Consider the following 72,089-nt stretch of genomic DNA (forward strand, 5'->3'; position numbering starts at 1 on the left):
AGCTAAATTTGTTTTAACCAGCAATGTCTTTTTTTATCATAACAAATGTTACTGGCAGGTCAAGGGGACAGCTATGAGAACCTCTTTTGCTCCAATTTATGCTGACCTTTTTATGGCTTTTGTGGAACATCATATAATTTACAATTGCTGGAACATTTTTTTGGAGCATATTGACATTTGGCGTCGTTATCTAGACGATTGCTGGATGGTTTGGAGAGGTGACACACATGGTTTAATGGATTTTATTTCCTATTTAAATAACATTTGGGGTTTGGAATTTATGGCACATTATGATTACAGGAAAATCACTTTTTTGGACGTTGCTGTTACCAAATTGCCTGACAATACACTCTCTACGGAAGTATTCAGGAAACATCCTGAATACGATACCATTTTACATGCTTCCAGTTTTCATCCCCCTCATGTTATACGGAACATCCCTAAGTCACAATTTATTCAAATCAAATGCATTTGTTCCACTGACAATGCTTTTCAATATCATAGGAGGGATCTTACGGAAAGATTTAGGTCCAGAGGCTATGCTATGGGCCATGTGTCTAGTGCCAGTAACATGACTAACTCCTCCAATAGGAACAATTTTCTCCAGTACCAAAAACACATCCCTGATAAAAGCACTACACTAAGATTCACTACCACCTATGCCAGGAATTCGAACCAATTAATTGACAGTATTAACACTCATTGGAACATCTTACAATATGATTCTGACATTTCCAATTTCATTCCTGACCGATGTCAGTTTTCGTTCAGGAAAGGTAAAAATCTAGGGGGATTCTTTAATCATTTTAAGCATGGTAGTAAGCATAACCACATGCAATTTAAACAAACCACATTTTCAGGGGACCCACTCATATGCTGTTTTCCATCTGGACACTGCACCAACTGTGATAAAATCAACAAATCTAAACAATTTTCCAGTAGGAACTGTTCCCAGGTCTATGACATCAATTTTTTTGCCAACTGCAGCAGTGACTGGCTTATATATCTGGCCAGTTGTCACTGTGGTGCTTTTTATGTTGGACAGATCTCTCGACCACTCAGAATCAGAATCACAGGGGGGCGTGGCCAAGGATGAACACAGGATAGCAGCAGATTTCTTCAGCTCCACCAATTTCATTACACTGACAGGAATTAATTACTTAAAAAATTAATTTTTGAAGTAATTTTCTTTCTAAATACGTTTGTTTTATATAGTTCTTGAACTATATCTAAAAAAGAAAGGAAATCTTAACAATATTCCTGTCAGAAATCACTGTGGAAATTTTCCTGTCAGTTTATCAGTCTGAAATGAGTTCCAGTAAGACAAATTCTCAAGACTCCAGCATCAAGAAAGAACTTCAGTCTCTGATAATTATAATCCAGCAACTTACTGATAAAATGGATAAAATGGACACTAAAATAGACACCTTCATAGAAAAAACTACAAAACAAATAGACCTGTTACATACAGACCTGCAACAACAGAAGAACCAGATGACAGGCATAGAAGAAGCTGTGAATGACATGGAAAATAGAATCCAAGAAGAGGAAATCAACATTGAGTTTCTGCTGAAACAAAATACACATTTACAAACAAAGCTGTATGACCTGGAAAATAGATCTAGGCTATAATAACATTAGGATTTTTGGACTGCCAGAAAATATTGAAGGTAACAATATTACTTCTTTTTTAACAACTTGGCTCCCTAAAACTTTAGACTTGCCAGAAGCATTCTCTTTTGGTATCGAAAGAGCACATAGATCTATAGCTAATACTAACTCTAACAAAAAATATCCTAGATCAGTTATAGTTAGATTTCTATCATCTTTTCATAAAGAGATGGTTCTTAAATCTGCTTGGGCTAAAGCTCCTGTTAAGATCAATGAGACAACTGTGCGTTTTGACAATGACTATTCTTCCATGGTAATAGCTAAAAGAAAAGTTTTTCTGCCACTAATAAGGGAGCTTAAAAAAGCACAGTTTAAAACATACCTTCTGTTTCCTGCCAAGCTTAAAATCTTCCTTCCTGATGGTCCTAAGGTTTTCGATGATTTAGACTCTGCTTTACTGTTTGTCAAAGAAAAAGGATTTTGGATAAAATAGAAGAAATGGAATGGGCTAGTTCTTCATTAAAGAGATTGGCAACTGAAGCTTCGTGGAAGACTTCAGAGAAGAAGAAGAGACTAAAAAACAAATGATTTGTTATATGTTTTTTTCTCTCTCATCATTTTAGTTCATTATTAATGTTTTTGAATATAGTTCCTGCATTTCCAGAAAGCCACAAATATCTTGGAAAAGATTTAATCAAAGTTATTCTCTATGTGCAAAGAAATGTTTTGTTTCATAACCAGTCAAAATACCTGAAGATTTAATGGCAAGCTGTGATTCAATTTGTTTCTCTTTCTGAAAAGAAGTAAGGTTAGTAATTTGATACATTTTTTTATCTTTACCTTTTTTTTCCTTCTCCTTTTATTATTTTCTTTGTTTAAACAATGGCATTCTATTTAGATTATGTAGTGGGTAAAGGGTGGGGGAGGGCAGGGAGAGAACAGTAATGAAAATATCATTAATAGAATAATAACATATTTATTCCTTGTAAAAGTTTTTATAAGTTCTTCAAATGCTATTTCTAATTATACTTTCTTGATTATACTGCTTATGCCTGTTTGTAAATAATCTGTTATGCTTTAACTAATAATAATCAGAACTAAATAAGAGTAAATAATATGTTTTATTTTTAACTCTATTAATATAAACAGTAAGTAACATTCCATTGTATATACTTCTTACAGCTTTCTCTTACATTTTTTATTTCTGCCTCACTCCCTTTTATTTTCTACTCTTTTTCTTTTCTTTATTAATATATAGAAATGCTTTTGATTGTGTGGGCACAGTGAATAATAGGATTTGTATGAAATTGAGTTGGGAGAAGAATGTTGAGTTTTATTGCTTGTTGGTAATTTTGGGCTTAATTTCACTTACATAGAGGCTGTAATGATCTGTGGAATACATTGTGAAGGTTTTGTCATGTTTAGATGGATTTACACTGCTAAATGAATGTTTGTCACTAGTTTTTAATAAGTTTCCCACCAAAATGTTAAGAGAGACAATCTGAGATGTGGGCTGTCTCATGCACAGTGTTCATGAGTTACTTCAGAAGCTTCAGCTCACAGAATTCTCAGAGAGAAACTGAAAGCAATTAGTATAACCTTTGACATAGTTATCACACTGACACACCACAGATTCAGGAAAATACTCTATTCATAAAATATGTCAGTTATAATGTTTTGTTTCATAACCAGTCAAAATATCTGAAGATTTAATGGCAAGCTGTGATTCAATTTGTTTCTCTTTCTGAAAAGAAGTAAGAGGCTGTAATGGTCTGTGGAATACATTGTGAAGGTTTTGTCATGTTTACATGCATTTACACTACTAAATGAATGTTTGTCACTAGTTTTTAATAAGTTTCCCACCAAAATGTTAAGAGAGACAATCTGAGATGTGGGCTGTCTCATGCACAGTGCCCATGAACTACTTCAAAAGCTTCAACTCACAGAATTCTCACAGAGAAACTGAAAGCAGTTAGTATAACCTTTGACATAGTTATCACACTGACACACCACAGATTCAGGAAAATACTCTATTCATAAAATATGCCAGTTATAATGAGTCTAAATGATGTAGTTTCTTGTAGTAAATAAATGTCTTATTTTAGAAGGCATAGAAAATGAAACATTTATTTAAATGTTTTTGAAAATCTACTTAACAGCAGCATAATAATCTGTGTTAAAAATTTGTGTTCCAAACATATACTTTATTATAACTCCTTTAATTCATCTGATTGACAAGCATAAATAATCTTATAACTCTATTCTGGAAGAAATGTCATGTGATATATTTTAAAGCAGTAGGTTAGCATGATTGTAAAATCTGGTTACTAAAATGTGTTTGTTGTGCATTATTTTGTATAAAGCAGACAGATTTATTCTAGGGACAGCAAGTAGGATAGTGCTCAACAAAGACACAACTCAGTGAGATCAGATATATATATATATATATATATATATATATATATATATATATATATATATATGTGTGTGTGTGTGTGTGTGTGTGTGTGTGTGTGTGTGTGTGTGTGTGTGTATGTATGTGTATGTGTGTGTGTGAGTGATGGCTTTTTTTTTTATATAATAATGCAAGTGTTTCTGAGAATCTGCATAACTATCCAATATGATTTATAATAATTTCTATGAATACAATATTTTACTCTATTGACAAAATGAATGTTTGCCAGAAGTTTTAATAAGTTTCCCACCAAAATGTTAAGGAGACAATCTGGGATGTGGGCTGTCTCATGCACAGTGTCCATGAACTACTTCAAAAGCTTCAACTCACAGAATTCTCACAGAGAAACTGAAAGCAGTTAGTATAACCTCTGACCTAGTTATCATACTGACACACCACAGATTCAGGAAAAATACTCTATTCATAAAATGTCAGTTATAATGAGTTTAAATGATGTAGTTTCTTGTAGTAAGTAAATGTCTTATTTTAGAAGGCATAGAAAATGAAACATTTATTTAAATGTTTTTGAAAATCTACTTAACAGCAGCATAATAATCTGTGTTAAAACTTCTGTTCCAAACATATACTTTATTATAATTCATTTAATTCATCTGATTGACAAGCATAAACAATTTTATAATTCTATTCTGGAAGAAATGTCATGTGATATATTTTAAAGCAGTAGGTTAGCATGATTGTAAAATCTGGTTACTAAAATGTGTTTGCTGTGCATTATTTTCTATAAAGCAGACAGATTTATTCTAGGGACAGCAAGTAGGATAGTGCTCAACAAGGACATAACTCAGTGAGATCAGATATATATATATATATATATATATATATATATATATATATATATATATATATATATATATGTGTGTGTGTGTGTGTGTGTGTATGTGTGTGTGTATGGTATGTATGTGTGTGTGTGTCTGTGTGTATGTGTGTGATGGCTTTTTTTTTTAATAATGCAAGTGTTTCTGAGAATTTGCATAACTATGCAATATGATTTATAATAATTTTTATGAATACAATATTTTACTCTATTGACAATAATGAGTTTAAGTAAATGCTCATATACAAACAATTCAAGATTTTTTTTTTGGAAGCTGTTAATAGTATTCACATGACAGAAAATAGATGCATCTTAATATATGTAATGTCTGAATCATATTAGCCAAAGTTTTTGATTTAAATGAATGTTAGAACCTAATTTTCTCTCCTCTTGATTTCTAACATCAAGATTATTTGAATGCTATTTGAATACAAGTGTTATATATTACATAGATCTATATAGTAGTATGAACAGTTTAAAAAAAAAAAAAAAAAAAAAAAAAGTTTATTTTAGTTTATATGATGCTGTTTTACCAAATGTGTAGTTTTGTCTTGATAGATAATTGAATTGAAAACTGTTAACCTCAGTTAAATATAACTAGTATTAAATTGATAAGGTGGTAGCTGAGGTACTGCTGCTTAGGGTAGGGGTTAACTTGAGTAGTAAATACTACTCTAAGTTGGAGTTTTCAACTCCAGGCTGGATGCAAGGTTTAATCCTTACATTATTTTCACTTGTTCATTGTTATATGTATATAGTTTTGACATCCACAATATATTTTGTACACTCACTGTCACTACAAACAAAATTGAATCCTATACAAAATCCCATAAGAGATTTAATAAATACAGCTATATTTAAAGGTACACCTAAAAGAGGAGAAGTAACATTATTTATCTTGTTATTTGTTATTTCGATCATAAGATTCTTGAGTTTTAAAAATGCCAAATTACATCTTTAAAAGGAATTTCTTTAAACATTAATGGATTGAATAATCCGTGTAAAAGGGCAAGCCTAATAAGATACATTAATTTACACAAGGCCAATCTAGTCTTCCTGCAAGAAACCCATCTCTTGAAAAAAGATATTGATAAACTAGCCACTAATAAGTATACAGTATTGGTTAGTTCAGAGCACACTCAGAAAAAAAGAGGAGTGGCTATTTTATGGAATAAAAGTATGCCCATTCCTAAAACCATTAAGTCTTTTCAGGATGACAAAGGAATGTTTTGTATGGTTACAATACAAATTAATGAGAAGACTTACACTTTAATTAATGTATATTGGGTACCTGGAATTGGTATTAATACAGTGAAACATCATATTGATAAGATCATATCATTCTCTATAGGGGATATTATTTTAGCTGGCGATTTTAATTGTATACTACATGAAAGTGATACTACCACTATAAGGAAAAGAAGAATTACATCTAATGCAAAACATTTAAATGATTTTGCTAATTCTTATCATTTGAATGATATTAACAATCAGATAGATTCAAAATCATTACCATACACCTTTTTTCTAACAGATACAAAACTTATTCAAAAATAGATAGGGTCTTTATTTCTAACCAGATGGTAACAGATTTAATTAATTCCAAAATCATTTCATGTCCTATATCTGATCATAACTCAATTGTTTTGAATTCATGATAAAAAATACTCATAATGTTCAGATCAAAAGGATACCAGCATACTTAACTCAGCTAAAAGACTATAAAGAATATATACTTTCAGAAGTACAACATTTTCTAGACATAAATAATACTCCTGAAGTCTCCATTGTCTATGTTTGGGATGCCTTAAAATCATATCTATATGGACAAAGTATCAGATGGTATAATAATAAAAGGAAATCTTGGGATAAGGAATTGTTAGATATTCAAAGTAAATTAGACTCTTATAAACATAATAATAAAGAAAATATTATGGACAAGAAAGTTATTGAAGAAATAAACAATCTAAATGAGAAATACAAAGAAATTTTAACTCATAAAGTTAAAATAACTTTAGAGAAATACAAGTTTTTGTCTTATTCAATAAGCCCCAAATACTTACATAGACTTAAAAATAAAACAAAAAGATTGAATAAACAAAACCATATCAAAGAAATCTTTTCTCTAAGGAATAAGAAGAATGTTTCTAGTATACCAGAAATACTGGATGAATTTAGAAATCACTTTCACAAGATTAACCATAACAACATTAACATGGAACCTAAAGATAAAATAAAGGAGTTTATAACCACAAACATGAATAAAAAGCTTAATAAACAACAGATTAAACTATTGGACAAGAGTATTTCATATACAGAAGTTATTACACAAATAAATAAGCTTAAATCAAACAAAGCACCGGGTAATGATGGTATTATACCAGAGATATATAAAATCCTTTCTAAAACTACATATTCATTAATACATAAGGTTTTTATTTTGGCCCAAACTGAGTTAATAACCCCCATCTTGGCAATATACATTTATTTCACCAATTTTAAAACCTAATAAAGATCCAACTAGATGTTCTTCATATCGACCCATCTCATTACTTAATGTTGATTATAAAATGTTTATGAGTATTTTTGCTGATAGATTGAAGACAATCATCCCGGCATTATAGATATAGATCAGACGGGCTTCATTGTAAATAGAAATACTTTTGATAATATAAGAAGAACTTTAACATTAATTGATTTTGCAAATAGGAAAAAGAAAGATTTAACACTTATTAGTCTTGATATAGGTTCAGCATTTGATTCAGTAAGTTGGGACTATCTGTTTACCTTACTGAAATGCACAAACTTCTCTGATGCATTTGTAAATTTAATTGAGCATTTATACAAAGGAATGCTGGCTTATATTAAGGTAGGAACATATGTTTCACAAAAAATACCCATTCTTAAAGGTACAAAGCAAGGATGTCCACTTTCTCCACTATTATTCACTTTAGTAATGGAGCCTTGGGCTAATTTGATTAGAAACAGTACTGACATAGAGGGTTTTGAAATAGACGAAAATACAACATCAAAAATTCAACTTTTTGCACATGATGTTCTAATTACATCAGCAGGATCTAATTCTTCTATGCAGTCTTTATTTGATAAAATGATTAATTTTAAAAGTATTTCTGGTTTAATATTCAATGAAGAAAAAACTAAAATACTGCCTATATATACAAAAAATATTCTCATTAGTGATTTTACTAAATATGTACCCAATTCAGGTCAGATAACTTATTTAGGTATAATACTATCTAAAGATATTAAATCTATTATATATAATAACTATAATACCTGTTTTCTTAATATACAAAATCCTTTTAATACCTGGCATAATATGCTTTTACTATGGAGGAGAGACTTACAATTATTAAAATGATAATATTCCCCAAGATTTTATACTTAATACAATCAATAATACTTTCACCTACAAAAATAATTATCAAGAAACTCAATACACTAATGTTAAATTTCTTATGGGCACCTAATAGACCTAGGATTGCATTAAAGAAACATACTAATAGCTGGTCTCAAGGGGGTATTTCTTTTCCAGACTTTAATTTATATATTATCTCTTCTATTATAAAAGTTATTACTTTATTAATAGATCAGTGATATATCGCAAAATGGAAAGATTATTGGGAGCTAATTAGTATGCACTTCATGAAAATCTCCTTAACACATAAAAATATGATTGTAAATAACTCCATGTTGTGGTTGCTAAAGGAATTTTGTACTTCACCTATTACACCTAAACATATGGTTTGCTACCCATTAAATATTATTATTAGTTATCGTAACTTTATATTCATGCACCCTAAGTATAGGGAATGGAATTTTATTGTATTCCCTATAATGTATACTCAGGGTATGCTTATGTCATCTACTTCTGAAGGAGCTCATTAAGCTATAGATAATGATCTAAAGTACTGGTATCAGCTGATATCTGATAATAAAGTTAAAAATCTAGATTTCTTAAAACAAGAATTTGATCTAAGAGAAACTTGCTGGTTAGAGGTTCAGATCTTTAGACAACATCTCATTGATAGAATAGATCTAATGTCTATAACAGTTAAAGAATCTATTCCAAAACTGATTGATTACTTGATATTAAATTTACAGCATAAAGTTTCTGATAAAGGTAAACTTTCATATATACATAAAATTATCAGACAAGAAACTTTTTACAGTGTAGATTCATACTGGAATTATTTCACCTCTATTAATGGGGACCCACCAACTCAACAAGATAAACAATATATATTGGAATCTGCTTATAGAACTACATCTTCCATTGTCTGGAGACTTTATACATGGAAATTTTTACATAGATCTTTTATACACCTTTGATGATGAATAAAATAAATAATAAAGATAATCTATGTAAGAGATGTAATGTAGAAATTAATGCTGACTGGGCTCATATGTTTTATGACTGTATGAAGTTGAAAGAATACTGGAAGTCAATTAATGAATTTTTGTAGGCTCTTTTTACAGATAATTTCATTATTTCTAAGTCTCTTATATTATTCAACACACCTGTGCCTCAATGTGTTAAAAAGATTAAGCTTCCCTTGTTATGGTCTATCCTAGCAGTGGCCAGGAAAATAATAACTAGAAATTGGATTTCAGATACACCTCCTTCGTTCAATGAATTTAAAAATGTTATGAATATAATGTGCCATATGGAAATAAGCACAATTAGAATGAGAACAACTAGAAAAACATCATATTATATTGCATGGGATAATTTACAAAATTTGTTAAAAAAATTCTAATTTCAATAGCATGGTATTTTAGTTTAATTAATTGATCTGATTGTAGTGGATGTCTTTGTAAATACTTTAGTTGTTTTGTTGAATATTATAATAATACCTATTTTTAATTACTTGTATAAAATTGTTATGATATTTCTCTTGTATGTTAAAACAATAAACCTGTTTTGAAAAAAAAAAGAATCAGAATCACAGAGCACATCAGTAATATCAGGACAAATAAAATAACCAATGCTTTATACAAACACTCTTTGGCACATACCACTGCAAAATTTGCATTTATGGTTATTGATATTATACAAGGGAATAGGGCAAATAAAGCAGGCTGGCATTCAATTCTTAATACCAAGGAAAAGAAATGGATTATCAAACTGGGAAAAAAAGGGATTATTCCCACCTGGCTTGAATGATAATTTTTGAATTAACCAATAGGTATTCAGTAACCTCTTTATATCTTGTCACATTTTTGCTTTGTTAATTTTCACTGAAGAAGGTTGTGTATACCCTACCGAAACCGGTCTGTTGCAAAAGTGTTGTCTATGTGTAGGTTTTTTAACCTGTCACAATAAACTGAGGTTTTCAGGATCTACGTTTTGCTGGTTCTGTTTTTTTCTTTCAAACGGATTATAGCATCTGGTGAAAAAACTAATAGTGCAGGGGTGGCTATAATAGTTAAAAAATTATTCCAAGACGATATCAAAAAGTGTGACTCGGACCGAGATGGAAGATGGTGTTATATAGAATGCAGAAACCATGCTATAGAGAAACCTATTTTATTCCTAAATATTTATGCCCCCTGCAGTAATTAACAACACTTTTTTATGTCCCTATACAACATTTTAGCTGCATTCAAATACTACTACTTAATCATAGGAGGGGATGTAATGCTCATTAAGATGCCAAATCTGATACAAACCCCAATCAATCATATAATAAACAAGCTACTGCTGTTCTGGTGGAACTTAAACAAGACGTCAAACTTTTTGATCCCTTCAGTCACAAAAATAAAGATCCCATAAAAGAAAAATGTACCTTCTGCTCACAATGCCACAAAATGTGGTCTAGAACTGATTTTTTTTCTAATCTCAGATGTATTGTTAAACATGAGTTTACAATGCTATATTAACACTAGATTTTTCTTTGATCACTCAAAGGTTACACTAACTATAAATTGGAGTGAAATAAGGAACTTGAGTGCTAGAGGCTACAACTGGTCTCTTAATCCCAACCTCCTATTAAAGCAAGATGTCATGGAAGGTATCAATACATTCTTAAAAGACTTATTGGACAAATCTCTTCCTCTCAATTTGAACAAATCTCAAATAAGGGGTTTTCTTATTAATAAAGCTGCATATTATAAAAACATCACAGAGGAGAGAAGAGACACTAATAAAAGAAAACATACATAAATTGGAATTAGAACTGCATGAATGCTTCAGTAAAAGAACTGAGGAACAACTACTTAAATCCCAAAGAGACCTCTACTTACTGAAGGTCAAAAGCCTTTCATTTCATGAAACAACAATCCTGTCCAAGTATGCTGAGGGAGCACAAATACCATCCAGAGTACTAGCTAGATTAATTTCCCTTCAAATATCTACACCCACCATAACTGAAATTAACTATTTAGATAGAATATGCAGGAGTAATACCGAAATTCTAAACCTGTGTGAACAAATTTATACACAGGTCTATGGAGACGAAACTCTTCCAACTTCAGAGCAGGATAAAACATTATTTCTCCAGAATTTATCTTTTCCAAAACTAGATACTAATCAAAAGACAATACTAATAAACTTTATTTCATAGCAGGAAATATCTAGGACAATAAAGAACTTAAAACCTCATAAAGCACCTGCACCAGATGGTTTTACGTCAGAGTTTTTCAAGAGTTTAACTCTGCAAATTGCCAGAATATTGCAGCATTTGTTTTACTACATTATAAATAACAAGATTAATGATATTCACCTTAATGCTTCAAAAACAATCTTCATTCTTAAAGAACAGGCAGACCCTAGAGACCACAAAAGCTACAGACCCATCTCCCTAATAAATCTTGATGTAAAAATTTTCACATCTATCCTGGCTAGTAGACTTAAAAAATCATAACACACGTCATTTCTCCTGAGCAATCTGGATTTACCCCATAAAAACAAATATGTGACAATACCCTTACCCTTGAAGCCCTAATAACATTCGCAAATCAAAAGAAAATCCCAATCTTCACAATTGTTGTTGATGCATATAAGGCATTTGATAGACTAAATTTAAGTTTCTTGCTATCAGTATTGTCCTACTCTGGTTTCCCTTCTATTTTCAGTCACATGATTAAAATATTATATGACAAATTGTATACAAATTTATATATAAATTCATATATAAATAAAAACCTTTCCAATAGAATTGTGATTAAAAGTGGAAAAAGACAAGGCTGCCCTTTATCCCTGTTTCTCTTCAACCTATACTTAGAACCACTTTTCCTTCTTATTAAACAGCATATCTATCACAATCCTCCAATGCTTTTTAATACTAAAGTATTCCTGACAGCCTTTGCAGATGATTTAAATCTATACTTTTCTTACCCAAGCTCAGATATATCCAAGCCACTGAAGGCCACTGATACTTACTTGAAGATATCTAATTATAAACTTAATTTAAATAAAACTACTATTTTCCCTCTAAGCCCTCCTAAATTAGTGCTATTATATCCATACTTAGACACAATCAAATTAAAAAAATCTATTAAATACCTCAGGATTACCTTTTACCAAAATAAAACCTACAGGTTGATAGTAGTGACTAAATATCAAGGTAATACACTCTTCTCTAACTATTGGATAAAAATGAACCCTTCAGTTTTGGAGCAGCAGAAAAGAGAATCAATCAATGTAACTTCCAAGCTCTTCCCTTGAAACAAATGATGTATACTCAGCTCATGAGCATTAACAATGCCTATTTCACCCCCATCGTTCTACACAAATTCAACACATCCACTTCACCAGATTGTCCTTACTGTAAGTTCAAAAAAGCAGACCTGCCCCATCTTTTTTGGAGCTGTAAATATGTATATACATCATGGAACTCTCTAATGATTCAACTCCAAAAGATGGGATATGAAAAGACAATGCTGACATGGGAATTTGCAATACTCTATATTATCTCAAACTCGTATATGTCTTACCCTCTTCCTCCTAATAAAGCTTTACATTGCAGCTAAATGGATGGATAGACTTGCAATTACATGGGGAGATTTTAAACAAATGGCTACCAAACACTTACTGGCATATAATGTGGTTATTTGCAATAATAATAAAGATCAAACCTGCTGAAAATTTGGGAAAAGTTATTTAGCATTGTATCCTCCCAATAACTGCTAGTATTTTCTTTCCCCTTGTATAATCTGCTCTATATTAGACTCTTATTTTGCCCCTCTTTTCTAGAATGAGTGTTTTATTTAAGAAGCTCTATATTATTAATTACATGGCTTAAATAGCTGAATGGCACTGATATAATTAAGTGTATTATAGTTATATGTATGTTTGGTATAGCTTTGTTAGTATATTATGTCTGTATTTCTGTTTTTCTCTTTCCTAACTTGGTGTCTGATAACATAAAATCAAATAAAGTTTTTTGAAAGAAAAAAAAAATCTCTTTTCTGCATACACATCCACCAGAGCATAGCCCATTTTCTCAAACCAAACTGCAAGAAAACCCATGTAAGTAAAGAAACACAAAACAGCTGTAGCTGCTGTACAAAAGCAGTTTCCCGATGCATAGGCAGTATCCCCTGTTCATTTACATCTACTTTTTTTTTTGAAAGTCCAAAGCAGACTATCAAGCAGAAAAGATTTAGTGTGAGATCAAGAGAAGAAATAGTTTTCCTTTCTTGATCTTTTGTAGGTTCAATATTATTTTTTTAACTGCAGTGAATCCCTTAATAAGATAAGCACAGTAATGGTTGTGCCTGCATTTATCTCATAGTTTCTGAGATGTACAGTGTGCAATTATGCCACACTATCTGAGGAAAAGTCTTTAAATCGCACTTTGAATGCATCATACACCTCCCATAGGCTGCTCTGCTAGACTTGCCCCAGATCATATCCTTACTTGAGGAGTTATGAAACACATTGTGCTTACATGGGGGACTCACCTGATGGTTATCTAATGAATGATCAAACTTCCTTAATGTTGAATATGCCATACCTGCATTAAGGAGTTAGAAACTGCGTGAAATCAAACAACCTAAATATCAAACCTGTAGAAGATTGAGAAAGAAAAATTGTTTTCTCTCCTGATCTTCACATTAAAACCATCCATAACATTAGCCTCACATTCATCTGAATAGTGGCAATGTTACAAAAAGTATTTTTTTAAGGTAAGCTGTATGTTGAAGGTTGGGGGAAGGAGCAGGGTTAGCATTTCTTACTAAGATGGTGCAAGGAGGCAAAGATTAAGGGGAGTTAACCTCAACCCTGCCCCTTTTCCCAACACTAGCTGTACACCCTATCTTAAAACAACACTTACAGTAACACTGCCACTACACAAAACAGCCTAGCACACACAAACATTCACAAATACTTACTATGAATATATCCCCTTACCTATCCCACAACGCTAAACCTAAAATCCACATACTCACACTCAAACATACAAAACCCATTCCTTCACCTGTCATCAAACATAACCCTACCACTCAAACACACAAACTGTCTCACCCCCTCCAAACCCCATTCACTTGTCTCAACAAAACATACCTCGTCATTTTGACAATTCAACTATCCATATGTTCGACATAAAGCACCACCCCCAGGCACTCACTGACCAAACTGACATTCAGCAATAGGCATGTAAACCATACATATATATATATATATATATATATATATATATATGTATATATATATATATTTATATATATATGTATATATATATATATATATATATATATATATATATATATATATATATATATATATATATATATATATATATATATATATACACACACACACACACACACACACACACACACACATAGGTCTAATTTTATTCAACAAAATTACATTTCTACGAACTATAATTTTGTGATCCCCTTTTCCCAAAAGTGCATTTATATAAAAATGCATTTTCACGAAAAAGCAACTAAGCAAACACCACAAAAACACACACAAAAAAGAACAAGAGAACTCTAACCACATGTATGTAGGGGGGGGCAATCCCCCTGCATAACCCACTACTTATATAGTGTCACTCCAAGATCACACTACAGTAGAAAAAAATAAATATTCCCTTATCCCCACTGTGCCACACTCTAAGCAACAACCTCCATTACTTTTCACTTACTTGCTTTTTCTCAAAAGTGCATTTTCGAATAGATGCACTTTCAGGAAAAAGGAATTGTGAACTTAACATTTTGTAGAAACGTAATTTTGTTGAATGAAATGAGACATACATAAATATATATATATATATATATATATATATATATATATATATATATATATATATATATATATCTATATATATATATATATATATATATATATATATATATATATATATATATATGTGGAGTACTGAGGTTCATACTAGGCTGGCATTTTATAAGCCCTACCCAAGCCTATGCTATAGTTATGTTTTACGCCGCCACCCCTTTAAAACTGTGCCTATTATTATTACTCTGCCTCTTTGTCAAGCAGTGACACTGATGAAATCCCGAGAATATCTGCGATCATCTAACATCCATTGGTCAAGATTCTCCTGAACAAGGCCAGCGAGGTGCTCTGCCCTCCTCCCACATGTGATTTGTTGTTCCACAGCATAGGAGCCCTCTAGGTGAAATCTGTCACCCACCAACCACGTATTAATAACCGTGTAAGGCTTAAGTCTCCGCTTTGTGTGGTTGAGGATCTAGATTTTGAGGTGAAGCTTGTATTATCAGAATCTGGGTTTGTTGTGGCTTATATGTCAGGCACACCAGGTCACCTCTGAGCAAGCGGGTGTGACTGAATAGAGCTGGAGTTCTTTGGGCACAGTCCATACGGCACTTTTATTTATCTTTGAGACCCTTTATCCTTTTGGTGTTTTTCTTGGGGCCTTTCAGGGGTCAGGGTGGGTCACAGATACATTCGACGGGGGGCAATCATATAATCCTTTAGTCTAATGGTGATGAGCCCTGCAGTGACCTGACCAGATCTAGATGTGAATCCCTTCATGATCAGGAGGTTGTGGGTCTCTGTCCTTAGCCAGTTTGCAACCCATCTTGTGACGTTGTGGTTTTCATTCAAGCTGATGAGTTTTCGATGATACCTAACAAAAAAAAGGCATGATCTACCTTTGACAAAAGCCAAACTGGGTTGAGGATCCACGTCAAGTAGTCCCTATGTCTTTATTTATGTAGACATATAGACATGGATCTGCTGGAATCCTTTGACCTTATTGTTGGTTGACATTTGTTTAGCCAGCAAAATGTAGTCAACTAAATAGATGATTAACAGGTGTATGAGACTGCACGTTTCTCAGGGTAGGAAAATATGCCCTGTCCCTGAAACTATGCAGTCAGAGTTAGTATGTATAATTACCAGGCATGTGGGGTGCAGCTCCCTCACATGGGGGTTGCTGCAAAGCAGCAAGACATGACGATGTTTTATTATATTTTTTAAGCTGAAGTGTTGCATGTATCGATATTACCGATCATCACATCTGAATGGCACGTCGACATTTGCAAAGTCGATGTTTTGTGGTTGATATTGTAAACATAAGAATGTTGGTGTTTCATTCAATTTCAATAAACCCTCTCTCTCTCTCTCTCTCTCTCTATATATATATATATATATATATATATATATATATATATATATAATATATATAGATATATAAGTTTGCGTGTGTGTGTGTGTGTGTGTGTGTGTGTGTGTGTGTGTGTGTGTGTGTGTGTGTGTGTATTCATAAATACATACATGTATATATACATATATCTCCATCTATCCACATTTTTGTGCACAAGATCAGTGGTGTCACTTCAACCGTGACAATCATCTAGAGCAAAGGTTTACAGCCCTGTCATGATAGTTCATCCACACCACATACCCACACCTTTGTCCAGTTTAGTGTATATAACCCATTTACTGCATATCTTTGGAATGTAGGTGGAAACAGGAGCATTCAGAGGAAACCCACACAAACACAGGGAGGACATGCAGACTCCACACAGAAGGCAACCCAACCAGGAACTGAACCATGGAACCTCTTGCTGTGAGGCAACAATGCTATCCACTGTATCACTGTGGTGCCTAATGAATAAGTGCATGTGTGTAAAACATATTATGTCTCACAGAAGCACTTAAGAACATTAGTGGATGCATGTGTGGGTACAGTAGTCTACTCACACTCATAACATCATGCTGTTCACACCCAAACATCATCCTGATATACTATGTATGTCCATGCCATATCTCAGTGGCACCATGGCATGTCACATTAACTCAGTGCCTAGTCTTGTGTGTCACATGTCAGCTGTAGCAATGCGCCAGTGCAAATGAGCTATGACATTCCTCTGGACTGTAACCATGAAGTGGTTGTGGCTTCAGAAAGCAATGAGGGTGGCAGAGATTCCATGTGGTGATCCAAATAGTGCAGCATATGTCTGTACCGCTTTTGCAAAAGTCACCTTAGGACCTGCATGCAGACTCTTATGAGGCCTTCAGTAAAGGGTGGATGCCTGGTACAGCTTTTCTAAGGAGATTAGTGCTGTAACTGGTATCACCTGCTTTGATGAGTAGTGCAGGCACCACTAAAGGAATTTCAGGAAGCATTACCTTTACCTCCTGTGTCAGTGGTAAGAAGATATATATATATATATATATATATATATATGGAAACACTTTATAACCTCGAATTACTGAAATGTCGAATTTCAGTATTTCGAGACTATAAAGCCGAATGTTAAAAATTGCGAAAGGTCATAATCACGAACTTGAATATATGTCGAATTCACGGTTATTACCTTACGCTGCGTAATGTCTGGGATTGTGTTTTGATGGTGCACGGTGCCGTGTGTGGATGTAGGTGTTATGTCAGGTAAGTGTTTTCTAAGGGTTTTGAGTGGGAGTTAGAATGTGTGTGTGCTGATGTGTTTGATGTGTGTGTGAGGGGTCGGAGAATGTGCATGTGTGAGTTGGCTTTTGTTTTGTGTTTGTGCGATCTCGGAGTTAGTATATATAAGTAGTGGGGTGTGAGGAGCACAGCCCCATAATGGGGGTGCAGGGGCTTGCCCCTGTATGTGTGTATGAGTTGTGTATGTGTGTAGTTTTGTTTGTTTATGTTGTGATGTGGGTGTTGTGGTGTATGTGTGGTATAGTGTTTGCGGTGTTTTCGGTGTTGTGAATTTCGCGGTTTTTTTTGTGTCGGTGTTTTGTGGATTCGGTTTTATAGTCTCGAGATACTGAAATTCGATATTTCAGCATTTTGAGGTTATAAAATGAATCCATATGTGTATATATATATATATATATATATATATATATATATATATATATATATATATATATATATAGAGAGAGAGAGAGAGAGAGAGAGAGAGAGCACTCCTGAGTTGTAGAGTAAGTATTCATAGCAGGTACATTTTAGTGTAATCTATTGCAAAACTACAATGGCCTTGCAGGACATAATTTCAAGTGCCTCTTCATTTTCTATACCAATTTTCAGCTCATGAGCAAACAGAAGAAAACAGTCTTGTATTCTGAAGATATATGCAACATATTTCCAGATGCACAGGTAAGTAAAATAACAGCCCTCCTATACCTATATATTGATATCATAGCAGAACATTTCCCTAATGTATACTTATGTTCTGGTTAATTATAATAACCACTGCCTGCAGCAATATCTACTGCTGGACACACGTGCACTGCCCATTCTGTCATAGGCATTGAGCCACCCACATGAAACGATAGTTGTCTCCATACCGTCATGGTGTGGAACACATGACTGTCATGTCACTCCCTTACTTCATGCCTGCTATAATGCACTGTTGTACTTCCAGGGCTGTTGGTTCAGTAATCTACTGGGTAGACTGCCATAGCCCTGCAAGTCATATACCTAACAGCATTCAAATTTCTTCTTATTTGATAGTCATTGCTGTCCTGAATAATTTGCAGGAAAATCACAATGTTTATAAGGAAAAAATCAAAAACAGGAAAAATCAGTTGCATTTTGCAAAATCAGAAACAATTTAGAATTATGTAACTTCAACTTTGCTTCATGCAAACCTAAGTTACAATTATTCAAACTTTGTTTCACACAAGTGTACACTAGTCCTGCAAAGCTAGACTTTTTAAACATGCCTGTACTAGTGCAGCCTATACTTGACTTAGCATGGCATTCTGCCTTTATGGCTACTCTGTCTTGAACTAAAGCCTGGCTAACATCATGCTTCTTCCACCCATATGCTGACAGAAGCCTGTGGTACTGCCACTATATTGGCTTTCTTAACTACTTTGCACTGACATGGTGAACATGTTGCTCTGCATATTTTGTACAGGTTGCCATGACTGCCAAGCCCTTCTTTGCCCATGTCCCTCATGAGATATCTATGCAAACATTCCCTACTCCTTCTATGGCCTCTGCTGTCCCCCAGCATGCTCTCTACTTTATTTTCAAATATACTCCTTGGAGGCATTAGGACTATCCAAAACTGACCCTTTGTTCCTACGTCCTGCAATAGCAATGCATCCTATACCATGCTTTACCATGCTTATGCCATCTAGTATTACTACATAGCTAAAACATGTTAAGAAATATTTCATAGTCAAACATAGACATATCAGTACTTTTCCCTCTCTCTCTCTCTCTCTCTCTCTCTCTCTCCCTTTTCTTGTTATCCATCCTTTATATTTTTGTTTGGTGTTTATTGTTTTATTTATGTCTAGTTACTATTCTATGAATTGGCAGGCACAGCTGTGTGTCAGAGTTGTATCAGCAGATCCCGCACCTTTGTCCCACCCCGGTATCTCCTGCTTGGTCTCTGTGTGAATCCAGGCCTGCTTCTCCATGGACTGACATAGGTCATTCACAGAAAGATGATGTGGAGATTTCCTTGGGCTTGATGCCTAGACTGAGATCTATGCATCTTGTACAACAAAAAAACATGAAGAACTACACACTTGGCTGACACTGCATGAATGAAAATGAGGTGAAAGAGCAGTCACAGAGGGGTCTAATTTCTACCTAGATCTCTGCAGGGATAACAAAAGAGCAAACTATCACCATCCTCTGTTTCCCGTTATGGTACTCCCTTTCCTAGTGTTTCACCTCCTTACCCAGACTCTTCCATCACCAATTCTCCTTCTTTTGTCTGCATGTGTCTGTCCATTGTGACAAATCCTATTTGTGACAGCTCCTCTCCTGCTCATCTTTGTCTGGCCTTGCTTCCATCCTTATATACTGTTTCCATTTCCTCCCATCTCCTTACATTCTTCCCACTTTATCTTTCTTTCTAAAATTGGAACATTTCCCAGGGGAAAATGCACCCTTTCTTCCCCACCTCCTGCCACCCTTTCTTTCCCTACTTCCTTCTATGTTTGTCTTTTGCTCTTTCACCTTTCTGACTATCCTCAACTCCAACTTCCTCCCCATTTTACACACTTTGAAAATGATTACAGTGGGTATGGTTTCTTTTGTCAGTAACCATTTGAAATGTTGGGACCTGCTACAGTGAATTCTGAAATACTGTGATTGAATGGCTGAAAGATCAGACTTGTATATACCAAGTCAGAGATGCCATTTGTCAGCATATTCCATTTTCTCTAAGGTATAGCAATCTCAGAGTTAGTATATATACATTTGGGATGTGTGGTGGGCTTGCCTCCCTGAAAAAAGAAATTTTAAGAAGATTGAGTTTTGAGATTACCTCTTTTCCTGTGCTTTTGGTCTTTATTTTTCAGCTTGCTGGCAATCGGCATTTCAAGTGCTGACATTTCAATAAGGAGTTCTTTTGTCACTAGTGCCACCGTGGAATTATTCCTAGTAATACAGCCAGGAAACTAAGTCATTTTTCTATTTGCTGAACATGGATAATTAGGAACACCAGTATGAGCCATTATATAAAGTGATTGCCTGGCACCATCTTGACAGGGTAGCGATTGATGCCACAGCAGCTATTTCCTGCTATGGTAAGCAGTGCAGATGCTGCTACTGTGACCAAAAGAAGCATCACCCTGTTCTGGTACACTGGTACATCACTGGGAAACAGACATTAGGAAGACTGTTGCAAACAACGCACACACACACACACACACACACACACACACACACACACACACACACACACACACACACACACACACACACACACACACACACACACACACACACACACACACACACACACACACACACACACACACACACACACACACACACACACACACACACACACACACATATATATATATATATATATATATATATATATATATATATATATATATATATATATGGGTTACCTTCATTTCATTGACAGCTCATTTCACTGACAAGCAAATCAGCAAAACCATTTCACTGAAATTTAATTTCACTGACAACGCATTTCACTGACAACTCATTTCATCGACAGTTATATATAGCCTGTTCCCCACTGTAGAGCAATCCTGGAGATAGAATACATAGTAAGGGGGGGTGGGGCACAGCCCCCCACATTGGGGGGTGTGGGAGGTGTACTCCCCCACATACTTTGGTTTTATATTGTTTTCTAGAAAACAGTTATTCATTACACTTGTAAGTATCCATCTGTATAGCTTAAAATGTTTATACCCCCCTTACTATGTATTCTAACTCCAGGATCACACTACAGTGGGGAACAGGCCATATATCATTGTCGATGAAATTAAGGTAACCCATATATATGCATACATGTATATATATATATATATATATATATATATATATATATATATATATATATATAAATATATATATATATATATATATACATATATATATATATATATATATATATATATATATATATATATATATATATATATATATATATATATATATATATATAAATATATAGGTCCCCTGCTTTTTGTCAAATTATGTTTCTTTGACAAACCCAGGAGGTGTGGTGTCGATGGTGTGTAATGTCAAGACAGGTAAGAGGAGTTGGAGGGGTGACAGTGTTTGTGCATGTGTCTGTGAGTTAGGATTAGGGATGGGAATGAGTGAAGGATAAGTGTTGTATGTTTGTGTGCAAGTTTGTGTATTTTAGGTTTAGGGTCAGCTTCAGGGCTAGGTTACGGGATAGATTGTGTTGTTTGTATGTTTTTGTAAATGTTTGTGTGTCTGAATGCATCCTATGTATTGGCAGTGCTACAGGAAGGTAAAGGTTTGGTTTAGCTACCATTACTAAGGTGGGGCAGGAGAATTCCGCCCCAGTCCTCTTTAGTAATGGATGTTAACCGTAATCCTAACACTGCCCCTTTCCTCAACTCTCACCCTATACCGCAACTATTCAAACAAATTTGTGTTATGGGGGATTTTATTGTTAATGCTAGGAGAAAAAATAGTTTTTGTTTTTCAACATTATTTCATTCTCTGTTTTTTGTTTTTGTATTGTATAAATTTTTTGTTGGTGTTTTCAATGCAACTTTAAATTAGTTTGATCATGCAGAATAGAACCATATATATATATATATATATATATATATATATATATATTTTTTTTTTTTTTTTTTTTGGACGGGGGTTGTCTGTTTCTTTTCCTCCTTTGGCAGAGTCACAGCATACTGAATTGTCATTGCTTTCTTACTGGGTCTGAAGGGAGAATTTAAATGTGGGTGCCTATCCCATTATAGCTGAAAATGACTCTGCAGGTAGTGGGAAGTTTATACTATGTCTATTGTTGTACTATGTACCTGTAATTCTTTTTGTAACATACATGAGTACTAATGTGTTTCATTTTTTCTCTTTTTTCCAAATTCCAGTACAGATTCACCTGCAGTGCTGACTGTAGAGTGGTAGCAGCAGACACCATAAGCCTGCTTCTTAGGGGATGAAGGTCATCATGCTGAATGTGACCTGGAGGGCTTGCTGGTGGCCTTTTTTACTATCTCATGGGATTGGTAGTGAAAGTTTCATTTCTAATAGGTGCCTAAGTCGTTATCAGAAGTCAGATGCAGTGGTTGGCTGTGTCTAAACACCTACACTGGGAGCATATTGTACCTCCTGGCATGGCTCTTATAGTTCCATGACTGGCCTGTTCCAGCTGTGAGGCCACCAGTAGTAGAACCTGTCCATAACAACAGCCATGGGGGTGACTGATGTGCGGATGGGTCCCCTTTTGGCAAGATTGACAGTTCCCTATACCACACTGTCCATCATTGTGTTGATTCTCTCCCTTATGCATCATTTTCAATACCGTGTTTGAAGAATAACTTGGCCAGCAGAGTTGCTCTCCCACTGTATAGATGTGATTCTTTACTGTTGTGCCATCATTTGTGTCCATGCCAGCATGCTTATAGATCATTATATCATTGATGGGATCAGTGGCTTTAGTTTAAAAATGTAATATCATAGTGAACTCAACCACAATGTCTGTGCGTTGTGTGAGCCAGCAGAGTGCTTTTTGGGAATGTGTCCCCTTTTCACCACTGTAGGGTAATCATAGAGTTGGTATATATAATTTAATGGGAGGAATGGAGACCCCCATGAGTTCCTATACAAAAATAAAACATGTTTTTTAGAGTTTTTGGCTCCTTTTTTATATTCCTTTATCTGAACCTGGTGAGTCCACCGACAGTGATTTGATTGCTTGCAGATAAAGCAGCTATCCTTTTTCTGTATTCTGCATCTGCTTTTCTGCCCCTGCTACCTTTCCTACTTTCTCTATTCTTCCCAAGCCTTCTTCAGATATAAAGTAGATCATGTCAAAATAATGCCATTCTACTTACAGTCTAACATCCCTTAAGGTTACCCCTGTGTGTGTTCCTGTACTTACTATATTTCCTTTTCTACTTTTCCTGTGTTCACTTTTCTCCTCCATTATGGACTAAGTCATCACAGTGATATGCTGGCCATCTAGGACATGATTACAATGCCTGACTTGCTGCTGCAAGTGCTTCGTTATATGTATGAATGCATATAGTCTTGGTAGTCCTGCCTGGTTTTCTTGTCACTATGGCCATATAACTGGCCATGGCGCAGCACATCACTAGTCTTCACTACTAAAACTCATTTACTATTCAGCCCTTCCCTTACAGTGCTGGTGCTGTGACAAACCTACTACATGCCTGTTGCATTACAAGATCATTGACATTTAATATTGTGCCATGGCTATCGCATTGAAATCCATCTGAATACTTTTGCATAGCTCTTTGAGCCTGAAACAATGGTAGTTATTTGAGCTTCGTTTCATCTTTCTTAATGTTTCTTAGTTGTTTTGGTAACAAACTGACTGTTGTACACTAAAGGTTTCTTTGCAAAAAATTCTGCTAAGAACACATCCCTCTTTTATTTCTAAATTATATCAGTTGTAATTTGTAGGATTCCTTAACAAAGTACTCCTAGGGTGGGGCTGGTACGTGTCAAAGTCATGTTCCACAGTCTACAATGATTCATTAACACTGCAGATAGAAAGTGAAGCATACATGCCAAGAAATTATAATCTCAATACAGATAGTCATGAACTTCAGATATTGTTTATTATTATTTATTTTATGTGGAAGTAGATACTACGTGTATACTGTTACATATGGTGAAGTCTAACCTGTTGCCATAACCACACATAGTCACCCCTCCCCAAATCTGTGACACTGCAAAGCTATGTCCAATGAGAGAATTATCATAAGTAGACTGGCTTATTAAAATATATGATAGTAACTACAGTCCACATGCATGGATGATGAGGGGAAGATCTATATGAATCACTCCTACTCTTGTCCTTGGATAGCTATGCATATCTCTGGTTTGTCATGTACAAGAACACATTACCTGCTTGTTGAAATATGTGTACAGGAGTTCAGAACCTTCTCATCCAGCTAGACACCCACTGTCCTCTTTGTGCCAAGTATGTACAGTTTCATATGTTTGCAAACCCTAAAGAGTAAACACGGTCCCCTATGGGGGTCTATATTAGAACAGTGAAGTTTCAAAACTTTGAATGTTCTAATATCGACCCCTATTCAGCGAAAGCTGAAAACATCAAACATACAGAACAGTGAATTTTTTCCTAGGGAAAAAATTTGCTGTTCCAAAACACATACACACAACACAAGCACACCAAAAAAACAGCAATCCACACACATACACCTAAAATCTTACACCTAACCCTACACTAAACTATACACACACCACTAACTATCCACTTACCTTAACCCTAACCCTAAGGTCTGTCACTATCGCACACTCACCTCACCTGTGCCCTAACCCTAACTCACCTACCCCGCCCTAACCCTCACGTCCACACAATCGCACACATACCTAACCTGCACCCTAACCCTCCCTAACCCTCACATCCACACAATTGCACACATACCTAACCCGCTCCCTAACCCTAACTAACCTAACCCGCACTCAATCGCACACTTACCTGAAACCAACCCGTAACATGCCACCACAGCGCTGAAAATACCGAAGCAACAGAAACAGACAACCAAATTCTTTCCCTAGGACAAAATTCAGTTTTCTGTTGCTTCGATATTTTCAGCTTTTGCTGAATAGCGGTCGATATTAGAACATTCGAAGTTTTGAAACTTTTATGTTCTAATATAGACCCCCCCCCCCATTGTGTAGTACCACAGGTAGAAGAGGTTTGAATGCATGCAATGTGAAGGGTACTTCTTGGAAGTAAAAGTACTGTTGTTACTATGAAAACAGCAGTGCATTTCAAATGCCAGTGAAAACAAAGGTATTTAACATTTTCCAGTTCAGTGTTTTAATTATTCAAAGCATTGGATATGTTTGATATGTAACATAATTGTATATTCGTAATACACTAATGAAATTCTCATTCTAAATGTTGTGCTAGTATGTTGCAATGAACAGAATGTTGGGACTATAAAACAAATGTAGAAATGAACATGAAACACAGATAGTATTTTAGTATACATCCAAAATGGGTCTGCTGTGTCCATCTTCATGTATATACTGAAATATTAAACACAGTCCATCCACCTTCATGTGTTTAAACGGGTCTACTTTAAAACCTTTAAAACCCATAACATCTAATTTCATAACATTGAAACCAGAACATCTAAAACCCAAAACATCTAAAACCCATAACATCGAATTTCATAACATCTAACACTACAAATCACAAGAAAATAACATCCCCTCCACTTATAACTACACCAAACTACCAAACACACTTTTTATTATGTTTCTGCAGTGGGGCAAGCCCCCCTGCACCCCCCCATAAATTAAATATACCAATTCCAAGATTGCACTACAGTTGGAAAAAGTAAATTTCCTAACCCCACTGTATCAAGCCCCCCTGTAGAAATGCAGTAAAAAGTGTGTTTGCTAGTTTGGTGTCTTTATATGTGGAGAGGATGTTATTTTCATGTGATTTGTAGTGTTAGATGTTATGAAATTCGATGTTATGGGTTTTAGATGTTCTGGTCTCAATGTTATGAAATTAGATGTTATGGATTTTAGATGTTTTGAAGGGGACTAGTCTAAACACATTCTAAACTTTGTTCTACCAAGATTCATCCATACTGTATGCTGATGTGACTAATCACGTTAATCGGTTTTTAATACATAAAATGTAATATATGAAGGAAAGCAAAGTAACACAGGGCTGTACAATGTCATATACTGACTCAAACATCTGTCTTTGCATACATTGCTGGTCAGTTGAATGTAACTTTATAAACAAAGATTGCTAAGTTTCCTTTTATTTTCCCTCTGTACATGTCATCATGCACATTGAATATTGTATTTTTGGCCAGCTATTCTGTCTCAAAGATGACTACCTTAGTGCTGGATCTGTCCAGCTCCGAATATCAGTACAAATGTTCTAACATGTGCACTTACGTATAATCCAATGCCATTTTATTTTAACATGTCTGCATTTTATTATCATAATCCATGTTTTAAATCACAGCAATGCCAAAACCACATTTTAAGCATACTGTGCAGAGACTGGTTATGTGTATTCATGCTAATAAATATGGTGGACAGAGTATACAAAATTATTTGTAGGCATGGACGATGGTCTACACAGGGCTGCAAAAGATGACAGTGATGGCCCCTACTGATTACCACGTCAATGGCAACCCCCTAAGCACACAACCTATGGTGAGAGACCTGGGTACTCAGGTTAACAACAACCTCACATTTGACCATTATGTGGCAGCAGTGGTTAGAAAAGCCTTTTTCTTGGTTCATCTCATAAGTAAAGGGATTGCAGCCAGAAAAAAGGAGGTTATTACCTCTCTGTACTCCTCCCTCATTAGACCTGTAATTTTGTATAATGCCCCATTTGATATGTACCTCTCCAAACACCTGCACCAACTGGAAAGCCCACAGAAATACCTCACAAAGAGAATACATGGCCTCCCAACACCTGCCCTATGTGAACAGGCTCAAATCACTATCACTCTATTCAGTATCATACAGACTGCTCAGAGGTGATCTGTGTCTCGCCTACAAGGCAATATCAGACCCTGCCCTACTGGAGATGCTCCATATCCATAAGTCTAACTCCTCTCACATTACCCACTCAATAGTCCTAAATCTAATATGTACATCAACAAAACCTGCTGGAGAGACAGGTTTGTCTCTCAGAGGCTGCCCTGTCTCTGGAATAGACTTCCCATACATGTCAAACAGAGTGCCTCTCTGGCCCTCTTCAAGCACAACCTTGTTGAGTGAATGGGAAACCACAAATTTGTCCCAGGGGTTCCACCTTTGTCCTTCATTGATGGGGGTGACAGGTACTGACTGAGATTTCTTTTAAGGATAAACTCTTGGCTAGGCTTGTAAGGGCCCCAGGCTCATTAGCCTAGTAACCTGCTATGATCCTATAACCCTATGATTTTTGTGCTGATATCAATTAAAGATTTTCTTTGCTAAAATGTAAAATAAATACCTCCAAATAAAGATTTGATGGCAGTAATCTTACAGAGCAGATCCCCAGTATCAGCTAAACATTTATTCACCTTTCTAAATACTTTCTGGTGAGGTAAGAAGCATCATTGTGTAACACCATTATTTGAAGACGTTTTGTAAAAAATGACTACTATGTAATTACACATTCAATGTGTTTTCAAACAAAGGTCTAAACGTCATTTGCAGAGCATCAGCAACAGATTTGTTTGTCTGAGTGCTGTGTGAAATGACATTGTTTGTTCTCAGGTGGCTCACCTACCTATGATGATATTAACACAAAAATAAATTTATTAGCATACAACTCCTGGAGTAAACCAACATGCCAAAACCTAGATTTGTTTTTTTACCAAACTCATTTTGCTGTCTTTTATTAACTAATATGCTCTGCTTGTACTTTTAAAGTACTCTGTCCTAGTCCATGCGTGCAAGACCACATGAAAAATATTTTTCAAACCTTTTTACAAATATTTATCAATAGCTCATGAAATGCAGCTTTCATATTTTGCTTTTAACTGCAAATATACTAATTCATGTCATCCTGCAATTTATACCTTGATCCTTAATGCAAATGCTACCATTCATTATATATGATTAAAATACAACTATTGCTGATATTTCTAACTGTAATAATAATCACTGATGCTTTGGTCATGATGTCTGTATTTTACCCTCATTTTTCAATGCCATTTGCTATTTCTCCCACACATGTATGTGTTCAGACTTATACTGTTGCTGCCAAGTCTTTAAGTGCATTACTAATGGAAAATAATAAACCATGGCATATTTCTATTAGTTTTCATAATCATTGCTAAATCATACCCCCGGATTTATGATTCTTCCATGCAGGACTAGCGTAGTCCTGCACGGAAGTGGCCATTTCGAAGCAAGATGGCAGCGGGCCATGCATAATAATGAGTCACGCTGCCTGAGCTCCTAATCTTACACAGAGCATGTAAGACTGCAGGGGGCATGTCTGAAAGCAGAATATACATTCCCCTGCAATGAAGAGCAGCTGAAAGGGCTAAGAAATGAGTAAGACCGCTCATAAGTGTCTGCATATCCCCACCAATAGTCCCCCCATGTCCTACAACAAGTATATAGAAATAAAATGAACAAATCCTTTTATTATTTTTAAAACTCCGATTAAAGCTAACCGTAGGTGCGTGAGTGTGCCCAACACTTAGCTATGGTTAATGCAGCTTAAATGGCTGAAGAGGATAACAAGAAAGATATAGGCAAATGAAGCAACATAGCAATAGTGTAGTGGGCAGAGCATTTGCCTTACGAGCAGGCATTCTGGGTTCATGTTCCACTACAACACATTTGATTTTCCCTGGCAAAGCACGTTATGAACAATATTTTTGTTGCATAACCCACTAAATAACATAAATTTATGAACTGGACTACTGTAGTAAATGCACATGGGAGGTGTCAGTGTCATAATGAATAAAGCACTAGTAAGCAGGTTTAAGCACCAATAAGCAGTAGTAACCATATTTAAGCACTAGTTAGCAGGTTTAAGCCCGTTTGCATGGGGGTAAGCAATGCGCCCACAGGTTAAGCAATACGGAAGCTAACTCTCTCTAAGCATATGTAACCGGAGGTTAGCATTGCTTACCCTCGCGCAAACCTGCACAAACCCGCTTACAAATGCTCAAATATGCCTTAATCTCTCTGTATCCAATGGCCCTTGTTCTGCCCATCAACAAAATAAACAGCCTTACAGGTTTTGAATCCAAGACCCTATACACTATAGTCACAATAGTTAACCACCAAGCCATGACAGAAGTACAGACGAATGAGGTATCAGCAAACAAGTCTTCACTATAGTAAAATCAAACTGAATCTGTGAAAGGAATCAGTATATAGACATATGTTCCATAACCCACTACATAACATAAATATGTGAACTGGAGTACAGCAGTAAGCCCAGATGTCAGGTGTAATTGTAAGAGAGTGTTGAAGTCCCCAATAAAACACAAAGACCAGATACAGTGTACGTACACATGAATCATGGATACCAGGCATACATAGACAAAAGCAACTTAAACACGAACTATAAAAACAAAAGCAAAGGTGGAAAGGTAAAACCACACAAGCAATTTATTGTGAGTGCTTTCGTACAAATATTCTTATGTACTTCATCAGACATTGTTACCCAGCTAGCCATGCCTTAAAAAGACTGAATAATTGAACCAGTTTAGATAATGAATTAATCATTAACTTAATCAAACATAAATTAGACACTGTTAAAAAGACATTATCAAATTTCTGATGAGTACATAAACATTCAATTAAAATGAAAATGAGAACAACTAATCTTATAAAATTCACTTCATACTACTCTTAAAGCTCCATAATATTTATAAATATTATTACATCTATATGTATATCCAAGAGCTTATTTACCAATAAATATTGTTTTTACAAAAAATATATAAAATAAATATTACATTGAACATGTTTCACCTATCCAATGCCTTTAATTTTAACAGGCATTTGATGGAACATGCTTCATTTAATCCAGGATAAATATGCGCATTAGTCTGCAATTGCCACATTAAGTCACACTCTTCAAACTTGGGTTGCCATGGGCCACCTCAAAGATTTTTACAAACATGATCAATTACAGTGAATTGAAAGCTATGTGACTGAAACTCAGCTATGTGCCTAGCCAGGGCATTTGTACTGATGTTCCTGGCAATATTATAAAGATGTTCATATATACATTCTTTAAATGGATGCTCAGTTTTACCTAAATAAAAAGCTGAACAATGTCGGCAAGAAGCCAAATATACCATGCCTTGACTGTCACAAGTAAATTGACCTTTGATGAAATATTTAGTCCCTCGAATGAATACAAATGTCGCCGTCTGGACATGCTTACAATAATTACAATGTCCACATTTGAACATTCCCTGGGCATGTCTATGCTTGACACTAGGGGCTTCGAATAACGTTTTTAAATTTGGACCACATTTAAAAGTTACCAAGGGCCTCATCCTTACAAGGTTCATGGTCATATGATCCTTTAAGATAAGATCCCAATTATTAACGAGGATGTTCCTAAGTTCGGATGCCTTGTTTGAATATTAGGTCAAAAACTAGTGGTATAACTTTGCCCTCCTTTCTCATGTATATTTTGGTCGTTAAGTGGTAAATCTGGTAAACTCAGGGGTTCCCTGTCTGAAATGTGACCTCTTGACATGATGAGTTTGAAATGCCCTACCTCTCTCTTTAATTTGACCTCACCAATAAGATGGTCAATAAGGGAAACTGGATAACCACGATTAATGAACATTGTTATCAAATTTTGACATTCTCCCAAAAATTCATCATCACAAGAAGTTATTCTAGAAGCTCTGACTAACTGACCTTTAAACACTGCTCTCTTTTGGTGGTATGGATGATTACTTTGAAAATGTAAGAAATAATTGCAATATGTAGGTTTCCTGTGAATGTGTGTTGCAAACCTATTAAACGTTACATCCTTACAGAGATTAATGTCCAGAAAGGTAATGCTCTGACAATTAAATTGGGAAGTAAATTCCAAAAAATTCATAAAGGATGTCATAGTCTCAACTAAATGGTCTGCAACCCTTGCATCACCTTTAAGGATGAAAAACATATCATCCTGGTACCAAGTGTACCAATCAACTTTTTCTTTAAAGATTGAATTTTGAAATAAAAATGTCCTCTCCCAAAAGGCCATGACGGCATTGGCAAAATTGCCGCCACATGGGGAGCCCATGGCTACCCTGATTTTTGGAGAAAATACTCTCCTTTGAACATAAAGAAATTATTGCTTAAAACAATTTCTAGTAATGCAATGATGAGGTCTACTTCTTTACCTCCTACTTGTTTAAGCAGAAGAAATTCCCTCACCCACTCTAAACCGATATCTTGAGGAATGACTGTATATAAGTCTTTGATATCTACAGTCAAAAAGTCGTATGATGGATCAAATGACAATTTATTCAAATTTTCTAAACAATGCCAGGAGTCATGACAAATTTGTAATTCTGACTGTAAAGGCAGTTTCATCTTAGAATCTACCCACTTAGCACAAACATATGTGATGGACTTATGTCCATCAATTATAGACCGTAGGGAGGATCACCTAAATTTTTGTGCAATTTAGGTGTACCAAAGATAACTGTTATTAAAGGTGCTGACATGCTTAGATACTGATAAGTATGAATAGAAATAGAGGCTTCTATGAACAAGTCGCTTAAAATATTCTAATGCGTTGATATGCTTGATTCAGTTGATTTAGGGAAACCTTTTCATAATTAGCACTAAACAACATACTGTGCATTCTTCTACAATATTCAGCCTCATCCATGAAAATGATGCCCCCACCTTTATCAGGCTGCATTACTCGGACATTATGTGCTTTAACATAAGCAATAAAGTCTCTTTCTGCTTTTGAAGTGTTATAACTTTGACTTGAATAATTATGGTTATTAATAAGAGCTCTGAAATGCATTTCAGTCATTTTCTCAAATAAGGCTAAATTAACACTGGATACTCGTTCATTTGTTACTAAACTGGTGTTGTTACCGAACATGACATTTAAATTCAGCTTACGCACAAACAACTTTAAATAGCAAATGGTTTTAGCCAAGTTAGGTTTAAAGCTCAGCATAGAATTGAATCCTTTACCTAAAAACTCAACCATACATTGTGGGATATTAATAGAACTGAAGTTATAAATGTTAAAGTCACCTTGGTTACTTTTATAGATGGTTAAATTGTCCAACTGGTCTACATAGGCTATCTCCTGCGATGGTTGTTTCTTTTCCTCTGTTGTTTGGAATTGCAGTTGCTGGATTGGACCCTGTTGGTAATCCTGTTGCCATCCTGGTGAAAATCCTGTCCATTAGCATTGTGAGCATTTAATCCATTAGATCCCCCACCATATTGGCGTTTTTGGTTATTTTTAATCTGCTCACTACGCAGGACTGCTGAGTTATCCTGATTATTAGTGACGTAGCTGATGTTAGTACTATCATCAAGGTGAGTCGGTGTCTGATTGTCAGTTGCCAAGGTAACAGAAGAATTATAAACAGCTTTTTTAGAAATAGAAGGAGGATCCGGATAAGCCATATTTTGATCATATTCGACTTTATCCCTATTTAATTTATGAGTTTTAGTATCCATGATTTTGACCATAAGTGAATCTATGCTTGAAAAGATTCTCTTAAAGTCATACTCGTATCTATTAAATTCAGGGTCAGTCTTAATGTCATTATCAAGTTTTTCTAATTGCCCCTTCAGTTCACTCATTTGTTTATCATAGTTACTAATGACTATTACAAGAAATTCAAGGCCTTGTTTGTTAAACATCTCCACCAACTGTAAGTGGAATTCAGAGTTCTTAATAAGACCGGAAGGATATTTCCATTATCTTAAGCTTTTCGGCATCAGTTTATGTTTGATACACTCCTTGAAATAAAGAATTTCCATTTGTAACTTCTTATATTTGAGTAATTTGATATCAAATTCCTTTAAATGGGAGACAGTATTAATCACTGTAGTTTGCTCGGCTCTATTACTACTTGGGTCACCAGACCCGAACGAAACGACATTTTAATAAAAACATTTAAAGACAGCACAAGAAGCCTCTTTGCAGATGTAATACCTTCCTGGCCATTGTTAGTGTTACCTTTAGAGCGTATTGGAATATTCAATAGTCCATTAACTGTTTCATCCAGACGAACTGTTGTAGTGGAAATAGGAACTCTGGCTGGTGTGAAATGTGAAACACCTGGATTTAAATTAAAACCACTAGTAGATCGATTAACAGTGCCCTGTCCATAAATTCTCCTCGACAGGTCATCTACCTTGTTAGTTAATTGCTGAAAAAGAGCTGTAAGGGCTCCAACAGCATTCACCTCTGATAAGGGACTTCCAAGGCCACTTCCAAGCCCATTTGTTTGATCTTGTGAAAATAAAAGCTCGAAGTGTGAATTATTACCTTCCGCCATAAATTCACACCAAGACAAAAACAACTTAAACTCAAACTATAAAAACAAAAGCAAAGGCGGAAAGGTAAAACCACACAAGCAATTTATTCTGAGCACTTTCGTACAAATATTCTTATGTACTTCTTCAGACATTGTTACCCAGATAACCATGCCTTCAAAAGACTGAATAATTGAACCAATTTAGATAATGAATTAATCATTAACTTAATCAAACATAAATTAGACACTGTTAAAAAGACATTCTCAAATTGCTGAGGAGTACATAAACATTCAATTAAAATGAAATAAACATGCCCAGGGAATGTTCAAATGTGGACGTTGTAATTATTGCAAGCATGTCCAGACGGCAACATTTGTATTCATTCGAGGGACTAAATATTTCATCAAAGGTGGATTTACTTGTGACAGTCAAGGCATAGTTTATTTGGCTTCTTGCCGATATTGTTCAGCTTTTTATTTAGGTAAAACTGAGCATCCATTTAAACAACGTATATATGAACATCTTTATAATATTGCCAGGAACATCAGTACAAATGCCCTGGCTAGGCACATAGCTAAGTTTCAGTCACATAGCTTTCAATTCACTGTAGTTGATCATGTTTGTAAAAATCTTCGAGGTGGCCCATGGCAACCCAAGTTTGAAGAGCGTGACTTAATGTGGCAATTGCAGACTAATGCACATATTTATCCTGGATTAAATGAAGCATGTTCCATCAAATGCCTGTTAAAATTAAAGGCATTGGATAGGTGAAACATGTTCAATGTAATATTTATTTTATATATTTTTGTAAAAACAATATTTATTCGTAAATAAGCTCTTGGATATACATACAGATGTAATAATATTTATAAATATTATGGTGCTTTAAGAGTAGTATGAAGTGAATTTTATAAGATTAGTTGTTCTCATTTTCATTTTAATTGAATGTTTATGTACTCATCAGCAATTTGAGAATGTCTTTTTAACAGTGTATAATTTATGTTTGATTAAGTTAATGATTAATTCATTATCTAAATTGGTTCAATTATTCAGTCTTTTTAAGGCATGGTTAGCTGGGTAACAATGTCAAAGTACATAAGAATATTTGTACAAAAACGCTCACAATAAATTACTTGTGTGGTTTTACCTTTCCGCCTTTGCTTTTGTTTTTATACCAGGCATACATATAAGATGTAATGAATAATAAATCAATACCAAAAAGCAAATATAATGCAAAGCCAAATGCAAGGAATGCTAAGCATTGCACAGGCCAGCTTAAGAGGTGTAAGCAATGTGTAGGGGAGCTAACTCAATGTGCCCAGTGTTATATCCCATTAAACAATACCAACTGTGGGTAAGCAGGTTTGCCCATAGCTTAGCCTTTTCAAAACTGGCCAATCACGAAAAAGTGCAGGAAATCGGCTCTACTTAATGGGCATACATCTCATAACTGGTTTTAGCTTCCCTTGCAGGCACTATGTCAGGAAGGGGAGAGGGTGTGTGCTTTCGGGCACAGCGCTGGTGGATCCAGGAGTCCAGAGTCATGACAGGACTCCTTGTCAAAGACCATGAACAGAGACTGCTGCAGGGCCAGTACCAGGGCTCCCAATATAAGGCAGATGCCTGGGACCATCTTGCCTGTGACCTCACCAGTTCCACTGGCATACCCCGAAATGGTGAGCAGGTCAGGTATCACTATGCTGACCTGAAGCAGTGTGAGGGGGACCTCTTGGACCAATAGATCCAAGAGGCTAGAACAGCAAGGGATGTTCCAGCTGCGTGTAAGTATAAGTCCACTACCTGTTTAATAATTGCCAGCTCATGTATATCATGGATAGGTATTGCTAAATATTCCTCTTATGTCCTCCACAGCTGCAATCGAGTGGGCCGCGAACCAGGAGGCCCATGGAAGTTGCCTGGAGAGGTTGCGATGTGAGGCAGGTTAGTAATACACTTGCATGTACTGTCATAGGAAATAAATCTAAAAGTATTAGTAAATTAATTGCTTGTATAAAACCTGTATTGTTTAAGGCAAGTACTGTATACACCTGAGAATATGGCAGGAAAAGACTCATATAATATGTATGTAAGTAAAAGCACAATAGCCTGACAATAAAGGTCTAACTGCTGGACTGCATGCATATAATCTGGTATCATATGGTAATGTAGATTTGCATTCACGTAATAGTACTGTTGTAATAAACACTGTTACCCACACCATGCACCATAAATAGAATGTGTAGGAATGCATGTATATGACTGGTGTAATCCCCAGAGGCCAATTAGTACAACCGAGAAACACATAGAAAACAGGGAAAAAGTATAAATAATATAATATTAAATTAAATGAAATGTAATTGTTTAATAATTTATGTAAATATTTATAGTAAGCAATATATACAATATTTAATATTATATTATTTATTTATTATATGTGTAAGTTTTTAAATGAGGTATGTAAAACGGCATTTGTTTGGATTTTATATTTTACCTGTTAGTATTTAACTTTTAAAACTAGCTATCAGCTATTAATTAATTTTAGTTAATGGATCACATGATCATTATCCATTTATTTAAATAAGATCAGCTGTTTATGGTTTTTATCTTGATAAAGCTCAGTATTGCACTGAGTGAAAGCGCTAGATATACAGCAATATCTATATAGCACACACAACTCTGATGGACAGTGTTTAAGCTGTAGCATGGTCTGAATCCTGGGAGTGGAAGTAAGCTGCATACAGAATCATACCCCACAACTGTACAGATGAGAGCAGAATGTCCAGTATATGGGCCCATATCTGCTGCATGTCCCCCTGTCCCCCTGGTAAGTCTGTGGGATGATCTCAGATGTTTAGCCAGCAAACAGGGAATACAAATGATTGTCCAATATCTATGTATTGTCACTGTAGCAACTCCCAAAACTGTTAGGAGAGTTATAAGCCAAGTATGTCCTATCTACACCCCCATGTTGTCAAGCTGTGACCAGAGTGTGTACAGTAACAGAGTGAGATGTATGTGCATAATACTAATGTGTAATCTGGAAGTTTGTGTGGCAACATTCAGGTAGTGCTAACAAACATTGCTCCCACAGGTACATCGGATACGAACACTGTGCTGAGAAATAAAAAAACATTATATTCTGTACTGGTACTGTTTACTCTGGTATTGTAGGGAATTGTGAGTGTTGTTTTAAGCAGCAGTAAGCGGGTATAAGCCTGTTTGCATGGGGGTAAGGAATGCCTACACTGTTTAAGCAATCACAAAGCTAACTGAGTCTAAAAAACTGTAACTAGACATTAGCAGTGCTTACCTCCATGCAAATCCGGGCAAACCTGCTTACAAGTGCTTAAAAGTGCCTTAATCCCTCTATCCAATGGTCCTTGTTCTGCCCAGCAACAAAATAAACAGCCTCCACAAGGCTCGAACCCAGGACCTTGTACACCTTAGCTAAAGTGATTTATTACTTAGTCATGTCAGATATACACAACCCTGATGTTTTCACAAACATATCATCCAGCCCAGTCATTCAACAGTACAGGGAATGTATTCCAACATGTAAATGTATGTGTGTGTATATATATTAATACTTAAACAGATACAACATATCAATATATGTATATATATATATATATATATATATATATATATATAGATATATATATATGTGTGTGTGTGTGTGTGTGTGTGTGTGTGTAAGCAGATATATATCTACATATATATATATATATATATATATATATATATATATATATATATATATATATATATATATATATATATATATATAGGTATATCTGGACATAGTTTTATATATATATATATATATATATATATATATATATATATATATATATATATAGGCATATACGGACAGAGTTTTATATATATATATATATATATATGTAAGTATATATATATATATATGTAAGTATATATATATATATATATATATATATATATATATATATATATATAAGGACATACATCTGTAGATAACAATGGGAACATAACAAAACATATATGTCTACATGCACCGTTAATAGGGTTGAGAGGCCCCAATCAACATACATCTTGTATGAATAGGTATACCCTCCCACACCCAAGCACATCTGCCCTGCAATACACTACCAACTGTTTCAGATCCCATAACCAGGCCCTGACATGACATGGGCACAAGATGTTTACAGTACTCCATCAGACCTGAATGATGCCAGGCTGGTATCAGTAACATATCTAACATATCATGCAGTACAGTCTTGCTCCCATAGGGAATGTACAATGTGGAAGCTATCAACATCCCTAGGATACATATACACAGGCACATATATGCAGATACAGATATACATATGTATGCATATATATATATATATATATATATATATATATATATATATATATATACACATATATGTAACTACACATACACACGCAGAGATATGTATAGTAAGATACATATGTAGAAGGTTCACACAATATGGAACAGCCACTATGCCTACAGTTACCACCTTAACAACTGGACACTGTATGAGCCAACCATGCAAATAACAATCGTTGCCTGCAACATATACCCACAGAAAGATCAAAGAATATAACACCACACACAGGGTTGCATAAATGGGGAAGCTTTATTTCTGTAGTATTAAAGTTGCATATGCCATGTCACATAGCTGTTTAGACACTGACATTCATATAAACAGAGTAATGCAACTGTGAAACAGTTATATGAATGCAGTAGTCCGGAAAGGTTTACAAATGTTGCTGTCCAGGCCAAGGCCTTCAAGTAATATAATAGTAAAGACAGACTGGGCCACAGAACACCAAACAATCAACAGTAAGTAATGCAGATGTATAGTTCAGCAGCCACTCTCTACACTCTGTACACAAGCCCTAGTGGGGAAAGAACTCAGTTGACACAATGGGATGTAAGTGTTACATAACTGGCACCATCAAAAGTACACTGACAAACACAACAGTCTGTATGACAGGAGGCGGTAGGCCTGCATTTACCCAAGCTGGATTGTATGGTAATGTACATCCAGATACCTTAAGGCAATGTAGACATGGTGTGTGTAGGTGGTCACATCTGCTTTTAGCATTTATGCCATTGGCTACTGACAGACATCTTAAGGACATCATAGGACAGTACCGCTGCTAACACATAATGCTCCTGTGGACTACAGCAGAGATATTCGACAAAATATGTGGACAGTCTGACACACTCTGGACAGTCCAGAGGTATACACTGAACTTCTTAGTGCAAGACATGTGGACCAAGCCTGACAATGTGGATGTTAACAGCCATGTAGATGGGTATAACATGTAACTACTGATACACATTTGCCCCCATAGGTTATGCATTCACACACCTGTCTGTCCTGACATATGATAACCGTTGGTACAGAGGTGCCATGGCCACATACTAGTCACTAGATATTGACATACATTTGTACAACATCCCACTGCTTTGTCTGACATACACGACTGTTATAGTGGCCTGGCAGCAGTACCTTTGGCAAGAATCTGGACATGACATCTCACTGGGTAAGTACACTAAGCTGCTAGGCATGTAACAATGCACTGTGCAGGCTACCGGCAGACTGGCTCAACACTGGCCTAAACTTCCTATGGGGGAATGCACATGTACCAGCATGGATAGCAGGCTCTACAGGCATATCACAGCAGAGAGTATGATACACCTGTGTGAAAATGCATAACCACAACCAATCAGGGGTGTAGCTAGGATTTTCAAATTTGTACTCACAGCTCTCAAACTGCTACCCCCCCTCCCCAGCCAAGCTACGGCCATTCTCGTAATTCATGGTTCACTTTTTTAGTGTCGATGAAGAGGCATTCACTGTAATGCCTCTTCAGTAATAGAATATAAATTCACTCAAACCCGGTTCCTTGAATTGAAAATTAACCTGAAATGTCAGTTCTTTGAAAAATGCAGCATGGTAGTTGGGGTAGAGAATTTATGCTTTTGTTTTCTGTAACTAAGGTACAGGTTTTGAGCTTGAATAAATTACTAACCACCTGCTACCCCTAGCTAGGATGTTTCATTCACACCCACACCCCTACCTACCTCTTAGTGCAAGAAATATGGACAAAGCCAAAAATAAACAGGGACAGATATTAAATAATGCTCTTGTGAACTTAGAAAGTTGCTAGAACAGGATTTGTGCTAGTATGAGAAAGTTGCTAGAATAACAGGATTTGTGCTAGTATGAATTTTTCTAAAGGACATGAAGTCTGAAACTCAAATGTCTGTCATTATTTAGCAACTTCAGCCTTCAATGATTTTCTAGAAAATCACAAAATTTATGAGGAACGGACAAAAAATATGGGGCAAAAATCTGGACATTCTGCAAAGTTTGGACAGTTGAGAGGTATGCTACCTACCTACCTAACACACACACACCTCTCAACCTCTTAGAGCAACAAACTCAAATAAAACTGAGGCAAAGGCCCAAAAATAAGGACATTTTTTTTAAATATTGCTCTTATAAACTTAGAAAGATAATATAGTAGGTCTTGCATTAGTACAAATTTTCTGAAAGGTATGAAATCTGAAACTCAAATGTCTGCCATTATTTTCCAACTTCAGTCTTTAACAATTTCCCATTAATTTGCCAGAAAACTGCAATGTTATGAAAAACGGACCAAAAATGTGATGCAAAAATATAAAATTGCCAGACAATACAGCTGGGAACCTGTCAAAGAAAGGACACCATTTTAATATGAGCACAGTTTAGAGCAGCTGACAAAATTAGAGAATCTACATGCATTTCTGAAATAAAAGTAATGTATAACTCTGATCATTACAGTTATTTATAAAAGTAAACCCTCCACGTTTTCTTCCAAAATTGCTATTTTGCAGAGAGATTATTAGGGGGAGAGCAACATTTTGAGCCAAAATTGGGGACAGTTGAGAGGTTTGGATATTCCTAATTCTATAAAGCAATTTATTTGCACATACCTCTCAACCTCTTAATGCAGGAAATCTGGACAAGGCCAAATATATTGGGGGAACATACAAACAGTACTAAAAATTGACCTTGTATAAACTTAAGACAGTTGATAGAATATCAGGTCTTGCTTTAGCATGCATTTTTCTAAAGATTATGATGTCTGAAACTTAACATCGGTCATTATTTAGTGACTTCATTCCTAAATGATTTGCCAGAAAAGTTTTATTTTGCATTTTACAGCACGGACACCAATAAATATTTGCTAAACAAAGCAATGCAGTCTCACAATGAAACTAGACTTAGCATTAAAACTTCTCTGCCCTTGAAACTCACATTCATTGAGACAGCATTGAAACCCACATTCAAAGAAAATACATTTTGCCAGTGGCAGATAAAGTAACTTTGGGCTGTTTTCAAATCATAGGCCCTTGCACATGAAACATCCACATGCTCTTTGATATACCTTCCATCATAAAAGTCTACTCAAACTTCTACAGTCCACCAGTATCAGTAAATATGCACAATCTCTGAACTAGTAAAAGCCATCTACATAATTCCACATTAGAGAAGTCTGTAACTAATGAAGAGGCTGCTGCTAGCAAACAACTTTATATTTCATGGTTTCATCGACAAATAATGTGCCTGTTGCCCTTGAGGAATAAATTGCCTATGTTGCATTAAAAACAATGATACACTAGTAATATTGCAATAGGGAATGGATGGCAAACTGATAACAGGTTCATAGTTGCTACTAGATATCTTCGCCAAAATGGACTACAGCATCCACCCCACTTTACAGTATCAGCAATGCATCTACCTACTGTGGGAGAAGAACCATCAGTCTTCTGCATCAAAAGCAAGTACACTACCTGTTGTGCTATTAACAGTACAAGCCAATTCAGTATAAGCAGCACTAAACTTAAGTTCCCCTGCAGCTCTCAGCTCCTTGTAAAATGTCGACACTCAGCTGTATCTCTGAACTTTGCAGCACAAGAAATCTGGAAAAAGCCAACATTTAATGGGTGGGGGGGGTGGAGGGCAAAAGCCCAAAAAACAGGGACACATTTTAAACATTGCTTGTATAATTTTGGAAAGTAGCTAGAATAAAATGCTGCATTTTCACCATGCATGTCTTGAACCCAGAACCATACACACTATAGTCAGTGCAACATACCACTATTCTAAATCAGCAGTTTGAAAAATAGGAAGACAAACTTAATAGCTCTCATTTAGATAGCTCTCAACCTATTAGCACAAAAAACCTGGACAAACAAAGCCAATAATGAGGGAATACAAGTTCAGTTCTCACTTCACACCTTAGCACAAACAACCTGGACAAACAACAAAAACAATAATGGGAGAAATACAACTTCAGTTCTCATTATAGCTCACAACCATTACAAAAGCAAATCTGAACAAAGTTCAGAAATGGTGGTGGTTAGGGACTTTAGGCTCTTCTTACCCTGAAGCAAAGGTACAGGGTTTGAGCCTGAACACCTATAAGCAGCAGGTGTATTATGTGGGAGCATTTTCACACACCCACACCCCCCCAGTTCAAATTAAACTGCCAAAAATACACAAACCAGTTCAAACTAAACTGCCATCGCACACACACACCAGTTCAAACTAAACTGCCATCACACACATACCAGTTCAAACTAAACTGCCATCACACACACACCAGTTCAAACTAAACTGCCATCACACACACCAGTTCAAACTAAACTGCCATTTGCCATCAGTTCAAACTACTAAACTGCCATCACACACACTTCAACTGCCATCTGCCATCACACTTCAACTGCCATCAGTTCAAACTAAACTGACATTTGTGATTGTGCTGGACACACACAATATCTGCGCTTGCATGCACGCACTTACTTCAATTGATTGCCTCAATGATAATCCTCTGTTCGTTGTGCTTGCCTCAATAATCCTCTGTTCGTTGCGCTTGCATTGCCTTCCATTTGTGAATGCTCTCCTCTGTTCATTGCACTTGCCTCAATAATCCTCTGTTCATTGCACTTGCATTGCCTTCCATTTGTGAATGCTCGTTTCCCGCTCGCAGCCAGCCGGGCATGATGTGAGCTCACTTCCGACTGGCTGGTATCCTCCTTAAAGGAGCCAACACCTCCTTAAATGTATGTACGTTTTTTTTTTTTTTTTTCAAAAAAGCTACCCCCCCTTCTAAAAAAGTTGTACTGAAATCAGTACAGTGCGTATGCCTCCCGACATCCCTGCAACCAATGTGAACACAGCCACAGCCACATATGGTAAGCTAGCGTAAAATTACAGTATATGGACTATCTGTGCAACACCATCCTCATATGTGCCACTCACACACTAACCCCACATATAATGCACTGCTCCACAGTGTTGTCCGAAGCCTGTCTGTGGTATGGGACATGTGTATGTATGGCTCTACAAATGTGTAAGCCAAAGGGTAACATACAGTGGAGCAGCATATAACATCAGATAGAACAGGACCATGAACAATGACATCTACCACAGTCTGTACACAGGCCAACGTACATATGAACAATACACACAGTGTCAACAATCACCATGAGTACACAGACTTCAATACTGTACATACAACCACAGAATGCCCAGGTTATGTCATAAATTGTAACCCCTGCTACACATAATATGTGTAGCAGTCTGATATCTCACTGGCTTGTTATCAGATATGATGACACTAATTATTGTGCACAGCACATATGCACCTCTTACTGCATGACATACATACAAAGGTTGACAGAGCTGTGGCTAGAGGAACATACACAGGGCCAATATTGACATGTTGCTGTGATACCCTCATACATTTACTGTTGTAACAGGGTTTGTGGCAACATATGTCCTATGAGGGATATGAAGTCAGTAACTCTCAAGGTTGTCACCATCTATAGACTGCAATCCTCACACTACCTTCTGCAGTTCACAGACAAGTGCTCTGTGGGTAACACATGAAACAAAAAGCATCACACACTGCCCAGACTGCAGAAGACCCTACAGATGGGGGTGTCCTCATAAACATAGCACTGACATGCCAGCTATTAAAACATGTGAGACAGCCATATACACACACACCGTGTTAAACTTACTCCAAATGCAGTACAGCAGCACTTACAGTCTGTAATCAGGTCAGGCACATCTCCCTCCTGTGTGTTACCCTGTTCCCACAGTGTATGTTGTTAGAGGTGGATCTCTAATCCATCTGAGATGCCGTTTGCCAAACAATGGATCGAGTTCCTGCTCACAGTGAACGTAAAGGCCCAACACCAACATGATATTCCTAGATACTGGTGTGTGTTTACATGCAATTGGCTATGGGAATGTTACCACAGCTGTTCCACATGCAATCAGCTATAGGAGGGCTGCAATCCATGCAGAGGCCATCAGCTGATCATGAGCAACACTTAAAATACACATGCTGCTGCCCAACCACAGCAGGTAAAAGTCCCCACATCCACCAGAGATGGAGTGAGAGAGGTAGACAGAGGCACAGAAGAGTCAGGGAGGGGTGGGAGAATAAAGCATAAACATGTTTGTGTCATATACCTACCAGTACAGGGTATCAAACCCCTGATGGCTATGTAGTGCTATCACATGTCTATGTAGGTACTGGATGCACCACATGGGTTACATGTTGAGGAGCCTTCAAAACGTATATGTGATGGTGAGTGACATTGGCAGCAGGGATATGGTAGCTATATGGTAGGTGTAGTACACATGCCAGTCCACATGAACAGGTGCCAGTGTCAACACAGCCATACTCTCACAGAGACGCACACACATTGACACACTTGGCAGGGCCAGGAATACAAATCATCACTAGTGAGATTGCCACAACACATTATTGTGCAGGTATCACATGCTCCACAGGGGTCATATGGAGGATATATGGGCATAGGGTATGTGGAGGTGTCTGACATCAGAAAGCATGCTTCAGTATGCTAATGGGGGTTGTAGTGAGTGTGAATTTTATTTTGTTTTGTTTTATTTATTTTACATTTGTTAACCGGGAAAGTCCGACTGGATACATGTCCATTTGAGTGGAGGCCTGGGGAGAAAAGCTCCAACATCACATTACATATACAAGAGAACAAATAAGCAGCCTAAACACATATGATTTCTATGAAGGAAATACGTATGAGTAAATTTCCAGTAATTATTCACAAGGTTTTGTCATATATATTACATACAATGCCAAACATTTTTCAGTTTTGTTTTCCCAAGGTGGGCATTAGTTTAATACAGTATATGTCATTGAGTTAGACCAAACATATCATTGACTTAATAAGTATAACAGGGGATGCAGGTGATCTCTGATGGAATCCTTGTAAACAGTGCTGTGGGGAGGGTTAGCCAGGGGTATAGCATGAAAAAAGCCAGCTGTTTTCATAATGAGTTTTCAAAAGTCATTTTAAATGAGTAAGAGAGGTGGTAGAGGAAATTTGGCTTGGGAGTGAATTCCAGGTTCTGGCAATAGTGCATGCAAAGAGAGATTTCCCAGCATTGTTTCTATGTTTGATGATATGTATAAGGTTTTGGTTAGTAGATCTTAAGGCTGTATTAGTTGCAGAAGTGCTGGGATTTTGTTAGGAAGGTAGTAGAACTTATGTGCTAATGAGAGTTGATTGAGTAGGAGTAGGTGAGGCAACTCCAGCCAGTTGAGTTGCTTGAGGGATAGACAGTGGTGGGATCTATAGGAGGCATCAGTTGCAAACTTGGCTATCTTGTTGTAACAAGATTCCATTTTGTTTAGTTCTGTGCAGTTGAGATTAGTCAGGATGGAGGAGGCAAAAAGGAGGATGAATAAGAGGTGAGTTCTTGCTATAGTGGCTTTAGTATATTTAGTCATGAACTGTTTGTTCCTATAAAGGAGACCAAGCTCTGTCTTTACTTTTTTGATTGTTTGTGCTATGTGTATGTCGAATTTTAGGTTCTTGTCTATTTCAATGCCTAGTAGTTTTGTGTGTGCAGTTGGGGAGATCAGAGTATTGTCGGTGGCTGTTATGGTAAATTCATTGTTTAGAGGAGGAGATCTACCAGGGCTAAAGAGCATTAGTTTTTTTTTTTTAGGATTAAGTATAAGTTTAATGTTAGTGAACCATCCTTCAGCTAAAGTAAAGTTATTTTGCTTGAGGGTTTGAAGTTCCTTTAGAGTAGAGGCGGCACATATAATAGTGGTGCTGTCTGCGTATTGCACTATTGAGGCAGAGGGGGAGGAGGAAGCTATTTGGTTTGTAAATAGGGAGAACAGATAAGGACCGAGGATAGAACCCTGTGGGACTCCTATGGCTACTGGTAATAGGGGGGGGCAATTGGTCTTGCCATAGGACAGCTTGCTGATGGCTTGATAAATAGCAGTTAAACCATGATATAGAGGAGGAGTTCATGTTAAGGGAGATGAGAGTTTCAAGGAGTATATGGTGGTTGACCATATCAAATGCTTTAGATAGGTCTAGGAATATGGAGGATACAAATAATCCTTTGTTCCTATGGTAATTGACTATGTTGGTAAATGAGAGTAATGCAGTGGTGGTGCTATGGGAAGGTCTAAGGCCATGCTGGGAATAGGATAGAAGATTGTTTTTTAGGAGGTGAGTCATTAGTTGAGAGTGAACTACTCTCTCTAATATTTTTGACAGTGGTGATAGAATTGTGATTGGGTGATAGTTTGTCAATTCAAGGGAGGTACCACCCTTTTGGAGTGGAATAATATGTGATATTTTCCATGTGTCAGGGACTTTACATCCTGCAATAAACCTATTTATGAGTATATATATCACCTCTGCAGTTAACTGAAGGAAGTCTGCTGGAAGATTGTCAGCAGCTGGTTTGATTGGTTTAAGTTTTTTTGAGGAGTTTGGCTATTAACTTAGTGGGAACTGGCTGCAGAGAGAAGCTGGGGCAAGTTTAGAGAACTGGGGAGGGTAGGGGTAGTTGTAGGAAAGGGGCCCCTGGCACTCTTTTGGGTGTTGGCAAGGGCTTGGACTGTATTAGTAAAGTAGTTGTTAAACTGAGTGGGGGTGTCCTCCAGGTTGTTTGATAATACAGGGGTAGTGGTGGTGGGTTTCCCCGGGTGCAGTAAACTCTTTAATGTGGCCCAGATTTTTGGAGGGGTGGTTAGCATACTTTTCCTGTTTGGTTTTGTAGTAGTTGGTTTTGTCAAGTTTAATTTGCTTTTTGGCTTTGTTGCAAAGTTCCAGATTGTTTTGTCTCAAGATATTGGTTTTAGATTTCTGGCATTGTAACCAGGTTTTGTCTCTTTCTTTCATTATAATCTTTGTATCTTTAGATAGCCGTGGGGTAGAGTTAGATCTGACTCTGATGGTTCTGGAGGTTGCATGATGGTTTAAGATGTTTAGGAAAGTTGAGTTGAAGTATTACATGGCTTCATCTAGGGGTAGTTGTTTTAGGGGGGTTCAGTTGCAGTATTTTAGTGTGTTTATTAGATTGTTGGCTTTGAGGGACGTTCTGTTGTGCACTACTCTGAGGATGGGTTGGTTAATGTGGTGGGATCTGTTCCTAATTAGATAGGTTGCTTGATAGTCACTCAGACTGTCTGGAAGACAGCCTGACTGATGTACGAGAGTGGGGTCAGATAAAAGAATCCAGACTAGGATGGACTCATGTTTGGTTGCTTTGTCAATTCTAGTGGGGGTAGATATAATTTGGGTCAACCCATGAAGATTAATGTAGACAGAGGGATTGTGGTTGGTGCACTCAGACCAGTCAATATTAAAATCACTTAATATAATGGTCTCTTGTGGAAGAGAGGTTGATATCCAGTTTAGGAGGTTTTCCATTATAGTAATATTATTTCCTGGAGGAATATAGCCACCTGCAATAATAATGTGTTTGTTGGTGTTTAGTTTTAATTTGACAAGAATTAGCTCTACACCTTTGATATCATGTGAGTTAGAATATATTTGTTCTATAGTGGGTGGTTTTGGAATAGTATTGCAACTCCACCACCTTTTTCCCTAACCTGTCTCTACTTATAATATTGTAGCCAGGGGCAATAATCTCATTATTGTGGTTTTCTGGTTTAAGCCAGGTTTCAGTTAACACAGCGATTTCAGGATTGAGAACTGCTAAAAGTGCATGAAGGTCCTGAGTTTTGTTAAGTATGCTTCTTACATTCAAGTTTAATAGAAGGAGAGATGAAGCAGGCCTTACGTATATGGGATTTGGTTGATTTAAATTTAAGTTGGTTGATGTATTGGGTCCTGGATTATGGTGTATGTCTACACAACAAGTGAGTTTTTGGAGGAGGTATAGATAGAGTTTAGCTAGTCTGAGTGTTATTTTGATTTGTTTTTGGGAATAATGAGGGTTACTTTTGTTTGTTCGCTTACTGTATAAGTAGGAAAATGGTTTGGCGGAGGAAAGGTCTTATGGTGATATGGGAAAGTTTATTAGCTATTTTTTACTGGGAAAGGAGTCAGTCTGACCTGTTGATGGGGTATAGATATAAAGTTTTGTGTGGTAGGAGGTAAGGAAGGAAAGAGTGAATAGTGCAAGGATGGTTAATGGGTGTAGTAAAGGTTTAAGAAGATGGGTGTTGTGTGGGGAGTACATGGTATTGGGTAAATAGAGAAGTGGGAGTAACTAGGAGTAAATTGTAAGCTGTAAAGGTTGGCTGGTGGGGGGAGAGTGTAGTGCACAGGGTGTGGTGAGTTAAAATAGAAATGGGGTGCTATTGGTGAGATGAGATTGGTTAATTAGGTGTAGGAGTTGATTGGCGGGTATGGCTAGTTACTATAAGTATAAGTGTTGTGGGGTGGCTGGGAATGGGGGTAGGGTAGGGGAGCAAAGTGAGCAGAGTGAATGGAGTGGGGCAGCACCGTCCTAAGGGTGAAGGAGTTGTTGAAAGAAAGACAATCAGTGTAAGGATAAGGTTTTCTGTATAGGAGATATGTGCAGCTTGGTTTGATGGTTGTCCTTTTTGTTTCTGCACAGATCTATGGCGAGGGATATAATCAGCTGTTAAGCTGGGAGCAACTCTAGGGAGATGAGTGGTGAGACTGTGATATGGGAAGGGAGGCTATGGGACTGAGGTAGTAGATAGTGAATTAGCGTGGCAGACAGAGGTGAGAGTGGGTACCAAACAGAGAAGAATAAGGGGGTAAGAGTGGGTATTCCTGAAGGAGTCAAGAGAGAAAAGGGATAAGGCTAGCAGAGTGAGTGGGAGGTATAAGGCTAGGTATGAGGATGGGTAGGTTGGAAAGGCAATGTACAGGCCTGTGAGAGCAGCAGTAGTGTGGTGGGGGGAACACAGGGAGGTGCGGTAGCTGACCAGGGGCAGTAAGTTTAGCAAAGGATAGGAATTGCAGTAGTAGATGTAGATATAATATAACATACATTATTCAGTCACTGCACTGTTGCTGGAGAGGAACTTCCACCAATGGATCAATACTCTTTAAGAGGGAGTAGGTGGTCTTCAAGGCTGGGTGGTTTAGACAATGAGCCTTTTCTTTTTTTTATTTTTAGGTGTCAGGGACCTGTAAAACAAAGGCAGAGAAAGAAGATAAGGATGTGATAGTTATGCAAGATATTAATGACAGTAGGGTGAATATAGAATGAGATTAGGAGGGAGTATTGCTTAGAAAAGGACTACTTGCAGGGAGGGACAGAAGGAAGAGTGATGACATGATGCTAGAGACCTAAGACTGTAGTAGGATGCTAGTGACTCTAGAAAGATAAGTGAGATGAGCAATGTGGTCATACGCATCACACAACACACACACAGACACAGGGTGCCAGTACTGACATGCATGATTGCATTGCTGCACGGGTGTGTCGTGGGCAACTGTGCCAGACGGCTATACAAGGCTAGGTAATGGGTATACCTTGGCATCAGGCCACATGACAATGGTCTTCATTGTGGCTCTGGGTTGTAGTGTCTGGATCTGACCACACAGGTTGGTGTTGTATTCACCATTCAGTCACCTGGGTGACTATTGAATGTGGCCGATGCTGTGCATTGCTTGACATGTATGTATTCCTTAGTCTATGACATGGACAGTGTCTGGGATGTGCATACCTCCTACATGCATGTACAGTGACATGTGGAACTGCACCTGAGGTGTCTGGCCCATATTGTGTACACCGATTGTTATCATCAGATTTGCCAGTCCTGGCCTCATGTGGTGGGAACTGTTAATGGATGGCAGGTTGACCCAGCATCTACATTGATAGCATGATACCTGTATTCCCTGGTGTCAGTGGCATCTGTCCATATAGGGTGTGTAGTCAGGCATGTTATGTCCTTTGTGGGTCACATTTGAAGGCACCACAGGTGTTGCAGGTGTCCAGTGGGGAACATGGGGAAGGTGCACTGCTGGCATGTACATGCCTATTGGACTGATGGTCGGGGTGCCATGCCCACTGTAGCCCACTGCAATCACACCATGGTTACTATCAGTGGGCAATATGCAAGATACTACCAACATAGTGGCTGTTGCCTAGGCAAGTGTGTGTGTGTGTGTGTGTGTGTGTGTGTGTGTGTGTGTGTGTGTGTGTGTGTGTGTGTGTGTGTGTGTGTGTGTGTGCGTATGTGTGTGTATGAGACATGGGTTGAGAGTGTTATTTGGGTAATACTAGGATCATTCACTTTGTTCACTTGGCCTTGACGTCAAATGTAGGGGTATGGATATACACCCCAGCCTCTCAGCTATTGCACATCTATTATCCCTGTACGGTGGACATTTTGATGTATACTGGGGCCACCATATAAGAAATATGCAAAACTACCTCCCCATTGACTCCAGTTGTTACACACTCACAACAACCTCCACACAGGGTACAAATTACAAACACAGACACACTGAGACACAGACACTGACACACACCTGTCATGTCTGGGATTAGAAATCCTACCTAACTATTGTATCACACTACAGCAGTACACAGTTATAGGCTGCAGCATGGACATTACTTGGCTATTACCTTCCCAAAGGTGTATTTTATGGTGGATGACATCAGCAACCTTGCCAAAGTAGGGTATTTGAATTGTAGGGTGTGTGACTAGCCTAAAACCTATTGCTCTCTACACAGACAGAGACAGACACACACGCATGCACACACATTTGTCAAGTCTGGGATTAGAACTCCTACCTAACTATTTTAGCACACTACAGCAGTACGCAGTTATAGGATGTGCCACAGAGATTACAGGGCTACTACCATCCCAAAGGTGTATTTCAAGGTGGATGACATCATCAGCCTTGCCAAAGTTGGGCATTTGAATTGTAGTAAGTGTGACTAGCATAAAAAGCATTGCTCTCTACACAGACACACACACACACACACACACACACACAGTTGCCAAGTCTGGAATTATAACTCCTACCTAACTATTGTATCACACTACAGTAGCACCCAGTTATACGATGCACCATGGAGATTACTGGGGTACTACCTTCCCAAAGGTGTATTTCAAGGTGGATGACATCAGCAGCCTTGCCAAAGTAGGGCATTTGAATTGTAGGGAATGCGACTAGCCTAAAAAGCATTGCTCTCTACACAGACACACACACACACACACACACACACACACACACACACACACACACACACACACACACACACACACACACACACACCAAGTCTGGGATTAGAACTCCTACCTAACTATTTTATCACACTACAGCAGTATGCAGTTATAGGACATGCCATGGAGATTACTGGGCTACTACCTTCTCAAAGGTGTATTTCAAGATGGATGACATCAGCAGCCTTGCCAAAGTAGGGCATTCAAATTGTAGGGAGTGTGACTAGCCTAAAACGCATTGCTCTCTACAAAAACAGAGACAGAAAGGCAGACAGACACACACACACACACACACACACACACACACACACACACACACACACACACACACACACACACACACACACACAGTTGCCAAGTCTGGGATTAGAACTCCTAACTAACTATTTTATCACACTACAGCAGTACTCAGTTATAGGATGTGCCAAGGAGATTACTGGGCTACTACCTTCCCAAAGGTGTATTTCAAGTTGGATGACATCAGCAGCCTTGCCAAAGTACGACATTTGAATTGTAGGGAGTGTAACTAGCCTAAAAAGCATTGCTTTCTACACAGACAGAGACACACACACACACAGTTGTCAAGTCTGGGATTAGAACTCCAAGCTAACTACTTTATCACATTACAGCAGTATGCAGTTATAGGAAGCACCATGGAGATTACTGGGCTATAGCCTTCCCAAAGGTGTATTTCACAGTGGATGACATCAGCAGGCTTGTCATAGTAGGGCTATGGGGATGCCAGTGTGGGTGTGCATGGGCCATAACTCATTCATCTATGGGTTGGTACACCACATGTAGTCACAGGCATGGCCATATTCCATAGGTACATGTATACAGCTGCTAGATGTCTACTTCCTTGTACAGTCATGTTGCACAGCTAGCACTTACACCACATAGTCGGTACTGCTGACAGATACCATTGGCTATTATCTACAGTGAGTAACATCTGAACCTCATTTGGTTGTAGCCATTTGGCTGTGTGCTGGGTGGGACAGGTTTGGATGGCTTCTCGTCACAGTCACTCTCTTCCACACATCTATGTACATCTTCTTTTGGCTTATTATAGTGTGCTGTCCTTGGTATATGCCTGTATTCCTATCCACTGTGTGTGTAAAGCATGAGTGGTGCATACAGAGGAGTGTCTGCACTAGTATCTGCAACTGCCAGATATGTCTGGTCCACTGTTGTTTGCAGACATGGGCTTCATGTGTGTAAGTGCATGAGCATGCCCGGTATGACCTTTCAGTATGTTGTTGTCTGACATTGCCTTCATTTCTCTTAGTGTGTGAGCATGCCCATTATGCCCTTCTGTACTGCATGTGTGGATCTATTTTAGGTAGTTTGTACTCCAGTGTGGACCTTTGTGTTGTACACCTACAGGTAGTCTCCTGTTTCTGCAGGGTATCCGTCGATCATTTGGCAATATGGGGACAAAGTGTGCAGGGGATAGTGGGTACTGTAGGTGATTGTGTCTGTGCTGCTTCAGCTACATGGTACTGCTGTTAGCAGAGATATTCAGACATGTGTACTGTTATACATTATGATGCTTTTTGTACTCATGTACTGTCAGTTGGACATTCCTGCTCACAGTGATGTCTTGGGGGACAAAGGTGACTGCAGCTGTGTGAGGTATTGTGGGCAGACACCTACATATTTATGGTAGGTTATGCCATCCTGGGGAGGGTGCTGCAGACAGTTGCTGCTGGGTCTGTGTATCTGGTTCAGCACCTTGGTACAGTGCTGGCAGGGTATCCCATACATCTACATCCAGCACCATGGCAGTATAGCCTTATATTGCTATGGCAATACCTCACAGCTGTACACAATCACACAGGTTACCCAGAGGCAGGGGCCATGAGTCAGGAAATTATCCCTATTGTGGTGTATGGGCAGGAATGCAGGCACCCATTTATGTGATTACAGCCAGGGATAGTGTGTGCACACAGCTTTGTGTCGGACCTTGCACATTCCATGCTGGTCATGCTCCAACCCCCCCCCCCAGTTATTCTTTCCTCTTCCTTACATTATTCATACATTTTCTGACACTTTCCCTATGGTTAACACCCCATCATGGCTGCGTGTTGGTGTTGGTCAACAGTTCATGCAGTGGGACATGGTGGACATGTCACTGTGGTTTGTCCACATGGCCTTGCATATGGCGTATGTGGAGTGTGTTGTGTTGTTAATTGGGTGTCTATGACATAACATACATTGGCAGTACGTGTACGACACAGGCCCTTGGCAGAGGCCTGTGGGCCATTGGCTGTTGATATGGGCCAGATGTGGCAGACCGTTGCATTCTGTCTGGTCTACAGTCTCAGACCACCATACAGTATATTCCCCTGGGGTATCAGGGTAGGTGTGCTAGGTTTTCATGCCAATACCTTCTATCAGTTCTGATCAGTGGTGTGGATGCTGGCAGGGTGCTACCTACAGCTGGTGACACACCTGCATGGGACACCTGCACTGCATACTGCATTCGTTTGCTATTGCCATATACAGCTGGGGTCATATTGTACCCATTCCCCACAGCAGAGGTACAACCAAGGAGATACCTGTGGGTGGTGTTTGTGTAAGCTGGGCGCATGTGTGTTATGGACACTACTTGCATCAGGCACACAGATATGCATTGGGCATTCCAGTTATGCTTGCATGTGCAGGTGCATCAGCTGTTTCCCACTACATCAGTCCTACCTCCTTTGTGATCTGCGAGTGTTTGGGCAGACAACACCGGTATCCCCTACTACAGGACCAGATAATGTGATGCATACCTGTTTGTACTATTACAAGGGTGTGCCCATTTCACAGTGATACAATATATACGGTATGTCTGGGGTACATTCCCCTTTGTACTGCTTGTATATCTAGCCCAACAGCCATGCCATGTCAGTCTTTCAGATGGTGACACATATTACCACCATACATTTGCAATGGCTCACTGCTAGCTTGTGTTATACTGGTGGGTATTGTGTTTGGCACTGCAGTTGTGAGGACTTGTCCCTGTAATCAGCATTAGTGGGCAATGGCCACCAGGTCATACCTCAACATGCATACATGCTGACCACTCTCACACAATATGAAACACACAACAACCTAACACACACATACCTGCATATTGTGTAGATGCTACAACCTATCCTGTCACCTTGGTCACCTTTGTGCATCTGTGCTCCACTGGTATTATACCCACACATACATGTTCCTACATTTCTACATAGAGTTGTGGGGGGCACACCTGACTGTTACGATGTATGTACATCGGATTGGGGGGGAGGCACACCAGACCATTACTACATACATATGTAGGGTTGGTAGGAGCACATCTGAATGTTTCTACGTTCCTACACAAGATTGGGGGGGCACACTTGACTATTTCTACACAGGATTGGGGGGACACACCAGACCATTACTACATAAATAGGTAGGGTTGGTGGGAGCACATCTGACTGTTTCTACATTTCTACACAGGATAAGGGGGCACACCTGACTATTTCTACATTTCTTCACAGGATTGGAGGGGCACACCTGACTGTTTCTACATTTCTACACAGGATTGGGGGGCACACCTGACTGTTACTACATTTCTACACAGGATTGGGGGGCACACCTGACTGTTATTACATTTCTATGTAGGATGAGGGAGGAGCACACCTGACACTTGTACACATTTGGTATGACTGTACTGGAATGTCAGGTACTCCATTTCATTCTGTATTCTAACCTATCATGCTGACTAGAGGCATATCAGTGTACTACAGGTCTTAGCTTTGATTGACCTACATATTAGTTTCTCACTTTCTACCCTTTAGTACTAACATTCCACTGCCTGACCTGCTGTAGTCTGTCTGTGTAGGCCTGGGGGGAGGTTACCCATAGGCATCATTCAGATGCCATAGCACAGCCTTTGTTTGTTTTGGTCTACACCTGTCCTGCTGGCTGTGACTGTTGTTGGGTATGTGAGCCTCCCTGACTAGCATGTGTGAATCACGTACCTTGTGGGTGTCCCAGTAATGAGGGTGGTGCTGCAGGGCTGCCTATGTCGGATGCACTTAGTACACTCCCTACACATGGTTGAGCACAGGTAGTGTCATGTTTGGTATCCCCTTTACTGGATGTGAGAGTCAGAGAGAGGTGTTATTTCGTGGGTCCCTCCTGTGTCAGTGTATGTGCTATGCGTTGCCTCTTTACCAAGGCCAGGACATACTGGGCACACCTCCTTCTGCCTACTGGGGCAAGCTCAGGTTGTTCCTCCTCCAAGTCACTCTGTGCCTGTGCAGGCCTTGGCAATGGAGGAGACAGTGTGGCCATGCCCCATGCTGTTCCTGCTGGATCTGTTTCCACAGGATCGTATTGTGTAGCATGGGGCAAACGATGACAATTTGGGTACATGTAGCTGGTGAGTACTGCAAGGTTCCACCGGATGTGTCCAGGCACTGGAACCATGACTTGAGCATCCCAAACACATGCTCTATTATAATCCTGGTCTGTGCATGTGCCTTGTTATGGAGTTCTTGTCCGGGTGTGTGTGCATTTCTGATGGGTGTCATCAGCCACGGCTCCAGTGTGTATCCAGCATCCCCCACTAGATGACCGTGAGGGATGTCCCCAATGGCAAATCTCTGGTACACCTGCGTCAGATGCCAGAGGTGGGAATTGTGATAGCTTCCAGGGCAGCCAGCATACATATTCATTATTATGCCCTGGGCATCGCACATGACCTACCAGTTGATGGAGATGAAGCTCTTGTGGTTGATGTAGACCCTACCCCGTTCACCAGGTGGTGCTTTGATGCACAGGTGCATGCAGTCTATAGCACTCACTACTTCAGGGTATTCTGCTCTTTGGTGGAATAGTTGCATATTGCTGGCCAGTGCCTCACAGGTGTTGGGGAAATATACATGCTCACCGGCATGTGCTGACATGGCATCCAGGAACTGGTGGAATTCCCTGGATGCTGATGCCTGTGAGATCTCCATCATATCCCCAGTTGGCCTTTGGAAGGTATCTGTAGCTAGTATTCTTAGGCCTTCACATACCTTGGTATCCACTGCGATGGGTTCCCCTCTGTTAGTACTGAGTGCCAGGCATGGCTGGCACAGCTCAACAATTTGCTGTAGGAGATCCCAGTCCACCCTATAGCACTTCACTGTCTCCAGCTCATGTAGCCCCTGATAGGTTACCCTGGGCCTGTGCACTCTTCTCCGTCTCCTCACTGTGGGTTGGTCAGCAGCATTCCCATCCTCACCACCCTCAGCCTTTTCCACAAGTTGTTGTATGATAGCTATTTCAGCCCCTATAATTTTGTTGTTTTGTCTGTTAAAACTTTCTCGTTTGTATACACCGATGGTGTAGAGTATGGGTAAACCTAGAGCAGAAGGTGTTTGCATAGTTTATAGTAGTGTTCTGGGCTGGGCTGGTCTGCTGCCTGTGCAATTGGCTGATTCTGATACATTTCACCTGCCAGCTATGCTAGTTCTCCTTGATTAACTTCCTACTACTGTTTTCCCTTCCCATTGCCTTCCTGTTTAAGCCTAGGGGTGTACCAGGCAAACACAGTGCTCAAATGTGCACAGAGCTGCTATTTACTGGTTTACGTTTTATTTATTTATTTTTTTAAACCCGGTGTGCGGCGTGCACACCCGCTTAGGCAATGTAAAGAGTGCTAGGCAGACTCAGACACACACCCTTGCTTAGCTGTGCTTAGCTAGGAGCAATCCTGAACCACAGGGCTCCAATCTGCTTATAGTATGCTTGACGCACCCCTGTGATGTCAGCTAACTCCTAGGCTTGCACTAAGCTATTCCTGCTCCTACACTGTTGGGAGCTGCCTAGCATGCTGGAGAAATCTGGGATTCACTATCATTCCCCTCATTTGCATAGGATTGCCTGCTAATGCATAGTTACATGTCTTACACTGAGCCTCCTCCCTTAGCAACCACTACTCACTGGCCATGTTGTCTTCTGCCTGCCATTGACTATAATGGCAAAATAGTGATTTTAGTTAGAATGCTTATTTTAGGTTTATTTCTTATTTTCTTCCCGATCCCATTTGCACACCACTGCCCTATGCTTAAACAGCCGAGATTGGCTAAAAAAATATAAAAGTTGATTTTTTTTTTTAAGCAGTTTCCAATGCCATTGGCCTTATACTTGGCCATTGGCATGCCTCTTGACTGATATGCACCCTTTATTTGGAGCTATCACATCTCCGTTTTGGAATTTTGCAGAAATGTACTGTTACTAACCGAGTACATTTTTGCAGATTACACTAGTCCGGCACGGCCTGTTTCCAACTTCCTGGAGCACAAATTTACCTCACTTGCATGGATTTCTCCTGCAAATGGGGTAATTTGCATACAGGGGCTGAGTCCATGCAGGACTAGTACAGGAGCGCTCGTGAATGCCCCCTGCAGGCTATTCCTGGATTGCACGGCAGATATATTGCCTGCTACAGCTCCTGCACGCCGTGCAAGGCTTGCAGAATCTGGGGGATAGTTTTTCATCTCATGCTGACTGTATCACTACATATACAAAACAATGTGCCAGCTTGCTGTAGACATTATGACACCTAATGTCAGTGCCACCATTTTTAAGATATTGCTACTAATATGACAACATTAAAAACAATCTATTAATATTCCTAAATTTGTAAACAAACAATCTTTTGGAGATAATGATATCTGCATGCCACCAACTTCCTTTCTGTATATTTTTAATACCACCCTGTATGTGCATGAAAACAAATGTTAGTCTTGACAATTTCATTAATGATATGATAAAAGTATGGAATATTGCCCGTGGATTTTCATAATCATATACAATTTATGGAATGTATGTCTAATGCTAACTGTCTGAATGCACACACACACACACACACACACACACACACACACACACACACACACAAATAGACTCATCATTATCTTTGACATCTTAAAGTTTGCATGATTGCATAGTTCACACAATTTCCTTAAACTTCTAATTTTAAACAAATAATACACCTCCATTTCAGACATTGTAATTCAGGTGTGAGAATTCATTTATGTTTATAGACATATAGACATGAAAGGTCCATTCAATCTTACAGCAAGAATATAAAGTCCACAGCTTGCTTGTCTTCATATTTAAATCAACTTGACAGCTGGTTCCTGTTATCATAAGATATCATGGAAGACTAGGCCATTTTAGAGAAGTAAATCAAATGCATTGTATTCCACCCACGAAAATACTCACTACAGTGTTTTGGGATGCACTAGACACACTGCTAGTCATCTGTTTTGTCATGTTTTTTTAAGCAATAATATGTTCAGATCATGTGTGTAGTATTGTATTTAGCCATAATTGCAGTTTTGGGAATAATGACAGACTCTTTATCCACAACTTATCCAAGGACTGATAACTCAACATTTCTTGGCTCATTGCAGAAAACTATTGAGCCTTTACATAATGATAAAGATCTCACTTCACCTCTCAGGTCAGCAGGATTATTTCTCATCAAGTCAGAGAATGTTCATAGTCCTTCCTATTGGCATACTTATGCAGTCACAAAATGGAAAACAAGAGTGTTTCCATCTATACCAGCACAGTACCTTCAGTATTACTGCCATGAATTTAGATTCACATTCCTAAACTGCCTCCTTGAGGGATTCAAATTTTGCAGACCTATAAAGTTCTAACACTATAAATTTGATTTCTCTGTCCAGATAACATTTTGCTGCAGCCTTTACTCATTGTGTTTCTCTTTTTCACTCAGTAAAATGCATGAACTCTTGTCTTCTATCCCCCAAATCATCTTCTTTTTCCTGACATCAGGTTTGATCTGCTGTAAGTCTCCTTCTTTCAGATTATCACTTAGGACATCAGGTAACTCTTGGCCTCCTGAGGACAATAATAAATCAAGGTAGTTCAGTCAAGAATCAGAATATCGAATGTCTGCCCATTTCAGAGTGTACACTATCTGAATGGAAGCCCTTTTAGTTCTACTCCAAAAAGAGCAGCCAAATAATTATTGTCAATATACATTTCAGTCCTTCCTTTCCACAGAAGACATTCTGTCAATAGATGATATAGAGTGAATTCCCTTTTCTAAGGTACTAATTGATAAAATTAATTGACCCCCAATTCATCCTTATAGCAGCTGATGAACTCTGATAATTTTGCTGCTCTAGGGAGACTCCCTAAGAGAGGACCTTTTCTCACACTAGGACCTCTCCCAACTTATTTGTAGCATGTGTTGCCCAGCCCAAGCGCTGCCAATTGCTGTTCCTTAACCTTCATGTAAAGATGAGTGGTGCTGCAAGCACAGTCTTCCTTCTTCTCTTCAGAAATATTTGCTGACATCAGCCAATTAGTCCTTTCTTTCATTGCCTGAACTAATTAATAAACCTGGGTCAAATATGCAATAGACAGAGATTAAGACCACTGTGCCACAGGACTGTGCACTTTTTTATTTATTGTAATGTTTATCTTACTTTCTCATATTAATTTCTCATAGGAACAAGCTCACATTATTCTACTTTGCACCTACTAGGTCTCAAATTTGAGAAATAAACCCTTCCTGAGATTCATTAACAATCATGTAGGATTTTGCACAAAACCAACACAATTTTGGCGCATTAGCGAGGTGTGTATCAGCACTCACTGAATATGCATGCTGCTCATCATGCTTAGATTGTTTACAAGTTTGGCGCATTAGCGAGGTGTGTATCAGCACTCACTAAATATGCATGCTGCTCATTATGCTTACATTGTTTACAAGTTCAGCTCATTAGCGAGGTGTGTATCAGCACTCACTGAATACGCATGCTGCTCATCATGCTTACATTGTTTACAAGTTCAGCGCATTAGCGAGGTGTGTATCAGCACTCACTGAATACGCATGCTGCTCATCATGCTTACATTGTTTACAAGTTTAGCGCATTAGCGAGGTGTGTATCAGCACTCAGTGAATACACATGCTGCTCATCATGCTTACATTGTTTACAATGTCGGCGCATTAGCGGGGTGTGTATCAGCACTCATTGAATATGCATGCTGCTCATCATGCTTACATTGTTTACAAGAACCATTTTGTGGCCAGCAGCAGTGCTGTTTGCCATGAAATGGGACTGGGAAGTTTGAGCACACAATGAAACAAAAAAGCTTGCCTTCAGCAAACCTATTATGAGACTATGGTATATGGAGCGGATTATATTAAGTTGATTACAAAAATAAGATGCAGGGGATGTTAAATGGGAGAATTTGCACAGAATACAATGGTATCACTGCAGCCATAAGTAAAAGGGGAGTGTAAATAGAGAAAATATACTCAGTTAATGCAGTCAGATGTGATTATGTCACAAAGAAACATTTTATGCATGAATCCTTTTATATTGATGTAATAATTATTAATCCTGTTCACAAATCTTGTCCATACACATGAATAAAAATGGACATGCTAACAATGGATGTGAGAGGGGCACAATGCAACATTGTAACGAAGGGGAGTAAATGTGATATTAATGTTGATAACATGCCAAGTTGAGAGAACAGTTAACAAGGACAGTGGACAAATTAGGGGCTATCCACATAGACTGGGTATTGCCTGGGAGTAATAGAAATATATAGGGTAGTAGTCTGCCAGCGAAAATACATCTCCTAAGTGGAACTTTACATAATGGGCGTTGTCATGGAGCCAGCTGTACATTACAGTGTACACAGTCACATTAGTTAACTGATTAGCTGCAAGTGCCACAAAAGAAGTCTAACTTGTAAGAGTAGAGAGTGCACTTTTGACAGAATGACCTCATGTCTGTGGAAAAAGTAGGATAAGGGGATGGGAGAGTTTTCTCCCAAGTTAAGTTCCTCCCCACAGTGGAAGTTGATACCAGCTATACATAGCTGACATTTTAACCACATACAAATTATCCACTCTGAGATGTGAACCTCCTATCTATCAAGTTATAAAATTTAGGGAACGCTGTTTTAGCCAAAAGTGTCACAGAAGAACTCTTACTTGCAAAAGAGTGCACTTTTGATATATCCTCATCAGCGTGTTGCAGAGAAGATGCTTGTGTTAAAACTGAAATAACATGCAGAGGGAGCTGTTTCTAAAGTTAAAATCATTACTTGAGTGAAAATGGACACAGTACATCTCTTGCTGAAGTTGTTTTCTCTTGTCACTAGAATCACACAAGCACAGAGCAGGCTCATCATTGTGAGAAATGAACCTCCTGCCTGCAAGTGCAACAGGAGAAGTTTAACTTTAACAATGTAAAAACACACATTTGTAAGTATTAAAACTTCACTGTTTTGAACATCAGCTACTGTGCATCACAGGTTATGTGACTTATGTGTGAGTCTGGACAGGCTGTCATAACAACTCTCTGCTGTACTTGTTTCAAAGTATGCTGTGTCAATGAAAATCACAACTGTGAAACAATGTATTGTTAAGCAACCATTTCATAACAGCTCACTGCAAGATGATTCCATGCTAGCAATAACCATTTATTTTGTCCCAGTCAGTTGTCATGCCTCATACTTGCAAAATATGCATTAACAATACAAACATGTATTTTCTTATTATGGCAGTGCATATGTGTGAGAAGATTACTTACCATAATATATATATATATATATATATATATATATATATATATATATATATATATATATATATATATATATATATATATATATAAATGACCAACAACAAAGCAAAAAAGAGAATTGGATCAACGGCATGTCACATTAGTCTATTATTTCGGGTCTGTATTAGAACATCAAAAGTTTATTGGTTCGAATCACTAAAGATCGACCTTTAAAGATCAAACCATTAAAATTTCAAATGCTCAGAAAAAATAAATAAATAACAAAAAGAAAATCTAAAGGGTGTAGGCAGGGGGGCAATCCGCCCTGCACCCCCCACACCCCTGCTACTTAAATATACCAACTCTGTGACCACACTGTATTGAAGTAAATGGAAATCTCCCCTTACAGAGATTTCCATTTACCCGTTCGATGTTCTGCATTTTCACTATTCTCGTGTCGACAATGTCGGATTTGACATTGTCGGCTTTCGAAAATACACAAGGTAACCTATTATTTCAGCATACAAAACGATATGAGAAGTACATAAGTACACAGTGGCCACATCCACATATGTTGAGAATGCATTAATTTCTCATAACATCAATCTATCAAATCAATCACAGTGATATGATATGATGGATAGAATCATGTATTTTACTATGCCATATCAGATATCTACTTTCAAAGCTAAATAATTGCATTTGCCAAAATGTATTTGCTAATGTCATGCAGTACTGCAGTAAATAGCTTATAAATAATAGCCTGAAAAAAAACTAATGTTTGTTTTTGGGCATTTAACTCATGCAATTAAGCTGTTATACTCATTGCCTAATGTAATCAACAAGAGCTATTGGACCAGGCATGTATACTGGATATAAAAATTAAGATATGCCTGCTCAAGATGATATACAGCGATGGACTGAAAATACTTTGTTGCCTTGCATTCAGACCCGATACATACTTATCCTGTACCTCTTTGAGTCAAGTTAGTATCTTCTGATGTGCCAAATGGTTTTCTGCTATCTCTGCTAAAGCTGTACATTACAAAAAAGAAAAAGGATATAAAGATATACGTACATATACTGAAATGTAGAATGAATAACTGTATTTGATGGGTAGCTCATGCCACGTCATAGATAAGTGATAAGTAACTATACCTACACAAGTGGGAGGAGCTTGCAGTCTTAAATTCATCCTGCTGTTAGCACAGGACATCCCACTTGGGCCTCTTTATGTCACTGTAGTGGTGTCTGCCCTGCTCCCCAATGTCTGGGATGCCAGTTGCACTGGAGGCAGCCTTAGCCAAACTGTTCCAAGCCTCAGACTTATACTGAGACCTGGTATAATCCCCCTGCAGCAGCCTCTGGTGGTAGCACTTCATGAGGTATCCAACAAAAATGCTGGACTCCTCAACACCCCACCTTTGTGCTCTAAATGGGGTGGCATCTCTACCATTGCCAGCTATGTCTGCAGCAGCAAGATAGAAATACGTGTCTGATCTGGCACCCAGTTCAGATATTGCATATACCTTCTTGTGCACAAATATTCACAGCCTTGCCAGCTGTGTTTATGCAATTGGAAGCACAGCAATGGCTTGGCAGGCACATTGACATTGATTATAACAAAAATGACAGAAGGTGTGAGAAATTACAATAATATTTGTCCATGTATGGCACTGAAACTATTGACACATGTTGCAATATTAAACTATTAAATTCTTTATGTTGTTTGTTATGATCATGGCTGATTGGAGGACAAATTGTATGACTTATGACATACTGGCCTGTTGAGAGTTACACACTGCTAAGGCTAAGTAGTACTACCTGGGAACTGAACCCATGACATAAAAAGGATAACAATGATAAATGTTGCTTATTCGCTGTCAATGCCAGAAGACAACTTTGTTTTTAACATAGTAATTAGAGCTATAGTAATGTATGAATGACTGGAGATATACTTCTGAGATGCCTGTGAATCTGTCACTTTAGTAAGTCATGGGACAGCATTTCTATGTGGAAGCCAGTCTGTGTTGGAAATGCATGTCATATGCATGCATTAGCAAGACCTGAGTAATACATGGTGTGTTATGTTATATACATACTTCACAAGATATGCTGTCCTAAACACATACTTATGATAGTTGGTAACTCATAACAATTATAAAAAATATGTTGTGCACATCATACCTACACATGTGCATTGTGCATTAAATCTTATCATTGTTATGTTTAACATAGTTTACACACATTTTATTGGGCTTCTATAGTAAGCATTAATAATACATTTTGTTGCAGTAATCATACTTATGAGACTCCTTACATTTATTTTTTCATTCCTAATCAAAATGTTGTGATATAAGGCATTCTGACCCCCTCTGTAAAAGTACCTGTAAATTGAATTTGAAATCACCTGTCCTCTTTGTCTAAGGTCACTGCACTTATAGCTTGTGCCACATGGAAAATTGCCTCACAAGTGCATTTTTTTCACTGAGTACTGTCCACAGTGTTGGTGGCCAAACACTGGAGCCAGGCTCATTTGCACTGCAGAAGTCAGCCAAAATTTAATTTTTCACTTTTTTCCTTCAGGAAGTGAATTATGTTTTTGCATTGCCAGATTGACTGCAAAAGCAAAAGGCATTATAAAAAAACAGAAAAAAATTTAAAGGAAAATTAACTCAATCAAAGGGTATATATATAATGACCAGAGCAAGAAGTACATAACATTGACATATTTATCTTTCTCACATCTCCTTGATAGATCAGAACTTTAATTCTGATACACGTTATCAAGACCTTAGCTATTGCCAAATAATGGGAAAGGAGACAGACAACAACTCACATGCTGTTATCAATACTGAGAATAGTCGAGTTTCAAACTACACAATAATATAAAAAATGTGTGTCAATATGTATTCACACTCCCTGCTGTAAAAGTATCAGTAAACCGGATTTGAACTCTGTATCAGCTGTCATCTTTCTTTATTCTCACTGCATATATACCACGTGCCACAGAAAAAGGTGCCTGAGAGGTACATTTTCTTCCCTGAGTACAATCCACATGCCTGATGATCATACACCAGGCTTATTTGTTTTATAGAAGGATGATGAAATTAAATTGTTCATGTTTTTTTTTCCTTAGGAAGTAAACCCTGCTTGCAGTCTGCCAACCAGAGGACAAATGCAAACAGCATAAAAAAATAACAAAACATTAGTAATACATTAAATGGATATATGGAGCAACGTAAAAAGCTATTATAGCATTAACATGACACAGTCATCCTATTCACTTCTGCTTGCAGCACCACAAGTAGCATTTAGGTTACACATCATCACCAGGATTTCATCTAATGGCAGTTGCTCTGAAAAGGGACACTCAGACAATGACAGGGGGTCATTCTTGCCTCAGTACATGTTACTTGTGACACCAAAGTTTTTATTATATTGTACAAGTGTCATGATGAATAATTCTGAGTTATGGATAAGTTCTCTTTCATATATGGCACACTTGCCCACATTACTCATGTTACTGCTTTTGTGTTAGTACACTCTACAACATGCCATATGTCACAATTTCCATATCACATGTTTTTATTACCAATGAGAAGAGGTGAGCTTATAACAATGACACTTCTGTAACATCATTTCACTGGGACTACAGGTAAGATTTTTATCATTTATCACAGACTTCAGCCTGTTCATTTCATATACAACATTGGGAGTCAATATTTATTCTGAATCCAGTTATAAAAAAAAAATTGTAAACTGGATTTGAACTCTTCATAATGAGCCAGTTTTCTCTAAGTTCACTTCACTTACACATTGTGCCACAGAGATCATTAGAAAACAAATGGAATTTATTCATCAAATACTATCCAGATTGTTGATGGCCATGCAAGCAGTACAGAATGCAATTCAAGTTAAAATTTTCACTTCTTTACTTACTAAGTGAACTCTTGTTTTCTGCTAAGGACAAATTCCATTCAGGAGTGCACAACGCAATATGTCTCAAAAAGGATGAAAAGAAAAAAAAATATTTTGCTTAACTAGAGAAAACATTATGAAGCAAGTCAATAAAATTTATGTTTCTGATGTTTCCTCAATGTTCTTGTCTTACTATACTTACTTAAACATCATTACATTCAGAAAAGTAGCACCCTGCATGGATTTGAATCCTGGGATGCCAGAGCATTCATAATATACACTTGAGATTATTAGTATGTCGCACAGAAATATACAGAGGCTTGAATGAAAAAAAGTTGGTTGCATATACTCAGCATGTGATATACTATTGATTAATATTACAGATGCAACAGAACCAAGTTGTGAAAGTTGTTCTGTGCAGTTTGAAGTTAGATGAGTTGATGCCTTTGATATTGCAACAGTTAAGTTAATCTTTCCTCACACAGTACAAATTAAAATTTGCAACACAGTTGCTCATTTATTCTCTTAATTTTGTGAGCATCATTCGCTCATCTGTACTTCTGTAACAAGACAGCTATGTGATTTGCCTTGCAGTTGATTCATATTTTGTTGTGCATCTCTTAGATTCTCTGTGTAATGCGTGTCCTTAGAATTGCAGACACAATTTACTCAGAGGCATAAAGTGCTGTCATTAACAATTTGTAGACCTGTTACTCTCCTAAGTCTGTCAATGTATTCAAAGACTTTCTTGTAAGTCCCTTTTCCCTGACACACCCTCTACAAATGTATATCAAAGAGGACTGACTATGAAACCTTGATTGTTCTTGCAGTCAGGCTAGTCATTCACACTTGTAAGCCCTTAGCAGGAAGCACTTTTTAATGCTCATCCTTGCACTGCTAGGGCATGTGCATGCAATTGTGTAGGTCATTACACAATGTTTTCCTGCCCTGGACTTAGTGCATATTGTGGAATTCATGAATGCTAATTATCTCACACTTCATTTGCATATTCCCAGAGCTGAGAAGGCTGAATCTGCACTATATAAATATAATTGTGTAGGTAAGGAACATGTATCATAGTTGGGGAGATTGTTTGGATCCACAGAGTTCTATACTGCCATTTGCTTTAAAAATGTGTTTATACTTTAATAACTGACTTGCTGCAAAGATAGGTTGCTGTTTTTTACAGCTTGATGTATCTTAACCTTGTTGGTGGATTGCATTTCACAATACAAGGATTGGTTTACTGTCTGCATTATTCTCAGTAGCTGTTAGCATAGCCATGTATATCAGTTATTTCTTGACTCTTAAAACAGTTTATAAACAATTTTACCTGACATTTAATGGAAAGTTTAATCTGGGAAGCTGACCACTTAGAGCAGAAGACTGTCGTATTACTTATTAGCAAAATCATGTGTGTTTGCATTATTAACACTCAGAATTGGGTTAATCCTGTGATATAAACCTGACTGCACTCTAAGGAAGTAGATATTGCACAAAGTTGCTATCCATTTTTTCCTTTTAAGGTGTACATTATTTTTGGTAATACTACAATGTACTGCAGAGTTACAGAAATGCTTGTCCTCTTAGCAATTTTTTTAATCAAATCCTTTCTTTGGAGGTTGGAGGAATTTGTATTAAGTTGTGTGCATTCCTTATTTTTCATGTATTTCGGGTAAGATGGACATGTGCATTCAGAGATATTTTTGGTTTTGTTAACAATCATTTTTAGTTTACGTATGTAGTGTTACCCGTTATACAGGACTATGATGCCCAAGACATCTGCACCATGTAAATCACCATATGTTAACATTGAGAATCATGTGATCATTTGAGCACTGTATCACCATTGATCATTCTGCTTAGAGAGAGAGAGAGAGGCAGAGGTGACAAGTCCTCCCATGACCACATCAGTGTTGAGGCCATAGATTTGTTGGAGTGATATACTCACAGTGGCCAGATGTCAGACAGTTGCAGTTGCCTATGAATGCATGAATGTAGGGTGTGGTCCTGCTATCAAGCCACAACCGACTGAAAGATAGGACTTCCTGTAATCTGCCAGAGATCTAGACAGCTCAGCAAAGGGTTCACACAGAATTACTGACATTGGAGTTGATATGGAAGACAACCCAAGTGTTTCTACAGTAGAACTTCCAACTATGCAGTAAGTTGTCATCTTACACACACATAAATATATATATATATAAAACCAGACTGAAGGGTGGAATAGAAGAGATACAGAGGGAGAGGGAAAAGGAGAGGTGAAGGTAGGGAGGAGTCAACTGGAGAGTTTAGTTTTGTATGAGATGTCTTTTATTCTGCAGCTGTAAAGGGGATTGTTTTCTGTCTCATGTGTTATTTGCTTTGTGATGCTTATCATCTGTGGTTCATCTCATTTTCATATATCTAGGCACATCTGGTTGTCTTTTTGCATAACTAACTGTACATGATAATCACTAATCACACCTTCTGCATTCTTATTAATGTACAAACGTAGATGTAAGTGTAACTGAAAGTTATTTGTTTTCATTCCATTAGCACCTCTTACTTTTTAATGCATGTTTCACATAGTATAGGTCTGATCATTGTTTATTCTAATTATTTCTTTCTTGTGTTGATTACTTATCATAAGTGATTCTGTCAGTAACACTGCAGAACTCCTTCCACCTAATGTCACAGTATCGGTAGCCTTGGATGATGATGCTGGTGATGAAGAGGCATAGTCTAGGGTTGCAGAGGGTCAGTCTGACACTTAGGTCGTGCCTCTAATATTTCCTACTCCTATTTCACACAGTCAGTATGTCCATGCATATTCATGACACAGAAATCTCAGACAAAGGAAAGGTTGAGGGTGACCTAGTTGATCAGGGTAGTGTGGTTACTCCAGTTGCAGAACTAGTTGTTTCTCACTGTAGCCATCATGAGGTTGAGGTGCCACACAGCCGTGTTAGTAGAGGTGCTCATAAGATGGCTGCTGTCCACCTTCCTCCTGATGCTGGTGTGCTGGTAGATGCCACAACACGTATGTGTAGAGCCTCAGAAGAGAGAGTGTGAGTACTAAATGCTGTGTGTTCTTACATGTGGGACTTCTTGAACTGCATGAGTGACTTCATGGACAGAATGAATGACACACTGGATTGGGCAGTGCCTACAAATGAACATCTGCTGTGGAAGGATCAGCTTCTACATGGCTGGAGACCTGCTACATCGTCCGGAGTTAGACAACATGGCTGTGCAGAATCCTGCTCCCATAGAGGCACTACTTCTATTGCTCTATCAGTGATTCCAGTGTCCACACTCTGACATGGTAGGCCATGTGGTCATGGTCTAGGACATAGTTATGATGACAACTAATCCATCAAACATCACTCATATTCAGGTATCCCCCCCACCCCCAAATTTCAGCCAGGTCTATGGAACTAGCAGTGCAACTCCAGGCAGAGGTAGTTCTTGTGGTCAGGGATTAACAATGCTGAATTGACAAGTCTAACGTGTATGGTTCCTACCTGTCTGAGATGTCAGGATGTTGTGGTAACACAGTGCTTGATTGTGTTCACACAAACACACATGCATTCAACAAATGCTTCCCCATTCCACCTTAGAGACACACACACACACACACACACACACACACACACACACACACACACACACACACACACACACACACACATACATACTACTTATGTAAGAGGTACTGTCTACTGCTCTGCATATCTTGCTATTGACCTAGCAAGTTGGCTACTTAAGGAATACATTTTTGTTTTACTTGCAAACACTCACTTCTTAGGAGTCAGGCTTGCCTACCTGGCACCCCCCACCCCACCCTGTGCAAGTGAAGTTGACTGTGCCCTGCCCTTTGGACATTTCTCTGTGACTTCAAGTTGCATATATTTCAGAGTGAATAGCTAATGCTTGCTTGCTTAGAGCCTTCCTTTAGTGTTAATATATTGCAGAATAAATGTTATTAGTAATTGTTTGTAATGATTTGTGAATGGTTGCTTCTGTAATTGTTGACACTGTATTTCTGTTAGTATTCTTATTAATTCAGTGAAAGTAAATGCTTACGTATTGCATTTTATTATACTTCTGCAAATGATGCTATTATTCACCTGCTCACTGTTTTATGTACAGTGGTCAGCTGTAATGCTTGATGTACAGTCTGTGCAAATTCCATAGCTGTATATTGCAAAGATCAGTCATAAGCTATTACTAACATTACTGCACATATGCAACATGTTCCACGTTAGCGACAAATGAGAATTTGCATGTAATCAGTTATATAACTCTAGTTTTTTCTATTCAGGTTCTAGACTTATGTTGTTGATTCAGCAGATACCAGAACTGTCCTTAGGAACTGACTCTGTTTCAGGGCAACAGATCACAGCTATCTCATGGTTAAGTAAAAGGTTTGCATTTTTGTAGGTATCAGTTTTAATATTTGTATGCTTATGCTCATAGTTTTTCATTTAAGTACTCAGTGCATGTGTGCTATCCTTTACCTCTTCGCCAGAGTCATGTCATATTGTGTGTGCCTATGTCTGCTTTCAGCACTAGTGAGTGGTTGTTTTCACTCAAACTCCTCATCTGTATCTGCTGGAGCTGCTGGCTGTGCCTGTGGTCCTACCCCTAGTTGTCCTTGTTGAAGCTATTTCTTGAAAATGATATTGTGCATCATGGAAGAGACTGTGAGTAATTCTGCAGAAGTTTCTGGGTGGTACTGCAGGGTACCTCCTGATATGTCTAGACACCAGAATCTTGATTTGAACTAACCAAATACATATTCTGAATTCCTAGTCTGAACGTGGGCATCACTGTATCCTTGCTCAGGGGATTTGTATGGGTTTCTCAAGGGTATCATGAGCCAAGGTTCCAGTGCATAACCTGCATCACCCACTAGATGCTCTTCTGGAAAGTCACCCCTAGCAAACCTTGAGAACAGCTCACAGGTATGCCATATGTTTGAGTAATGAAAGCTGCCTGGGTTTCCTGCACAGGCATTGCAGATTATTTATTAGGCATTACAGACAATTTGACAGTTTATAGAGTGGTATCCTTTCCTTTTAATATACCTCCTTCCCTGTTCACTTGGGGGGGGTCTTTTATTCTATATGTGCGTGTGTGTGTGTGTGTGTGTGTGTGTGTGTGTGTGTGTGTGTGTGTGTGTGTGTGTGTGTGTGTGCACGTGTGTGTGCGTGTGTGTGTGTGTGTGTGTGTGTGTGTGTGTGTGTGTGTGTGTGTGTGTGTGTGTGTGTGTGTGTGTGTGTGTGTGTGTGTGTGTGTGTGTTTATGGCCACCAGATGTTCAGAGAACTGTGCTATTGCATACAATTCCTGCATGTTTTTGCTCTCTTCTCTGGAGTACATAGGAAACAGATATGCTTCTTTGTGTGTTGTAGCATTGCATTTAGAAACTGAAATTCTGGAAGCTGAGACCTGTGACACTCTTAATAAATCTGCTACAGGTTTCTGGAAAGTACCTATAGCTAGTACACATAAAGCTACACATACCAAATGTTCTCCATAATTTCCCTGGAGCTTCAAAGGTTGCATATTCCCTCTAGTGTTTCCAGTCCACCTAGTATCATTCTACAGTTTCTGTGTCATGCAGATCATGGCAAGTCAAATGGGGCCTAATGACACTTCTTCTTCTTTGTAGGGGTCTGGAAGCAGCAGCAGTACCTTGAGTTAAAGCCTGCTTCATACGCAGGATAATGATGGTAGCAGTAGCATCTAATGTTTTTTTCTAAGTGTAATTATAGCTATAATGCAAAGAGTTTTGAATTTCAGGGCAAATGGCTACACTGAGTGTACATGATTGCTTTATAGGTTCCTGAATAGCTCTGCCATGTTGGATTGGTTAATTAGCATGTAATTTAGCTACTTAGCCTTTCATTAGCATATTCTGCTAATTTAAACTTGTTTTGAGGCAACACACTAAGTGTAGAGCCATTTAATGAATACCAAATAGATTTCTACAATATCTGCACTTTGTGTAGCCTTTCACGGATCTGACCCCTTTTCTTTTTTTAAAAAACACAAGGGATTACTTTCTCTTGATTTTTATTTAGATAATCTAAACTGAAATCAAAGCAGTTAATTGCACATTAATCTCTTTACTGAATACAATCTGTTATTTATAGAATATTTAGCCATTGCTCAGAATTCTAAAAACTATAAGGCAAAGACACAAAGTCAGTGTTTATCTGTAAAGCTGAGTTACAGGAAAACAAATCACATTCTTTTGGACTTATAGAGAAAAATAATAAGTTAATGGATAATCACGCACTAATTTAATCTTTG

Source organism: Protopterus annectens, chromosome 1.part0 (assembly GCF_019279795.1).
Source record: "Protopterus annectens isolate FY-2018-M chromosome 1.part0, PAN1.0, whole genome shotgun sequence".
Taxonomy (NCBI): Eukaryota; Metazoa; Chordata; order Ceratodontiformes; family Protopteridae; genus Protopterus; species Protopterus annectens.